The sequence below is a fragment of the Lissotriton helveticus genome, chromosome 5_1, assembly GCF_964261635.1.
Source record: "Lissotriton helveticus chromosome 5_1, aLisHel1.1, whole genome shotgun sequence".
In the NCBI taxonomy this organism is placed as follows: Eukaryota; Metazoa; Chordata; class Amphibia; order Caudata; family Salamandridae; genus Lissotriton; species Lissotriton helveticus.
The window spans coordinates 1,499,212,688-1,499,284,776 of NC_136065.1; positions in this window are offsets into that span (position 1 = coordinate 1,499,212,688).

A 72,089-nucleotide genomic window follows, 5' to 3' on the forward strand; every position below is an offset into this window, starting at 1 on the left:
CTATTCCCCTTACACGGATGGATCATTCTTTGATAACTTTCTCTATATATCAGACTCCTGTAAAGAAACAAACCAGCCCAGCGCAGGTCATGGCGTAATCTCACCACGGAAGCACTTGACGAGGTCTTCACCAGTGAACCAGTTAATAATCATATGGAAGCCTCTAATAAGTTAGAGACGTTTAAGATTGCATTAGAGTCTGCCTTTAATAAAATTATCCCAAAAAAACAATGTCTTGTTCATCGGCGTCCCTTAAACCCTTGGTAAACAGAGGACTTAAAGACAGAAAAAGCAAACTGTCGACGACTAGAAAGATCTTGGCGGGCCAATATGGCCCCCCAAAACAAACTGACATATAGACAGTCTCTGGCCAGGTACCATCTGAATCTAAAAGTAGCAAAACAAAGCTTTATTATTAAACAAATTAGACAGTCAAGCAACTCCTTGAAGACTTTGTTCAGTATAGTCAAAGACTTTACTTCACCTAAGGCCTGTAGTCAGTCCCTTAATGAATCCCAGGTTTTATGTAATTCCATTGCTACGTTCTTTCAGGAAAAGATATCTAGCATCTACGATAATTTCCCTCAGATAGCTCCCTCAGTCGTGTAAACTTTGGTAGAACTGGAGGAGAAATGGAAGATACATCATTGCTCTTTGGAGAGCTTCAATTTAGTCACCAGTGAGGAGGTCCAAAAAGGCCTAGCCTTGGCAAAATCAGGGTCTCCCTATGACTCATGCCCCCCTAAAATCATGGCTCTCCTAGCCAAGAGCTGTGCACCAGCAATCTGCGATATTCGCTCTGCTCCATTTCCACATGTATAATACCATCTTGGAAAGAAGCTGTGGTTCGTCCTATTCTTAAAAAACCCACAGCAGACCCTGCAATTCTCAGTAACTATCGGCCTATCTCCCTTTTACCGCTCTTGGGGAAACTGCTGGAAAATATCATTAATCTACAACTCAGTTCCTATTTGGAATATAATGAAATCCTGGATCCTTCACAGTCGGGCTTTCGCCCCGGCTTTAGTACAGAAACAGCTGTCCTAGCAGTAACTGACTCATTAAGACAGACTATGGACTCGGGCGGTTCTGTGATACTGATTCTTTTAGATCTCTCCGCAGCTTTTGATAGACTATCTGACCGTGGTGTCAAAGGAACAGCCTTAAAATGGCTACAACATTTTCTGTCAGAGAGAACACAAATGGTCACAGTAAGTCCCTATTCCTCGGCCAATATGCCCTTAGAGAAGGGGGTCCCTCAGGGCTCCTGTCTGAGTCGCACCCTTTTTAATATATATATGGCTCGTCTGGCCCAGATTGTGGAACAGCTGGGTTTTGAAATCGTCTCATACGCTGATGACACTCAGCTGATGTTCACGATCCGGATATGTCCTGAGCTACAAAAAATACGGTTTGCTAATGGCATGAAGCTGAGCTCAGACTGGATGACTGTGAATTATCTTCAATTGAACCCAGGGAAGATGAATATTATGTTAATGGGGAAAGCTCCAAATATCTGGTCAGAAGATTGGTGACCTGACCAACTGGGTACTGCTCCCCCACTAAACTCTCCGTAAATAACCTAGGAATAAAAATGGACTACTCCCTGTCTATGAAAGACCATATTGCAACTACGACTAGCACATGCTTTTACGGTCTCCAACTTCTTCGGAAAATACTTCCATTCATACCCACCTCCCATCGTAGGACTTTAGTTCACGCAATGGTAACTAGTCGTCTAGATTACGTCAACGCCCTGCTGGCAGAAGTGGGGGAGACTCTCCTGGCCAAGTTGCAAATTTTCCAGAATATGGCCGCAAGAATGATCTTAAATCGCCCGGCTGGTTCTTCATCAATCCCGCTGCTTAGAGAATTGCATTGGCTCAATGTAAAAAAAGATCCTTTTTCAAAATCTGCTGCCTAACCCATAACGTTAAAGGTCCTCGTTACCTACATCGTAAACTAACTAAATATTGTCCCAGTAGGAGGCTGAGATCCACCTCACAGGATCTGCTACAAGTTCCTCGAATTTGTCTTACCCGGACAGGTTTGAGAGCTTTTTCTTATTTGGGTCCCAGGTATTGGAATCAGCTCCCACAGGCCCTGCGAACCATTCATAATTATGGCACTTTTAGGAAACATCTGAAGACCTTCCTTTTTTAACTCTTCCTTCCAGTCTGGTTCCCCTTCAGCAGTAGTCCAATCTCTAGTCAGCGCCGAGATGCCCCAGGGTGAGTTGAGCTCTTAATAAATGTCTAATCTAATCATCTAATCTAATCTGAAGCACTTTGGAATCAGAAAAATAATGGGATAGGATCCAATGCTCTCTTCTCGTAAAGATCCTTAAGTATCAGAAAGAATGCAGCCTTTTTCTCTAAAAATTCATATCCAAGGAGTCAGCCTGCTCCTTGAATCTGGTGGAAAGCAGTAAAGTTTGACCTGACATCCTTCCTAGACTACCTGAAAACAAAGAAAAGCGTGAAATGGGTTTCTAATATGCTGCTAGGAATTGGTGACTGTGGGGCATATTATCAAGGACAGGCGATACATTATCGCCGCTTTTATCGGCAGGAAACTGCCGATAAAGCGGCGATAATGGCCTTGATAATATGCTCTATGAACACATCTAACATGGGCTTCGATTGGAATTCATAGAGCATATTATCAAGGTCATTATCGCTGCTTTATCGGCAAATTTCCTGCCGATAAAAGCGGCGATAATGTATCGCTTGTCCTTGATAATATGCCCCTGTGTTCTTCATAGGCAACTTTGGACAAACCTCAGCATTCTTAGTCTCTCCGCTAGCTGTTGTTTTTCTAGTGAACTTGAAATCTGATTCCCAGGATAACTTTCCTCTTCTTTGCGAGGAAGATGCCTATTGATGTCTTTGTGATTTGCTGAAAGATAAGTGCTTCTAGCCTTTGAACAGATGATGCTTCCTCACATCAATGCAAGGGTATGGGAATCATGCAAAAGAAGGTGGCGGTGGCCAGCCTCTGAGAGTCCCTTATTTTATCTGGAAATTTTCATTCTCAGTGAATGGCATCTAGTACTTGATGATGAAATAGTGACCTCACCTGACAGGAATGTTAACATTGCCACAATAGAGGGTCTGCATGTGTAACAGGACCGTAAGGAGCTGAGAAAACCATGTTTTCATAGATATGAGCCAGACCTCGCAGGGAAAAGACATCAGCAGTGATCCCTCTACACAGGAATCAATGTCCATCTCATCTGTCGACTACAGACTATACCAAACTCCGTGGTCAGACTCATCCTTGACCTTCTAAGATGAACCCACATCACCCCCTACCTCAGAGAAGTCCATTGGCTCGCCATACAGAAAAGATGCCAATTCAAACTCCCAACTCACTCATTCAAGCCCTTGCAGAGCTGCCCACCTAAATGAACCACCACCTGAATTTTCACCAGACACCTCAGCTCTGCCTTCCTCTCACTAGCCTACACCCCCCAAATCTGACGCAGAGGGAGTGGAGGACTCGCATTCTCCTACCTAGCAGCAAAGACATGGAACAAACTATGTCTGCATCTTCGGACCTCCCCATCTGTTCCATAGTTCCGATAGTCGTTTAAAGATCTGGCTCATCGGCTGATCACCTAGACCCTGCTGGATACCCATACAGGTGAAAAGATGTGCTCTACAGATCGACTTATTGATTGATTGATTGGCCTCCAGGCAGAAGATTGATTTCTGCTACACTTCAGGGAAGATTTTTTTTTCACTTTACAAGTTAGCTCAGTCATAGACGGATTGTCTCTCACTATTTCCCACATCATGATGAGACCCCTCATGGAGGGCCATTCCTTTTAAAGAGGCATTTGTTTTAGCTACAATCTGCATTGGTGGTCTTTTCAATTGCAGCTGAAGCCTGATGGATGCTTTTTTATTTGGCTAAGGAAATCTGTAAAGGATTAGGGAAAAAAAGATTCAAAACTTTATTGCTTCATGGAGTGCTTCCCCTTCGTGCACACATGGCGAGCTGAATCACATGGCAAGAGCACTCAAGTATTCAAAATAAAGATAGAATAGACAGTATGCTCAATAATTACCTGCAATTATTTACCTTTTGGATGCTGGGTGAAATAAATGTTTCTACATCCCTGTCGACTCCCCATAAAAGCCAGAAACACATCCAAATATTTCTACTTTGGGGTGCTGATCAAGCATGCATATCATGCTGCCACTTCTCACTTCTCATAGATGCCCATATACATATTGGCATATGATGGAGAACATTTGGCCCCCAGACCTATTATTTTTCAGGTATGATGTTGCTTGCAATAGTTGTTACTGGTGGCACTTGGACCATGTTCTGGTTTACAATTGATCCATACATATGGATTACATGCCTATAATCTTATAACAAAATATATGGCCTGGTGCCTAGGGAAGTCCAGGGCTCTAACGCGCACTACTAAATCAGTTAAATATAATCCAATAATCAGTTTCAAATTATGATTTTATCATGAAGTTCATCAACAATACATTTTGTTTCTCTGTATTACGTGTACATTTTTACATCAACTGACGTATGAAACAATAAACAATTACATCCTTTTTGCCATGAATGCATATTCACAAAACTAATGAAGTAAAAACCCAATGCATTTCGGGGCTACGGCCCCTTCGTCAGGGGTCTGTTAGGGGAAGGAAAAAAGAAAATGCATTACTCTTGATGCCGTTGGGGCTGTGCATTTATAGTATACCTCTATGTATAAGGATTCTTACCACTTGTTCCAAGAAACTCGATTTATAGTATATCAAGAAGTTCACTGATGGTCTAAAAGAGAAATGTGAAGACCTTAAGTTGAAGCTAGGAGTAATATAACAAAAACCTCAGTATGAGCGTGTTTTTAACGAGAAAAAGCTTATAAGCTCACCTGCATATGTGGAAAGTATCACTAGAGACCAGTATCCTATTAGGATAAAAAATATTAATAACAGGACGTCACTCGTTACGTTCTAAATAAGAGTTTCACGAGTTTAATTAATAAAATGGGCGTCATGTTACCTGCGAGCCTTGGCGGTCGTGTTAACAGTCTCGCAGAAAAGAATCGAGGCGGTGCAACTGTGAATAAAACGTAGCCGCTTTAAGTATACATTACACGCGATGGAATGACTGACAAGGCACGAATAAAATGTGAGTGCGGTGGATCTTACCGATTGTTGAAGTGAATTTATTCGGTGCAGCGTTTCTCGACCGAAGCGTGTTACTGGCTTACAGCTACCTCGTCTGAAGTCTGTTGTTTATTTTAAGTGGTGTGAAAATCATCACCATAAACAGGGGACTTAAGATGCTATGCTAAACGGTCGCCATTACTAAGAGTGAAAACCTCGTGTATATACAAATGTAGGTTAGGTTAAAGCACATGAATGTAGGAATTTGCGGAAGAAAAGGTGTTTCATTGGGAATTCGTCACCTTCACCTATCGTGTTATGTGGTGTAATGTATAATTAATCCCATGGGATGAAAACAATTGCAAAATAAGGAAGTATAGTAAAGGAACAAAAATAATCCAATAATATAGAACAGTGCTATACAGCTCAATCAATTGCTGCCTATTTACACTCTATTTAGCATTATATTTCACTACCTATTTACAATCTATTGAACATTACATTTCGCTGAAGCGCTTATTAATGTAGGGGTCACGCGTTGTGTGTATACCTATCACCGTGTGTTGGGAACCCAAGAGTGACCAGAGGGCATGCCGTTGTAATTTATAGACAGCAAATCATTTCCAATTTGACGTTGAGCCCATAGGGGGCCAATGTCTGAAGTCTGCGTATCCAGAAGGTTTCTCTTTGGAGTAAGGTTTTAGCATTATCGATTCCTAGTCGCTGGGGAACTGATTCAATAATCTAAAAACGTAATTGGGCTATTGTATGCCCCATTTCCAACCAGTGTTTTGCGAGTGGAGAAGTGTAGTGTTTATTGCGAATGCGGCTTTTGTGTTCTGAAAGTCGTAGTTTAACTTTTCGATCGGTTTTTACCGATATATAACAGTCCGCAGGGGCATTTGATAGAGTATACTACATGTTCGGAATTGCAATTGGAGGTGTGCCTGAGTTGAATTCTTTCACCTGTACGAGGGTGTAGTAGGGTGTCTCCAGGAATAACATTATTACAATTCTTGCAATTGTAACATCGCATAGTTTCTTTGTGAATTTCGGGTTGTAGATTACTCTCTTCTTGTCCTGTTGCTTTGTTTAGTAGTTCCAAAAGATTTCGTGTTCTTTTATAGGCAAATAACGGTTTCTCATTAAACAGTGTGCCAAAGTCATTCTCTACTTGCAGAATTTCCCATCTTTTCAGTATAGTTCTGCGTATGTCTTTTGAAACTGTTGAGTATTTCGACACAAAAACCATCCTTTTGTTTGTAATTTTCTCTTTCTTTTTCAATAGTTCACCTCTTGGTATGGCTTTAATTCTCTGAATTTGTGCTTCCAGCAGTTTTTTGGGGTAGCCTCTGTCCAAATATCGCTGCTTCTGAATCTCTAAAGTTTTACTGCATGTTTCATCATCTGATGTAATTCTCTTTATTCTCATGAATTGACTGACCGGAAGATTTTTACGTAAGTTGGTCGGGTGAAAGCTACCATGCAAAAGTGCTGTATTTTTGTCTGTTGGCTTCTGGTACACTTTCGTCTGGATTGTGTTGTTAACCAGTTCCACTTGGACATCCAAGAATGGTATTGATGTTGTACTGATTTGGCTTGTAAATTGTATGCGTGGGTTTGCTAGATTCAGGCTTGCTATATTGTGTTTAAGTTCCAACTCCGATCGTTTCCAAATGATGAAAATGTCATCAATGTATCTTTTATAATACACGATGCCTTCTTGCCAAGTTATATCTTCTAGGATGTAGTCTAGTTCGAACTTTGCCATGAATATATTTGCATAGATGCACGCTCCATGAAAACCCATGGCGGTTCCACTAAGTTGGGTGTAGTATCCATGTTGCCAAGAAAAGTAACTGTTATTTAAACAGAATTCCAGTAACTGCATTATCAAGTACTTCAATTCATTAGGTTTGTCCGTTCGCAATAGGGCCCATTCCATGGACTCCATTCCTTGTTTATGAGGGATAGACGTGTATAGGGATACCACGTCGATGGTACATAATATCCAGTCCATGCTTCCTTCCAGTTTAATCATAGACAGACTTCTTAAGAAGTCTGATGTGTCTTCTAGATATGTTGGCCATTGGTGAAAGAATGGTTGCATATGTGCATCAATGAAAATTCCCAGATTTTCAAAAATCGATGAGCATCCGGACACTATCGGTCTCATTGGAGGATTGTGTAGGTGTTTATGAATCTTTGGTAAGAAGTACAGTTTAGGCCTCCTCGGGTAGATTTGTCTCAAGTACCGTTTTGTGGTATTGTTAATCCAATTCAATTCTTCCGCCTTTTCTAAAATTCTGTCTAAGATTTGTGAAATCTCAATTGTTGGATCTTTTTCTAGTTGTGCATATGTATTCTCATCTTGAACATGTTTGTTTCCCTTATTCAAGTAAAATTCTGAATCCATAATGACTATTCCTCCCCCCTTTGTCCGCCTTCTGGATCACTATTGTTCTGTTGTTAGCTAAGGCTTGAATTGCACTGCGTTCAGATCGTGTCAGGTTGTTTAACTTGCTCTTGTACTGCAATTTATGCAGATCAGCTTTGACAAGTATTTCGAAAGTGTCGAGGCTTTTATGGGACACCGGGGCAATGAAATTACTCTTTCGTTTGAATTGATCTGTTGTGTTGTCCTTAGTTGTGATTGGATTTAATATTGTGAAAAAATGCTTCAGTCTCAAAAGTCTCATGAACTTGTAAAATGCTACTTCTGTCTCAAGTTCATTTGTTCGATACGTACCGACAAAAGATATACCTTTGTTCAGTAGACATTCCTCAAATTTGGATAATGGGTATTTAGAGATGTTAATTACTAAGTTCTGGTCTGACTCCGCAGGCCCGTCTTTTTGGCATGTTCCTTTTCCTTTTCCTTTTCCTCGTCGCGTTTTTTGTCGCTCTGTTGTGTTGAAAGTTGATCTGGAGGTTTTGTTGGTGCTTGTCCCTTCTCTAAAAAAGTATTCGCTAGAGATGTAGATGCTAAATCTATAGTTGTTGTAGTTTGCTGATCAGGTTTATGGAGTTGCTGTTGGTTCAAAGGTTGTCTTGAAGTATTAACATCATCGTCAGACACCACACTTTCCTGTGAAGAAGATGCTTGTTGTTTTTTACTAGTATATCTTCTAGTGGCGTATACTTCGGCCCAAGTGTAGGTCTCATTCAACTTGTAGTCGATCGTGTCTCGTTTGAACTTACGTAGTTTTGTTTCCTGAAGTTCCTTTCCATATTTGTCAAGTTTGATTTCTATTTCTTCTAGATATTTGTTCCAAGGGTCTGCTTCCATTTTGGCTGACAATTCTTTTTTAACATTAAATATCTCCTCCTCCAGATCTCTTATGGTCTTGGCTAGCTCTTCAATCAGTAGTAATATTAAGTCCAAGGAGCACTTGTTTAATATTTCAAACCATTTTTCCATAAAGTGAGGGTTGCTATTCAATCTATACAACATGGGTCTAATCGCCAACCTCAGGCCCCTTGGGATGCGCTTCACACAGTGATACTGGATCAGTGTAGATGCGTGCAAACGCTGATTGAGTTCTCATTTTGATAGGTATTCTAGTTGCTTAAGTTGTTGTACTACAGAACCTCCTTGGGCATCAAAAGTTTTTGTTTCTTTGATCAATTTATAAATTTGATTGGCTTCATCGGTTGTATATACTTTAATATTCGCTCTGTTGTCCGTTATAGCTGCTATTGAGTCAAAAGACATTTTGGGTGTGGTGCTAGTACCGCTTTGTGCAGTAAGTATATAAATTGAATGAATATGGGTACAGCACTCAGTTTATCCTAAATAAACTGAGTGCTGTACCCATATTCATTCAATGTATACTCTTATAACAGCATATTACTATGTTAGTATTTCATTTTTTTGTTCACACCCTCTTTATCTACTTTTTCAATAGTTTATTTTTTCAGCTACAACTATGTATTGTTGCTTTTTAGTTACTGGTTTTAGGCTTATGCAACCGGGTGTGTGTTTTCTATTTTGACTTGGCCTTGTTATGTTACATGGACTATACGTATTAGGTCCTCCTTTCCTCTGGTAGCATAACATTTATCTTTAGGTTCAGGTACTTTTCCACATTATGTGGCATCATCCAAACTTCTGTTTTACATAGTATTTCCTTCAGAGACGCATTTGCCAATTTGGTCAGCTTAAGCATCCTATTATTGTTTTGGGCTGCTGAATTGAAACTGCCAACTAACACAGTTTTACATTGCTCTGACAAGACTATCTAGGTATTGTGGACAATTCTTTCAGTCTTTAGGCTAATCCCCTATAAATGTATTGTTTTTTCTGCAAGGGATATCGCTCTCGGATTGTAGTGTACACACGCCTAGCTCTTTATGTTCCTCGTGCATCAGGGGTGTGATTCTTTTCACTTATGTTGCTTAAACCCCAGGCATGCAATCTACTCTTTCACGTGTGATGCCTCATCTCTGTTTTACATGTGCATGCTGCTTGCCTATCAACACTTTTCTATTGCAATCCTTCACTCCTTTTTAGGCGGGGTGCCTCAACTTCGTATATATATTTTGCTTCTGTTAATTTTAAAATGTATTGCTCATTTATTTGTACATATTGTTTGCAGCCTTGAAAAAGTCCAAAGGACGAAACACATGTCGGCTTCTTCTGTTGTCTTTATGGATCAAGATGTGTAAATATTTAAAGGATAAAACTACATATAAAAGAGAAAAAAAAGATTGGATATGGACCATACATACTTGTACAAATTGTTCTCTACTTACAGACTACTATTTTGTGCTTTCATACTCATTTGTGTATAGTTTTGGCCTAGAGGTTTGCTTTAAACGATTGTGCACCCGAGGTAGCTGGGTAGCTAGTACCATAATAGCACCATCAGCTCAGACTAATATATGGTAAACTCTCACTAAATCCCAGATTGTAGTATATAGACGTGCAAATTGCTTGCTTGGCAGAGCCACCAAATGCGTTTGTTATGACAATCTCTAAAACTCTCTCTGATTGCAGGAACAAAACAACTCCAGAGGAGATACAGGATGGCAATGCATAAAGTGTGATAAAGTACCAGTGAACTTCCTTAGCCAAGAATCAGCATTGATGATATTCCAAACAACTGTTTACCAGATGCGGAATATGTTGTAGCTTTTCATTTTGCCTCCTAAAAGAGACCATAAATCCAGTGATGACCCCTTATTTCTCAACAAGAGCAGTAGGTGGCAAGCATTAACCCCTTCCATGCTGGTGACGGAACTGCTCCGTCACCAGCCTCAGTCGCGCTGTGCTGGTGACGGAGCGGTTCCGTCACGGCCCGGCCGCCGCACCTGCGCGGCACGTTCTATTGAGCGGGCGGGGCCATGACGGAACCGCTCCGTCACAAGCACAGCGCGCCCGAGGCTCGTGACGGAGCGGTTCCGTCACGAGCATGGGAGCGTCGCGCGGCCCCCCCTTCCCCCTAGCACTGCGGCAGAATTGCCGCCGCAGCAAAGGGGTTAAGAGACCAAATGACAGAGGTTCAAGCCTAAGTTAGAGACAGGAAATACCAGAAGAATGATTGGAATATGGGCCCGTTTATGGTGACTGTTAGGCATGTCAGGGTGCTCTTTTCCCAAGCATTTTGTCTATTTATCTCCAATTTTTGCTGGATCTTTGATTTTGTTAGACTTAGAACTCAGTGATAAAGTGCTTGTGCTCCCTCCCCTAAAGATGGTTTGATTGGCAGATACCTAATTGACATGTTTAACTTACTTTTAAGCCCCTTGTGGAATGGTATACATTATACCCAGGACCTCTAAATTAAATGCTAACAGTGAACCTGCAGCACTTATTGTGCCACCCAACTACATAGCACTCTAAAACTTGTCCCAGGCCTGCCATTATAGCCTAAATGCAGCGTTACACTGCCATGTCGACTGGGTATCAAACCTCCTTCCCAAACCCTAACCATCTCCTTTTATTACATATAAGTCACCCCTAAGGTAGGCCAAATGCAGTTCATAGGGCAGGTTGCTATGTAATAAAAGGTTGGACATGTACTTTTGAGTTCTACATGTTCTGGTAGGGAAAAACTCACAAATTGATTTTTTTCACTACCGTGAGGTCTATCCCTCGCAAAGGATAACACTGAGGACTCCTTATTATAGCAATACACTGAAATTCCATATTGAGAGGGGAGGAGACAGATATGTCATGCTTCGTACGTATGAAATTGTAATGATAAACCCTCTTTAATGGCAAAGTCGGATTTTTCATCACAGTTTTGAAGATGCCACTTTTATAAATTTGTACAAAAGGGGGTGGTGATGGACGGAGCATCTGAACCAATCAAACACTCACACCCAGTCAAAAGATCTGGGTTTAATCCATCACCGTTCTTTAGCCCACTCTGCCACCCCAGTTCAGACATGGCTATATGCAAATCAGTCTGACCCTGACACCAGATCTAACCAAATCTCAGCCATGGCATCTAGATTTCGAGAGAGAGATTATCCAGAAACTATCCTGAAGGAAGCGATTGATCGAACCGCTATCATCCCTCGTAAGGAAGCTTTACAGAACAAACCGAGAACCAACAATGAGAGAATGGTACTAGTCTCTAGGTATTCTACCTCCAGTAATAAATACAAGAGGATCATTTTGAAACACTGGCGCATATTATCTTCTGAACCAGACTTCGGTGAACTATTCAAGGATCCCCCAATTTTTGCCTACACTAGATCTATGAATCTCAAGGAACTTCTCTCTAAAAACGACAGCGAACCAATCCCTAAACAGCACACGGGTACAAGACCTTGCCATCATTGCAGTAATTGCAATAACGTGATCACGGGAAGCTCTATCAGCCACCCTATGAGAGGTTTCAAAATTAAGCTCAATGTTGACGCCACTTGTGATTCCGCCAATTTGATCTATCTACTAAAGTGCCCCTGTGGTAAAACCTACGTGGGAAAAACCAGTCGGAAAATAAAAACCAGACTCAATGAACATAAGTCCAATATCCGAACAAAAAACATCAAATCCAACATCGCCATCCACTTCAATGAAGCCAATCATAATGTGGCACAACTTAAATACCTAGTGTTGGAAATTGTCCCCAAGATTGAAGGGAGAGACAACAACAAAACCCTCCTACAACGCGAAACATCATGGATGTACAGATTGCAATCTCAGAAACCGTTCGGTCTTAATGACCGCACTGAACTAAGTTGCTATTTATGAATGCCCCCTTGGGCATCTTTTGATGCACTCAATCCTGCTTTTGCTGTATGCTTTTTATAAACTGCACGTTTATTCATTTATTTTTTTCAAGTACACAGGACCCGTTTTGAATTAAACACCACTCTAAGATGGCCACGCTTTGCACTTCCTTCACCTTAACCCCTTTTCTCTTTCTACCACTTTGGTATTAGTTTGGTAAAACTCCGCGCACACTTCGCGAAGGTCGTCACAACCTGAACCGGAGCTCTATGCGCTTTAACCCGCGCTTTGCTAAGTAAGTCGCGCCTACGTTAATTTCACCGTTTAAACTTAGTTCCCATTGTGCACGCTCTTGGTAGCCGCCCTTGACTTTACTTGACTCACCGATCTTGAACGGTATCTGTCCCACGTTAAGAACTACGCTTGTTAGCTGGCATGCTCACCTTTTACCGGTAAACGCCTAAATAACTGCTATCACTCACATGTCAATCACCATTCAGGTCTCCTGTCTCACTTTCGAATCACTTCGCCTTCACGGCATTACTTTCACCCTTGCATGAGGTTGTTTTCACCAATTCATAATAATTTTTTGTGCAGTTACTTTATTGATTGATTATGATCACAAGACGCAACATTTATTGTGTTTTTTTGTATATTCTTTGTTGCAGTGCTCCTTGAGAAAGGACATCCGTCCGAAATGCATTGGAGCTTGTTGGAGCTTCTTTAACGTTTAATGATGATATCAACCACTGCCAACATGTTCAGATGAAGACAATATGAAACATTCTTATGAAAACTTAAATTAAAACTTTGAAAATTCCTTGAAGTTTGGAACTTTACATTCTTTCTGGAACCATTGTGTTGTTGTTACACACAGGTCCACACAAGTGTGCCCACCACAGGGATGCGCTTACACCTTTGTAGCGCACTCAACCCCATATGCATAAATACTTGACACACGTTGCCTCTAAGTTAAGCCTGACTGTTTTTTTGTGCTAAGCTACCCAGGGTTAAGCGCAGGTTAAGTTAGTGAGTAATTTTTGTTCACTCTGCAAGGGACTGTGGTTGTTGCTTGACTAGGGCTCACACCCCAGTCAACCAACAACCCAATTTCTCCCAGTGCCCAGTGGAGGGTGGATGGTCATGCATTCACAGCTTTTTCCTAGAGTTTTCCTGCCTTGAGGTGACATATACTTCGCAAATATTGAGTTGGACGAGGATGGTGGAAGTAGAAGAAATTGATCTACCAAGTATTTATTTTTTGTTGTCAATATAAAAGTTTGAAAACGTGCTCTAGAGGAGATTGTAGCAAAGTGCCTTTTAAGAAATGTGCTGCGCTTTACTCAGTCCATTCTTGTATCTCCTTCCATCACCAGAAACGTAAGATTACCTTTTAACCAGCTGATAGTGTTTCCTCCTGACACGCTTGTTTCTTTTTACCTTCCGTCTCAGTTCATCTATTTTCTGAAGTTTATTAAAATAATTGGACAGCAGAGAGTGTGTCTTTAATATGTAATTGCTCCTCAATGTAATTTTTATATAAGCAGTTTTTTCTTGGAATACTGAATGTTGGTGCCACATTAATTTACTACTCGATTATATACATTTTTATAACGTATCTGTAAATTAGCCCACCGCAACATTTGTTTTACATAAATAGCATGTATTGTTCTTAGCATCCCATATTGTGCCATTCTGTATATTAAGCTATAAAATGATGCTAATTTGTTAGGTCTTGTAGGAGATAATTGTCGAAACTGTGTGAGAACGGCTATGAATTAAGAGCCCTAAACAAAATGCAGATATCTATATGATGTTATTGTAGATGAAGACTGTATGCGGCAACTCAATTAAACATCCATTTTAACTAAGGGCCATATTTAGAATTTGGCAGATGCAAGGCATCTTTCATAAAGTGATGAATGTCACTTTCTCGCTATTTAGAGTGCAGCTGACATCAACTCTTATGGACAAGATATTTGCCACTTTTTGACTGATGCCCCACATTTTAAGCTCCAGGTAAGGCTCTAAGCAACATCTTTAAATACAACCAGAACCCATGACAATTAACTATACATTGATGTTTTGATAGGAATCCACTCTGATTAAATGTTTTACGGACTCTATGTGAACTCATTATATAATAAATTCCTGCTAAACTTAATCTGACACTGTACTATAATTCAGGTCTAGTAAATGGTATTTGTGGCATTTTCCATAATAGAGCATTTTACATAAATGCCCTCTCAAATTAACTAATATTTTTTGTGCTGCATTACATTATTATGTACAGGTCTCCTTCAGAGATGGTAAAATGGATACCAGATTGTAAATCGGGTTACTCAGTTTTAGGGTGTCACAGCAGTGGATAAGCAATAACTCTTTCGGACAAGCAATAACTCTTTCCCAGGTGTTCCTCAGCTAGAATTTAGAGCTTTCGGAAATCAGGACCTGTTTGCAGTGTCCCCCACCTTTTGCCCAAATTGAGACCCCTGGATGCTGGTTTTCCAGTGAAAACATCCACTTTTATGTTCAGAACGCACACATGCATTAGGGTACACTATGTGTAGGGTACATCTATAATTGGCATTACCTACCCTATAAATCCCTAGTTGATAATAGGGCAGGGGGATTAAAACTACCTTAAAGTTCCTGGTATATAATAGGAGATCGCAGTTTAGAGGCCAGCAACCTTTGTTGCACTTGTGCATATGTGCAATGCTGAGAGCTCGAGGTCATTTTAAAAGCAGCCCTGTTTGCAGCACAGCTTCTAAATGTAAATTGTGCTCAAACAGGACTTTGGTTTTAGGGGCACTTAAAAAGTGATGAACTACCATATTTTGACATTTTAGGTACTCCTAGGGTCTCCCCAGTTGTCACATGGGTGGGAGGAGGTCATTTAATTAAAATGAGGGCCCTTATAAAAGATGTTTTATTTGCCCTAGGGATAGAGACATTACACATTTAACTTCCCCTTTTGTAGTAAAGTGCTTCCCAAAATTGACTTTGGTGCAAGTATCACTGCGGAGTGAGGATCTATACTATTTTTGCATAGTTAGATCCCTAAAGTCTCCCCTAGGTGTCCCGTTTTTCCCAGCCACATAGATTAATATGGCAATAGTTTATTAATGAGTAACGTTCGCTATTAATCCACAAAAATATCATTCAGGAGAATGGTATTGATAAATCCAACAATATGCTACTGTTGAATTTATCCCAAAGTATATAGAAAAGAAGTTAGAAGCCTTTCTTCTCTGTAAGCCACAATTCATCCTTCTCCCCTAATTGGTCAGAGTTAAGAGGATTAGCCAGGCTGCTTTGATGAAGTGATAAGTGGCTCACCCAGGGAGAAGCTATCTCTTGAAGAAAGCTCTGTACATAGGAATGCCAGAGCAGGGTGGAGGAGTCACAAACCATGGAGCTTAAAAGGGAGATAGAACAGGCAAGGAACACCAAGCCCATCTACCCACCAGGTGTTAGGGGGAGGAGAGCTATGGAAACAAGCCATTCAGGAGGTTGGTTTAACTAGTTCTTGCTCCTCTGCTGCAAGTTCAGCTACATTGAAGTTTGAGAAATCGTTCTTTCTGGGAGAAGAATATGCAAAGCTTTCAGGAAGTGGTCATGCTCTGGGGGGTTGCCCGGCACCTCAATGGACAGTAGTGCTCTATTGCTTGACCCCAGAGAACACTGAATACATATGCGCAAAGAGCAGATCACCTCAGATCTGTAGCTTGAAACTAGGAGAAAAAGAAAGCTTACTAAGCTGGAAACTTGAATTGCACCACCAGGACCTGCATTCTGACTGCACCTGCTGCATTATCTGGAACTACAGCCCTTTGGATGTACCTTGCTACAAGAAGAATAAAGAGTGCACCCCCTGCATGCCACAGGTGAATAGAGCGCACCTGGACCATCCCCATCTTGAATCCCCAGTCAGGAGTGTGTCCAGTGTATTTGTTAGGGTTTTGTTCAAGTGGATATTGAAACTGAAGTCCCAAACTTTTAAGGACCATCTTGGAGATTCCAGACCCTTGGATTGTGTTTTAGACACTGTGGATCCCCAAGAGGAGCTTCAGGAAAAGTTCCATAAGTTTGGAGAAGTTTGGAGTAACTTTGGAAAAAAAAGCTCCATAAGGCGACCAACTCAACCGTGAGAGCCAAGCCAGCAACCTTCAACTGCCAGCCAGCCTACTTTGCCGGTTCCTTCTGCAGAGGAACTCCAGGGGTCCGACTTTCAGCATTTGACCGGGAGCTACCTGGAAAGCAAGCTCGTGGACCCTCACAGAACCTGAACTGGTGAAGAGCATCTAGGGACCCCGGCAGACACAAATCTAGAAAATTTCCAAGGTAGAAGGTAAAATCTTTACGATGGCCTACTGCAAGGAGCATCCAAGCAGGGCTCTATCACGGTTAGCCTGAAACTTTGACTCTGTCCCGTCCAAGCACCACCAGATGTCCCAATGTAGCACTATAGGTTTCCAAGTGATATATAGTGCCAAATCTTTAAAGACTAATATCTGCAGTTCCCTACATTGGATATTTGTTCTGTTGGTGTCACTTTAAAGATAGAAATGTGTCCTAATTTTATAAATTGGTGTGGGATTTTTATCGTGTGTTGTGTCTCAATTATTTACTGCATTGGTGGTTTTTAATGATTTACATACCTGTCTCTCGAGTTACACCTGTTAAGCAGGCAAATAATTTATTGAGACCTAATATGAGCTCTAGACTGGGTTAGTGGCCTTATTGCCAATGGTAGATGCATATTTACCTCTACTAATAGTGCACTTTCTAACAATATTGTTTACATTATCACAACCACAAGTTAGTCCTAGCAGCAGTATTAGTGAATTGGTAGTCAGACCCGCCTATACTAAGTTTCAGAAATAAAATGTCAAAAAGCATTCAATACCATACATTAAAAAGGCATGCTAAAAAATGGACAGTTGAACCTATGAGGTTTCAGACAAGAGAAGCATGCTTTTGTCAGAGATAAAAACTAAAATTCGGTGAAATGCCGTCATATAGCAATACTCTTAGTTTTCTCTCTAAACCAATAGTCTCAGGGGAAACACTTCTGAATGTGCCGCAAGCGGTGTCCCACTGGTTCACCTTATTATTCACAAAGAAACTCTTGGATGCTGTGGGATTGACCTAACAGTTAAGCATCACTATTTCCCTGGTGTCCATCATTTTCGAGAGAAACATATGCATACATGCATATGGCCATTCCCATTCCATGGAGGTTATGTGTTAGTGGTGCCCATAAATGTTGAACAGCCGTAGGGAGATTTCAGACTGATGTAGCACTCCCTCAGAAAGTGCCTTGGCAGAAGGACTAGAAGCTCCCAGCTGAATTGACTTCATATTTCCGGATAGAAAAAGGCCACCTATTTAAAGTCTTCCATTTAATTTGCATCTCTGATAGCCATCTCTGAAGAATATGGCTGTCATTTGTTTTCTATGCCTCTGACAAGTCAAGCACAACAAGAGTACCAATACCACAACCATTAACAATTAAATGCTGCTCGTTTAGATCCCAAGCCATATTTCTTTTCTGTCTCACACAATAAAATGTAATATATCCAGTTGTCTTGCACATCTGTGTGATAAGTAAAATCAGTAAATATATATACTCCAGTGGCATAGCAGGTGTGCCATGGGCCCTAATGCAAGAAAGGAAATGGGCCCAGGCCGCTATTTGAACTGTGAAATACAGCAATATTGATAGTCTGTGAGCCTTTAAGGCTACTGGGTCCTGGTGCCACTGCACTGCTGCACCAATGGGAGCTAAGCCATTGATGTATTATTTACTGCCACCTATTTACTTGTTGCATCTGGATTATAACAAGATGGAAAATGTACTTTGTATGCTGTCTCTACTTATCTAAAATAAAAGTGTGGCAGCAGAGCAGAGAGGGAGACATATTTCATTCACTTAACTATTCTACAATCAGAGAGCAGTGGCAGTAGATAGTGCAGCCATTTTATTTGTTGCTTCACAGCCCTTCAATTAGAGAGGGCAGAAGAAATTGGAGACGTGGAACATTTAATCTGGCATCTATGCCACTTACGTTAGTTTATACTTCTCTACAAATATCTCCATCAGCAGAGGTACCGGCACCAAGCTATTCACCGTAAACACATTCATCTGAGGGGCATATTATCAAGACAGGCGATAAAATTATCGCCGCTTTGGCGGCACAAAATTGCTGCTAAAACGGCGATAATGGGCTTGATAATATGCTCTATGGAATTCCAATTGAAGCCCATGTTAGATTTGAAGGATATCTAACCTGAGCTTCAATTAGAATACCATTGAGCATATTATCAAGCCCATTATCGCCGTTTTAGCTGCAGTTTTCTGCCGCTAAAGCGGTGATAATTTTATCGCCTGTCTTGATAATGTGCCCCTAAGTTTTCTCCTCACTTCTTCCACAGAGCGAGCTCAACGCCATCAACGTTCACCTCTTTCAAAAATGGTAGCTCCCTAACCGTCAGGCTGTGATCTTAACTTTGTTAATTTAAAAAACGTAAAAAACAACCTATTTTCAGAGACGACCTAAAAACTATATACAAATGCCCTGCCTCTGTTGAAAATGCACTGAGTACTCCTGTAGCGTCCTTTCTCCTATTCCGTGCACTCATACACTTAGTAATCGTCACAAAATATTTTATCGCCTGTCTTGATAATATGCCCCTAAGTTTTCTCCTCACTTCTTCCACAGAGCGAGCTCAATGCCATTAACGTTCACCTCTTTTAAAAATGGTAGCTCCCAAACCGTCAGGCTGTGATCTTAACTTTGTTAATTTAAAAAACGTAAAAAACAACCTATTTTCAGAGACGACCTAAAAACTATATACAAATGCCCTGCCTCTGTTGAAAATGCACTGAGAACTCCTCTAGCGTCCTTTCTCCTATTCCGTGCACTCATACACTTAGTAATCGTCACAAAAAAATAAATCTCAGTTGTTTCATGACACTTCGCTCTACCGAGGCAGGCTATATTTTACGTCGTTTTGCTCTCCATCATCATTTCTCACCAGTTCTCATATTCGACTCTCCCTGCAGTGTTCCACAGCACAGACCTCACTAAACTGCTGTCAAACCTTGCTGCACTGGAAATATCAGGATCACTCGTTTAGAGTGCATCCTCCGACTATACTCTTTGTTCAGACTAGAACACGTTTTATAAACGTTTTCATTGCAACCTTCTTCAGTCCCCTAGTGTCCCCAGGAAAACAAGCTCCTCACCTTCATCTCCAGCTTGGCTCACTGACTGCCATAAATAAAACTCTCTTCAAACTTCTGTCTTGTGTACTTACAGTGGTTCAGGACATCTCTTTCATATATTTTTTTGTATATGATTACCCACTACATGCCGGCAGTTTTTACTTGACCAATGCAATTTCCACCTGACTAATCAATTCTCTGGGGCCTGAGTCACCGTGTCCATATTGTGTTCCTTCATTTTCCTAGGCCCCGTGCACTGCAGTCTCTCCAAGCCAACTGAAGAACTACTTCCTTTCTCAACTTAAATGGGACCACTCTCAAAGTCCATGTCTTCCTACATAAGCTTGAAATCAGCTGACACCCCCTTACATACTCTGTTGCTTCCCAGTTCACATGCACTTACCTTAGCCTGCCACTTTGACTTCCCAAAATGTGTGTAATACATAATACATTATACGGATCATGTGTCACAAATGTAATATTTAACATAACATAAAATGTGTATTTGTGTAAAGCACACTTTCACCGCAAAGGGTATCTTGGAGCTGAATAACAATAGTTTATTGTAACCCATCTCCTTATGTCCTGACTTATCTTTATCCAAGCTCATCATCCACCACGCCTTCAACCTCACCACTAAGGGCATTTCAGATAGACTTGTGGGAAATTTGCATGATTTCCGTTGCAGAAATTATGAAACATTCCCCACAAAAAACACCAAATTTTACAAAATGCTGATTTGTGATTTTGGGTGAAAAAAAATGCAAAAAATCGACTCTGACACAAACAGCAGCAAGTTGCTTTTTGTTCGCATTGTTCCTGTGCTCTGATGAAAAGAGTTTTACCCAAATGACAATTCAGTTACGCAATGTGGCATAATGGTATATTCGAGGACATTCCCACAGGAAGTGAAATACGAAATGCCAGTCTGTCAGACATTATGGGCCTCATTACGATGTCGGTTGGAAAGCCGCTGACTGACAGTTGGATTCCCCTAGATCGAGGGCCAATGACAATCTTATAAGAAAGGAAGGCCTCCAGACAAGTTCCGGAACAAGCAAATCCGATTCGGAGCCTATGTTTCCAACCGAAACTTCCTCTGTTCGAAACAACCAAGTACGATGCGAAGATCTCGTCAGCATCGACCAAATCATTTACGACCCCGATCCAGTCAGTCTGACTTGTTTGCAGCCGAATCGTACAACAGGATGGAGCTGGCTTCAGAACGAGTAAGTACGATGCACCATTCGGGCAGCCGTATCAACTCTGTGTCAGCAAGACAGAACGACTGTGGGAATCGGACTTTGGGGGGCTGTAGCAGGTCCGACCTTCACCCGGGGCACTCCGAATCATTCCTGTGGGGGTACCCATGGATCCTCCTTTCCATGCATGCACACTGTAGCGGGCACCATGGGCTAGCCCGCTGTTGTGATGCGGCTACAGGAAATACAAGCACGCACCTATTTGTTACGTAATCCAAAAGACCCTGATTTACACCCCTGGGTCTTCTTTATATCAGCTTTCCCACCCCTTCCTCGTCACAACGTACTGTCTTGAAAAGAGTCTACACAGAAAACACCCCTCAAACAGTGTCACCGGTGGAACAATCCACCAACATAACATTCCTCCTTTACCACAAATGAAAACAAATACAGCAACAACTCAGCAAGATAAAGTTTCAAAATTGTAAGATGTCACTGAATAAGTGAACTTATCTGAAAATGCAGACTTGAGCCTTTCTTAGTCTTCTGAAAGCGGAGTGTAACATTTGGCTCCTGTTACACAATGTTTTAAAGAACACCCTGTTGACCTCCAGGATATTCTATAACTCATCCGAGCCTCTCAACAGTTCAACTAGGCAAAAAATAGTGACTTATGTAGCACAACCCAAAAGATGATTTTGTGTTGCACTCTTTCCTGTGAGTGAAACAATAAAAGGCAAAACCAGTGAATCAGCTTGTTTCCTCACGAGCGCTTCATTACGGGACCATAGAGCAGAAAAGCTCAATTTCTATATTTGAAAAACAAGCTCGTAACTCGTTTCGCGCTCCTGCGTGAACACGAGCTGTGAGCCTCCAAATGCTGCCAGACGCTGCTGGCAGGTAAAAGGTTGTGGTCGCGCTCCAGCGCGAACGCGGTAAAATGACAAATAAAATCAATACCGGAAACACCCTCGGTGTCAAGCTCTTCAGGAAGTGTAAAGGACGCCTTCGGGTTTCTGATAAAGATGAATATTTACTCCATGCGGCATCCACTGGTACTTGGTAATAAACACAGGTAGGCATACAGCAGCGTTTCCTGCTCTGATGCAGACTTCACCTTAGAGCACAGGTGACAAGCACCGGCCAACAGGAAAGAGGAGCATATATAGGAAGTAGTAGGAAGGATACTAGACAGTGAAGACAGATCCCTCCTACAGGATTTATGGGATTTGTAGTTCTCTGTCCTATCTGTACATTCATACCTCCTGGCTGCCAATCTTACACCTTCATCCTGACTTGAACTTGACAGAACCCCCTCTCAACGTCCGAAGTCTCGGCGGTCCACCTGGCTTAGTGGGATGTGGAAAAGTAAATTTTGCCATGTTCTGTGTCCCTACGTGTTCCCCATGTTATGCCATATGTGCATGATCGATATGCATGTATTCCCCTTATGATCAATTAAAGACGCAATTACAGTTGTGTCCATCTCTAGTATGTCAGTTTCCAGTCCTCGTGAATACAACGAATATTAGGCCTATGTAAAGCTACGTTGCCACATTTTACAGTGTGCACGTTAATTCATTGAGTTATCCCCGTTTCTAGGCCTCAAAAGGGCCCGGACTCAGATTCAGCTCCTGTCTCCTGAACCCTCGCTGAGGAGCGATACAGCCCCCACCTGTATCCCTGACCCTTCACTTACTTCCTGCCTCACAGTGCTCGGTCAGGCCTGGCTCTGCCAAAAGTATGTTATGATTCTAGTTATCAGTCCAGCCCTCCTTCTCTGCATTCCTAAGCTACTGCATCGCATCAATAGTTTCCGTCATGGTCTAGCCTTTACGTCTCCATGTAAGAGAAATACTGTATTAATGGTCATTTAATATTCCTCGCACCGCACTACATGTAGAATAATGCATGCCCCAGTCTTAGAGTCTGTTAGCCTTTGCCCTGATAACTTTTGGATTCTATCAACATGTTCTCTAAACATCAGATACTAGATAGTGTTTAGGTACATGTCGCTCTGACTCTCCAGACTTTCGTCTCCTCTTCTAGCGCAGAAGCCATAGCCCCCAGTTTCTCCCTAGTAACACGTCATTGCCAGTTTGCGCGCACCACTAGGTTAAAGGTCCCAGCTCCTTAGGTAGCCCCCTCCATGTTTCCGCCCCTTTTATGACATATTCTGTTACGTTTACATCACATGTCTATGTACACGCCTCTTGTTACACCTACTTTATGCCTTATCTTTCGCGACTGCTACGCCCCCTGCATTGACTGTAATGTATTTTGTTTAACTATAAATATTGTGCACTGTTATTAAAGTTTGCTAGCCATTCCCAGATCCTGCCCCGGCAGCTGCCGGGCCCTGCCATCCTATTCCCATGCAGGCTGTCCTGTTGCTGTCCTTTATGCTGTATTAAAGCCTGTCAAACTTCAGCTACCTCGAATCTTGACTCTTATTTATTGAGCTAACCGTTTATTAATTATAGTCAAAAATAGATCAGGTAATTAATTATTTATTTACCACATAATGGCGCCCGAATAGGGACTTGCCCTTTCCCCACGCGCCGGAGAAGCCACGCAAGCCCCCTGACCCTCTGCAGCCGTGACGGAACCATCCTGCGCAGTGGCAGATATTTCTGCTTCAAGTATCCCTCAGGTCCACGGAGGAGACGGAGGTTGCGGTCCAGCATCCAGACGAGGCGGTGGAGGAACGCGGCGAGTCCCGACCAGAGCCCAAGCCGAGAGTCCAAGGTCCGAGGTATCCAGAGGCCCACCTGTAACTGAAGTCCGAAGTTCGTCAGTCCGTCGTCGTAGCAGTCCAGTCCAGTCCGAGGCCTTCCGTTCTTGCTGCCCGGTGAGTACCGTTGCTGGGGTAGTATCTAGACAGGGTCAATTGAATTGTCTCTGGTCCGTGGGTTTGGGTACGCAGATCCAACAACGAAGTGTCCACCTAGGTGGATGCGGGTCCTGACGTGTCTCTTTATGGGACCGGTAAGTTTCGTACTGTTTCAGCAGTGCATCTAGTCTGTTCTAGTAAGTTCTGTTCTCGAGAAATTCATGTGTTCTGTTCTCAGTATTTCAGGTAGTATCTTGTCCGAACTGTTATTTTAAATGTTATTTCATGTGTTTTCAATGTCGTGGTATGAATGAGTTGTTTCCTCAGTCATTATTGTGTTTCATCGTGTATTGTATTGTGTCCAGATCCCAGTTTGCGTTATGCCTCTGCTTTCCAAGTTACGTCAGTTAAGAACTAGAAAAGGTCTGCTTGAAGAAGCAGTTCCTGTCCCGCCTAGGGACAGTCCAGGTCATTTTATGTATCATAAGCATGGCATAAGTGCCATATTATATCTAGATTTATGGGTAGAGTACACCAAGGAATTAGAAGAGAAATATAGATGGCCTGTATCAGGCACATGGGATGCCGAGTGCATCATGCGAGTAGAAGAAGCATTATGGAAAAAGAAATCCAGACAGTCCCAGAAAGATGCCATCGAGTTATGGCGCAAAGAATCTCATAAAAGAACAGAAAAAGAAATCAGAAAGTCAGAATTAAGTAGAGAATCCTCAGAAAGAGCCCAAGAAATGGAATTAATCGAAATAGGTGAACGAGTTAAAGCCGAACAGTCAGACAGACAGAGAAATGCCCTCATCAAGGGTATGTATCCTCTTCTTGCCGAGGGCTTGCCAAAAGCAACCCCGGAAGCACTATGTAATTTTCCGCCGCCATTAGTTCCGATTAAGCTACGTCACAAACCGACCGCAGCCGATATTTTTCTCTCGTCCTATTTGGACGACACAGTCCCAGAATATGCAAATCCTGTTCCGCCAGCTCCTGTAAATAATATAATTCCGGTTCCTCCAGTCACCGGGGCACCTGTTACAACACCTGTTACGGTACCCCCGGTTCAGCCCATAGTACAAGTACCCGCTACATCAGTCACTCTGCCAGCACGAAGAATATCCGTCGACGATTCCAGTTTAGGGGCCGCGGGGGGAGGTCCTCCTGGTACCCCGCCGCCACACAAACGTGTAACATCAGTCGAGTTACATGAACGTGCGTTACAGCGTACGCCCAAATATCAGTCCGTTGCAGATATCAAGCGAGCTCTTACAGAATGCCGTTATGATCCAGTCCCAGGCGATGATAATATGGTTATATATTCATTGCGTGTAAGGCGGGTGACCGAGTATTTGGACACCCTACCGAATATGAAAGAAGATCTAGACAGAATATATCGTTTCATCCGTACAGGAGACGATCCAGAAAGTATTGGCGAGATCATGTCTTTAAGGAAAGCTGAGACCCAGCTCATGCTATTAAAATTCCTAATCAATTGTTTAATAAGGGAACAAGATTGTCCGACTAAAGATCCGACCGAAATGAAAGTTCTGACAAGGTGGAGTGATAATATAGCCGAGGGTAAACACAGGACACTCAGTAGTATAGAGAGTATGTACAAGAAAATTCGTAAGGAAATAATAAGGTTTCACGAGAAACGCAAAGCAGCACAAGTAAGTGAGAAAGAAGACAACTCTTCTACTGAAGAGGTAGACGACGAGAATCCCACCAGAATAGCGTATGTAGGTAGAACTAGACTTCCCGACCGACATTCACGCCTAGAACACAAGAAAGTTTTTCCTCCTCCAGCACTAGAACAAGGTTCTCTCGAGCAAGTATTTCAAGCTACCGATCACATTCTGAAATCACGTATCGGTTATAGTGAACTTAGTACCATGCATGAACAAGAACTAGCCCGATCAGCAGTCCGATGGATTACTGATTCTACCACTTTTCCAGACGAAATAGTGGCACAAATGTTTCTGAAACTGCCCCCAGCCGAACAGCGACTGGTGGGTATGTATATGATCCAGCACCTCATTACACTGTATGAGGGACAACATTCTGATCCAGGTCCGTTACATGATGTTCTGAACGAGTTACTCCAGTATAAATGGAAAGGTTTAGGTACTGATTTAATTAGTATCATTCTAGAACAGCGCCACAAATATAGAACGTTTCTGAACCCACATTTTGTTCACGTCTCACCCCCAGAAAGTAAACCGTTTTACATAGACAGACAGCATCCATTACGAGAAGTACACCCAGTTAGGACACAGGGTGGTGAAATGCAACGAGTATTTGTTTACACCCCGATTACGAAGATGGAACTCTTAGAGATGAAAAAGTTAATTCCCTGTCATGACAAAGATCCAGCAGGGTTCCACCGTGAATTAAAAGACATGCTCCGTATGGGAGAATACACGTATCCAGATATCATTAAAATGTTAAAAGTCCTGTTGCCTGCGGGCATATATGAAAAACTCAAGGAAAAAGAATGGGAGGTGGGAGAGAAAAAGATAGATTGGGCAGTTCTAGAAGCTGAAGAAAATACACGTGTACCAGGTACCGGTCTAGGAGACAAATGTAAAGAATTACCTGAACTGTTAATACAAGTTTTGCCAAGATTACTAGCCACGAAAAAGGAAGACTGGGATGCAATCTCAGCCTGTAAACAGAAACCAGACGAAGATACTAGTGATTTTTATTCTAGATTCGAGAAATGCTTTATAATCAACAGTGGTTTAAAGACGAGTAGTGAGTCATACCCTCATCTTTTTGTTACTAAACTAGTCGAGAATTCAAGTCCACAAGTTAAAAATCGAGTTTTGAAAGTCGAAAGTACCTGGCAAGCTAATACTCCGTCACAAATGCTCCAGATGCTCCAGTATCACCAGAATAGAATCAGGGAAGAGCAAGAACACGAAAAGAGACGTATGAAAGACACGAAAATGAAAGTATTAGTTGCACAATCTGTTCCACAAGACAGTCAGAAGAGGGGTCCGAGTCATGCCAGTCATCCTGCAGTTCCTGTTAAAGGGACATGCAATTATTGTAAACAGCCAGGTCATTTTATAAACGAGTGTGCAGTTCTGAAACACAACATAGCAACTGGTAAAACTAAAGAAAGACCACGTCCGTCTAGACAAGAACAAGTTTCACAGACTTCTCAGTCACCACAGAATGCACAACAGACAGTTCCAGCACCGCAGCCTATAGCTGCAACACAGCATGTTACACAGCAGATGTACCAATATGCCCAGACAGAGTATCCAGAGTATCAACAGTATTCATGAAACAGCCTAGAGAGGGAGGTAGGCTTGCCTCTCATCGAGATACCTGTAGATCAAGAGGGTCCCTATGTACACAGTCAAGTATTAGGGAAAGACAGAAAGTTTTTGATTGATACAGGGGCAAGTAGGACTACTATTAGTCATGTCGAGGTTCCAGGGGCTCCGCTCTCAGGCTCTAGAAATGTTTCCCTTGGATTTTCAGGAAAGCCTATTGTAAACGAGATTTCAAAGCCAGTTACTCTAGAAGTTGGTCCATTGTCCCGAACTACTGATCTATTACTTACGAAGTCATGTCCAGAAAATTTGTTAGGTATTAAAACATTGAAAGAATTAGGTGCAGTAATTTGCTGCTCCCCAGAAGGAATACGTTTGTTATTGCGTGACTTTAAGGGTCACTATGTATTACGTGATTTTGATCCAAGATTACTGAATGTTCCGCAGCATCTATGGGCGCAAGGTCCAACTGATGTTGGTTGTATGCAAATCACACCCCATCGTGTGACTCTCAAGCAAGGTGTAGTGTTACCACGAATCAGACAGTACAGATTGCCACCTGAGGCTGTAGCAGCCTTATCCAAAATTATTGACGAGCTCATTGCTCAAGGAGTGGTTGTAGAAACTGACTCCAATGTATGTAATTCTCCTATTATTCCAGTCATGAAACGTACTGATCCAAATGCACCTCCAGTATATCGATTAGTGATTGACCTTCGAGAACTTAATAAATGTATCATACCCCAGTATCCAGTAGTCCCAGATATTTCATCCCTATTGACAGCTATTGATTCTGAAGCTGTATTTTTTACAGTAATAGACCTCAAGAATGCATTTTTCAGTGTCCCCATTCATCCAGACAGCCAGTTCCTTTTCGGATTCTGTTTAAATGGAAGGAGCTATAAATTCACACGAGCTCCTCAAGGTTTCACAGAGAGTCCTAGTATTTACAGTCAAGCACTTAAAAGACAACTAGACAATATTCACATGCCAGCTGACACTGCTCTGCTCCAGTATGTCGATGATCTACTAATCACAGCCCGTTCTGAACGTGACTGCGAGCGAGCGTCACTTACAGTCCTGTATTTCCTAGCCGAGATGGGGCACAAGGTGTCCCCTTTGAAGCTCCAGTTCTGTGTCCAGCAAGTGATCTATTTAGGCCACTTACTGTCCAAGAGGGGTAGGCAGTTGACACCTGACCGTATCCAGTTAATAGCGAGTCTTCCTCAGCCCAAGACACAGAAAGAGGTACGAGCTTTTATCGGCCTCACTTCCTATTGCAGACAATGGATTCCTCAGTATGCATTCCTAGCCAAGCCACTGATACAGTTAACGACACAGGAGGCAGCCGTATCGACTGTCCTCCCTTGGACATCTGAACATACACTTAGTTTTAATGAATTAAAGAAAGCCTTATGCCAAGCTCCTGTTCTAGCAACACCGAACTACAGTAAGCCTTTTACACTTTTTGTCACAGAACGTGAAGGTACTGCATTATCTGTTCTCACACAAGATCAAGCAGGACAGTACAAGCCTTGTGCTTATTTTTCGAGCACATTAGATCCTGTAGCCCAGGCTCTGCCTGCGTGCCTCAAGTCAGTTGCAGCCACAGCTCTAGCTATCAGACAAAGTGATTCCATAGTGTTAGGACACTCCCTGACAGTACAAGTTCCACACTCCGTGGAGGTTCTTTTAAACCGAACACAGACTCAGCACTTGACTATTGCACGTTTAACAGGTTATGAACTGACACTGTTCCAGCCACACATAGAAATCAGACGCTGCAACGTTCTAAATCCTGCTACACTGTTACCGTCAGTTTCTTCAAATCCTGCCACACATGACTGTGTGGAAGTAGTTAACACTATGACAAAGCCAAGACAAGACCTGACAGATATTCCACTACCAGATCCCGACCTGACACTTTATGTGGAAGGTTCATGTATGAGAACAAGTACCGGAGAGCTAGTAGCCGCGTATGCAGTGACTACTGACACTGAAGTTATAGAGACACACCGTATTGACACTCTGTCCGCTCAAGCAGCAGAGCTAGTCGCTCTGACCCAAGCCTGCATACGTGCTAAGAACCTGAAAGTTAATATTTACACAGATTCACGTTATGCATTCGGAGTTGTACACGACTTTGGAGTGCTCTGGCAGGAGAGAGGTTTCATGACTTCTCATGGAACCAAGATTCAGCATGGTCTCCTCATTCAAGCTCTGTTAGATGCAATACATTTACCGACAGCGATCGCTATCATGAAGTGCAAGGCACATACGAAAGTTACTGACGTCATTTCCCAAGGTAATAATCTAGCAGATCAAATAGCCAAGCTCACAGCTCAGACTCCAGACATTCCAGTTAACATGACACAGACACACACTCCAGAACAGACTACATGTATGACAGTTAAGGACCCTACACAAGATGTCATAGACATACAGTTACATGCTACTCCTGAAGAAATCAAGAAATGGTCCGAACAAGGAGGGGTCCAGACAGATCAAGGATGGGTGACGAAGGGAAAAGCCACATGGTTTCTCCCCGACTCTATGGTTCAAGTCATTATTAATACCACACATAGTCCAGCACATCTAGGAGAAAAAGCCATGTTAGACAGTATCCAGAACATTTGGTTCAACAAGCACTTACGAGCTGCAGCCAAGCAAAAAGTCCGTACCTGTATGATATGTTGTCAGTTCAACCCAGGTAAAAGTGTCCCGGTGGAACAAGGTGGATTCCAACCTCCTGACCACCCTTTTGAAGTCCTCCAGATGGATTATATTCAGATGGAGCGATGTCGAGGTTTCAAGTATGTCCTCGTAGTTGTATGCGCTTTGTCCAGGTGGACAGAAGCATATCCAGTCCCAGATTACACAGCAGCGACCACTGCCAAGCAGTTGGTTCGTGAATTCTTCCCCCGTTATGGACTCCCTAGGGTCGTGTATTCAGACAACGGCCAGCCATTCTCATCTGAGTTAATGAAGCATGTTTCCCTTCTGTTAGGATACCAGTGGAAGTTCCATTGTGTACGCCATCCAGAAGCAGCAGGTCTCGTAGAGAGACATAACCAGACCCTAAAAATCCGCATCGCCAAAGTTTGTAAAGAGAAAGGTGTAGACTGGCTAGTAGCCCTGCCAGTTGCTCTATTTTATATGCGCATGGTCGCACATTCCAGATCAGGTCTGTCCCCTTACGAGGTCGTATTCGGCCGCCCCCCAAACATGTGGGGTACACCTAGACCCCGAAGTATTACAGATGTTTCCAGTAATATGCTGACAGATTACCTAGCTTCCTTGATGTCTGCCCTCCACTCTTGTCGTTCACAGGTTGCCGCTGCATTTCCAGACAATACCGAAGTGAAACCGCATGAGGTCATTCCAGGCGACCTAGTATTAGTGAGGAATTTTGATCGTTCAAGTCCGCTGGAGCCCCGCTGGAAGCAGCCACGACTTGTCCTTCTTACCACCCGTACGGCCGTGAAGCTGGAAAGCCGTAAGGGTTGGGTGCATCTGTCGCACGTCAAGAAATTTCACGGACTCCGACAAACTGTTTCCAAGAACTTTTCCAAGGATTGTCAAGATTTTAAAGACTGCCAAGATACTATTTTTAAGGACTGTCCCGCAAATGACATTGATTCAAAGCCTCCCCTGTTAGAGGAAACTCCGCAGCAGGAGTATAAAAAGAAGTTACGGTCTAGTAAAATAAGTCAGCCAGTTTAATTGTCTAAGTCCTCCCCTAGGTGAAACGGTTAGACAGGTATCTGACATGTATGAAATAGACCCCCATAGTGAGAGAGTTAGTCAAAACTCAATCCGATGTATCGTTTTTCTAAGTTTTATATTGTTTCTCAGCTTAATGGTTACCTGCATAAGTTATGCATTGCATTTATGTTTTCCAATCTCACATGTAAATAAGTTTTCTAATACTACAGTAGAGCACACATTTAGTGATCTGCCTCCTCACGAGTTGTCCTATCGTCTTGCTATGCGCAACAACACATTCATCAGAATGTTACATTATTCACACCAGACCAGCAATGCCACTAATTGTTGGGTGTGTGGTCGACTCCCCCCTTTCCAGACACCGAAGGGAGTTCTGCCACTCTTTCCTTATCCGTTTTCACATAATGGTTCGTGTGGAGCATGGTCCATGTTAACGTTATCCTCCAATGATATGTCCCTTCTGAATAGTACATGTTTTCCAGACAAGCAAGGTCTCCCCCATAGAACAGGGTTAGATCTAGAAAATGAAGTTTATAATTTATGTAATTATTCTTCGAATTTTATGGTCCTGAATGTTCAGTCTGATACTACTCCAGACTTACCTGCTATTTCAGTACTACCAGTCAAAGGCGAATTATGTGTCAGAAAGAATGGTTCCGCACATGTAGGACATAGTGATTGTACTACTATTATCAAGTATAGTAACAGTGGGAAATCTATTTTCAAAGCATCACGTCATTCTTATTTTGTTTGTGGTCAGACCGCATATGTTCGTCTGCCCCTCGATTGGGATGGAACATGTTACATTGCCTTCCTACTGCCACCAGTTTTTCTAGCCCCATCTGATTATCATAGAAACACACATCTAGTACACGTCAGACATAGAAGGGAGATCGAGTCCCCAATTGTCGATCAAACTGAAACTACTCTAGAACAATATCAAGATTTCAATAAAGGTTTCTTCTTCTTTATAGGACCCGTCCAGAATAGTAAGCTAATCCGTAGGTTAACCAGAACCCTTGAAGCAGTAGTGAATGAGACTACTTCTGCTCTAGGTAATTTAACCGAGGAGCAATCTGCTATGAGATTTGTCGTGCTCCAAAATCGTCTCGTTCTTGACGTCATACTGGCCGATAGAGGAGGAGCATGTAGAGTCATCGGATCTAGTTGCTGCATTTTCATTCCTAATAACGCGCCGTCTGTTTATTCAGCTATAACCAGACTTCATAAAATTGCCCATCAGTTACACCAGAATCCAGGCAACTGGACATGGTCCAGTTGGCTCTGGAGTATAATTTCTGCCTGGGGATGGAAAGTATTGTCATTTCTAGGTATAGCAGTAATGATCATTTTCAGTTGCTGCCTCTGTATACAATGTGGCCCTGCGATTTGCGGCATTTGTGCTACATCCTGTATTCCAAGTCCTAGTTCTAAGTCCCGTTCCAAGACAATTCGAGACGAGCAAATGATGCTATATGAAATGATAGATGGTATCATGAATATTGATGTTTCCTGATGGAAACGTAGGGCACAAGGAGGGAATGTGGAAAAGTAAATTTTGCCATGTTCTGTGTCCCTACGTGTTCCCCATGTTATGCCATATGTGCATGATCGATATGCATGTATTCCCCTTATGATCAATTAAAGACGCAATTACAGTTGTGTCCATCTCTAGTATGTCAGTTTCCAGTCCTCGTGAATACAACGAATATTAGGCCTATGTAAAGCTACGTTGCCACATTTTACAGTGTGCACGTTAATTCATTGAATTATCCCCGTTTCTAGGCCTCAAAAGGGCCCGGACTCAGATTCAGCTCCTGTCTCCTGAACCCTCGCTGAGGAGCGATACAGCCCCCACCTGTATCCCTGACCCTTCACTTACTTCCTGCCTCACAGTGCTCGGTCAGGCCTGGCTCTGCCTGCCAGTCTGCCAAAAGTATGTTATGATTCTAGTTATCAGTCCAGCCCTCCTTCTCTGCATTCCTAAGCTACTGCATCGCATCAATAGTTTCCGTCATGGTCTAGCCTTTACGTCTCCATGTAAGAGAAATACTGTATTAATGGTCATTTAATATTCCTCGCACCGCACTACATGTAGAATAATGCATGCCCCAGTCTTAGAGTCTGTTAGCCTTTGCCCTGATAACTTTTGGATTCTATCAACATGTTCTCTAAACATCAGATACTAGATAGTGTTTAGGTACATGTCGCTCTGACTCTCCAGACTTTCGTCTCCTCTTCTAGCGCAGAAGCCATAGCCCCCAGTTTCTCCCTAGTAACACGTCATTGCCAGTTTGCGCGCACCACTAGGTTAAAGGTCCCAGCTCCTTAGGTAGCCCCCTCCATGTTTCCGCCCCTTTTATGACATATTCTGTTACGTTTACATCACATGTCTATGTACACGCCTCTTGTTACACCTACTTTATGCCTTATCTTTCGCGACTGCTACGCCCCCTGCATTGACTGTAATGTATTTTGTTTAACTATAAATATTGTGCACTGTTATTAAAGTTTGCTAGCCATTCCCAGATCCTGCCCCGGCAGCTGCCGGGCCCTGCCATCCTATTCCCATGCAGGCTGTCCTGTTGCTGTCCTTTATGCTGTATTAAAGCCTGTCAAACTTCAGCTACCTCGAATCTTGACTCTTATTTATTGAGCTAACCGTTTATTAATTATAGTCAAAAATAGATCAGGTAATTAATTATTTATTTACCACAGGGAAACAAAGTATGGAATTGCCGCAGGAGACCAGGGCAGTGGAGGTGTGTACTAGGTTCCCAAGAACGCTCCTCTGGGCCAAACCCCTTCCAATCTATAAGGTAATGCACCCGTCCCCTTATGCGTTTGGAATCAAGAATGGTTTGGACCTCATACTCCTCCTCTCCCTCCACTTCCACCGGTTTCGGTTTCACAGACACCCTAGTTACCGGAAGATAGGGTTTCAACAGAGACACATGGAACACCGGGTGAATGTGCCATGTAGAAGGGAGCTTCAATTTCATAGCCACAGGGTTAATCACGGTAATGATAGGATAAGGACCCACACATTTTGGTTGTAACCGTGTATTGCCCTTGAACCTCAAAAGTTTTGTGTTAAGCCACACCTTATCTCCTATTTTGTAGTAAGGCTCAGGGGTCCTCTTCCTGTCTGCATGTAGTTTGTCTCGGGCTCTGGCTATTTCTAAGTGTGTTTTGGCATTCAGTAACACAGTTTTGAGGTGTGCATGATGTTACTGAATCGTGGGATGGTTGGACACCCCTGGTTGTTCAAATAGTAATACTTTGGGATGATAACCATTAAGACAAAAGAGGGGTGAACAACCTAAAGAGGAATGGTATGCGTTGTTGTATGCGAACTCGGCAGTCAACAAAAGTGTTCTCCATTCCTCATCCTGTTGTAATGTGAAACACCTCAAATATTGCTCTAATGTTTGATTGAGTCTTTCTGTTTTGCCATCTGTCTGGGGATGATAACTTGTCGACAGACGGGCATCTATTTTCATTATGTCACATAGAGCCTTCCAAAACCGTGATGTAAATTGGGTTCCTCTGTCCGTAATGAGAACAGAAAGAATACCGTGTAATCGTACTACTTGTTGCAGGAATACAGTAGCCAACTCCCCTGATTTGGGAAGCTTGGTTAGGGCTACAAAATGACCCATCTTGGTCAAATGGTCAATAACTACGAGTATAGTGTTGTTACCGAAACTGAGAGGCATTTCCACTATAAAGTCCATAGACACGGTGTGCCAAGGGGCCGGGGGTATTGGTATGGGTCTCAGTAGTCCGCTGGATCTTTGATGCTGAGCTTTAGCCTACTTGCAGATTGAACATTTGGAGACATATTCTTCTGTATCTTTACGCAGTGTTTCCCACCAAATATATCTGGACACAGATTGTGAGGTTTTCTGTATTCCTAAATGACCGCTCAAGGTAGAATCATGAGTCCATTGCAAAACTTGTCTCTGCAGTGGTTCATCAGGTACAAAGCCATTTGTCATAAAACAGTAAATGGTTCTTTATTGATCGGTGCAATGGTTCTTTAGCCACCCAGGCCTTTTCATCCAAGGATTCTGTTTTCTTCTTTACCTGTTCCAGAACATCTGCAGAGGTTGTCAAAGCCATTATTTCTGTTGGAAAAGAAGCCTTTTGGAGAATTATTGGAGGTTCCTCAGCTATTGTAGGGTCGGGTTCCGGAATAGGCAAGGGTCTTGAAAGCGCGTCAGCTTTGCCATTCTGGGGTCCTGGTCTATATTTGATCACGAAATCAAAGTCTGAGAAAAATAACGACGTAGTCAGGGCTCTAGCACTCTTTAGGAGGAGCAGATTCCGGTGATCAGTGTATATTTCCACCGTGTGACTCGCCCCCAGTAGATGATGTCTCCATTCCTCACAGGCCCTCTTTATCGCCAACAATTCTTTGTCCGAGATGCTATAATTAACCTCACAAGCAGACAATTTCCGAGAGAAGAAGGCAACGGGATGTAACTGTCCTGTTTCAGGATGTCTCTGCGAGAGAATGCCTCCTATGGCATAGTGTGAGGCATCTGTTTCCACCACAAACGGCAGACTGGCCTCAGGATGTCGTAGGATGGGTGCTGTTGTGAAGCAAGTGTTCAATGTCTGGAATGCTTGTTCCGCAGCTTCAGTCCAAAGAAAGACAGCACCTTTTCGAAGAAGGTATGTCAAAGGTTATATAATCTTGGAGAACTCCTTAATAAACCTCCTGTAGAAGTTCGCAAAACCTAAGAAACTCTGCAAGGGCTTCACACAAGGAGGGGATTCCCACTGGATGATAGCTTGTATTTTCTTTTGTTCCATACGTAGACCATTTGGACCACTGACATACCCCAGAAACTCTACTTCCGTAGCGTGGAACAGGCATTTCTCCAGTTTGGCATACAGAGCATACTTCTGCAGGCGCTCTAACACAGCCAATACGTGGTGGACGTGTTCTTTCTGTGAAGCAAAGTATATCAGGATGTCGTCAATGTACACGATGCATGAAACATCCTACAATCCTCTGAGTACTTCGTCCATAAAAAACTGAAATTCAGCGGGGGCATTGCATAGGCCGAAGGGCATGACTTGATATTCATAGAGCCCAAATTTAGTGCGGAAGGCCGTTTTCCACTCGTCCCCCACCACACTCGCACAAGGTGATACGCTTCCCTAAGATCCAGTTTGGTGAAGATTTTTGCTTCTTTTAACTGGTCCAGCAGTACCGGTATTAAAGGAAGGGGGTACCTGTTCTTTTTTGTCACCCTGTTGATTGCTCTGTAGTCGATAAACACCCTCAAGCCCCCCTCCCGTTTCCGGATGAAAAATAGGGGTGAGGACGCAGGGGAGGTTGATTTACGAATGAATCCGGAACCTAAGAGCTTCTCCAAATATTGTTGCAAGTAGGTGGTTTCTGTCTCAGTGAGGGTTTATATCCAGCTACAGGGAATGCTCGCACCCGGCTCCAACTCAATCACGCAATCATAATCCCTATGTGGGGTAGTTTGTTGGCCTCCTGTTCGCTGAATACATCTTTGTATTGTATATAGGCCTCTGGAAGCGTGGAAACCAGGCATATGCTCAACTCCCGACCTCCACTTGCTAGCAGTGTAGCAGGATTCTCCATCTGGTATCGCGTGTGTACTCGGTCCTGAGTACAGTGTTCGAGACAAAACGCGGAATTTAAAGTAACAGTGCGAGCTGCCCATTGGACTACAGGATCATGTTGCATAAGCCAAGGCATTCCCAAAATGAGTTTAAATTGTGGAGCATCTATAAGGTCGAATTGTATCTGCTCTTAGTGATTCTGTCCAACTTGCATGACGAGTTTACGTGTATGAAAGCACACCGGACCTGATGTCAATTCCGTCCCATCCACTGCTTTTAAAGGTTCAGGAATCTTTTTTCGTATGCACTGTACTCCCAACGTTTGTGCATATTGTTGGTCGATAAAATTACCCAAAGCCCCGGAATGCAATAATGCACACACCATCACTGGCTCCACTCCAGGCCACTCCACAGTAACACAGACATTCATATGGGGCACGGAAGTTTGCACGGTGTTCGCCAAAGTGTGAAAGACCTCTTCATGGTCCGGACTCAAACAAGGGGTCTCTAGCATGTCTGAGCATAACCGTTTCCCGACACCGCAGACGGGTACTCCACCACTGGTACAGTTCTAGTACCTTCATCATCTTTGTATACGGCTTTGGTAATTGATTTACAATCCTTGATGAAATTACCTGGCTGCGTCTTCAGTTTCTTTCATCCGTGCTCAGTGGTCCATGTACGTTACCTATCTGCATGGGTTCTGTTCCCTCACTTGACGAAGAGGTTCCTTCAGAAGCGCCCTTGGTCGGGATATTTGATACCTGATGTCGGGACACTGTTTATCCCCCTTTCTCTCCTGTAGACGGGCATCTAATTGTACCGTAAGATCGATGAGCTCATCACAAGTGGTGGGCATATGAACCACTTGGGCCAATACATCCTTCAGTTCCCCTCTCAGCCCTTGATAATACAAGGATACCCTTTTTTCTACAGGCCAATTGGTTTCGATAACAAGGCAATTAAAGGTGGTAATGTAAGTCAAAAGGTCTTGTGAGCCCTGTTTAAGTGTCATAAGTTCTTTATCTAAAGAGAGCATATGCGCTTTTCTGTCAAATCCTTTGCACATTTCTTCACAGAAGTTAGTGAAATTAAGCAACACAGGATTGTTTCGCTCTATCAAAGGGAAGGACCAGCTGGCAGCGTTCCCACCCAAATAGGACATCATAAAAGCTGTCTTGGCCTGGTCATCGGGAACACAGCGGGTTTGCACATGAAATGCAGTTTGCACTGCTACAGGAATGTGCCAAACTTCTTAGGATCCCCAAAGAATCTCTCGGGAGGAGCTAAGGGTAACTGCAAAGGCTGAATGACCTGAATGGTAGATGAGCCTTGTCCTCCCTGGTGTGTGGAGGCATTGGAATGTGTAGGTGGAGGTAAAGTCCAATCCCTAATGTAATGAGCCCCTCGGGTACTAGTAGGACTTGCTCGAGATAGACCCGCGACCTCTTGTCTTATGGTACCCATCTCATTTCTCATTTCTAGGTTTTCTCCTCTGAAAGAGTCCACCTCCATTCTTAAGGCAGTTAGTGTTTCCAACACTGAAGTCAGTACAGTGTTGGTATCCATCGCTCGGGCCGTAGGTAACCGTGGGCTTGTCACTCTGTCACAACAGAGGCTGGTCGACTAACCTTGAAAAGCCAGGTACAGCCAGAGCGATGAAGATGCTAGCTAACCCCTTCCTTGATTGCAGCACTACCTGCGAGTAGTAAGTAATCACTCCACAGATATCACCTCAGCAGGGGAAAGGGAAAAAAGGGATAAATGAAACAAAAAAGCTGTGGCAGCTAGAACAATCAACGGCGTGGGTTGAAGGAGTGGTAGGCATCACTCCTATGACCTCCTCTTAATCCCTGTATAAAAGACATAATACAACAGGCATGAGTTTCCCCCCTAACCCACTTAATGCAATATATCTATATATTGAAGACGTGACCAAACTCACATAACATCTGCCACAATCATCCTGAGAATACAAAACGGCACAAAATGTAAAAATAAAGTAATGGAAAGAAAAAAGTTAAAAGTTCCTTATTGTTCAGGGTAGACAAACTCAGCGAGATAAAGTTTCAAAATTGTAAGATGTCACTGAATAAGTGAACTTATCTGAAAATGCAGACTTGAGCCTTTCTTAGTCTTCTGAAAGCGGTGTGTAACATTTGGCTCCTGTTACACAAGGTTTCAAAGAACACCCTGTTGATCTCCAGGATATTCTATAACTCATCCGAGCCTCTCAACGGCTCAACTAGGCAAAAAAAAAGTACTTATGTAGCACACCCCAAAAGATGATTTTTTTGTGTTGCACTCTTTCCTGCGAGTGACACAATAAAAGGCAAAACCAGTGAATCAGCTTGTTTCCTCACGAGCGCTTTATTGCGGGACCATAGAGCAGGAAAGCTCAATTTCTATATTTGAAAACCAGGCTCGTAACTCGTTTCAACGCTCCTGCGCGAACACGAGCTGTGAGCCTCCAAATGCTGCCAGACACTGCTGGCAGGTCAAAGGTTGCGTTCGCGCTCCAGCGCGAACGCGGTAAAATGAAAAATAAAATCAATACTGGAAACACCCTCGGCGTCAGGAAGTGTAAAGGACGCCTTCGGGTTTCTGATAAAGACGGATATTTACTCCATGTGGCATCCCCTGGTACTTGGTAATAAACCGAGGTAGGCATACAGCAGCGTTTCCTGCTCTGATGCAGACTTCACCTTAGAGCACAGGTGACAAGCACCGGCCAACAGGAAAGAGGAGCATATATAGGAAGTAGTAGGAAGGATAGTAGACAGTGAAGACCGAGCCCTCCTACAGATTTTATGGGATTTGTAGTTCTCTGTCCTATCTGTACATTCATGCCTCCTGGCTGCCAATTTTACACCTTCATCCTGACTTGAACATGACAAGGAGAAAGACATCCACCCCTGTGAGCTTCCAGACAGACATTCCTAACATCTAGTCCAGCATCATCATCCATGGTTCCCAGGGATACACCCACACTGGCGTTTACAAGAGCCAGGTACCATTTGAAACAGGACACATTCCTAGTGACAGTCTACCAGCCTTCTGGGCCATGATCATGGTACCTTTCACAGCTTTGATTCACCAATGGTCAACCTCGAACGGGAGCATGATTTTGCTTCTGTATTTCTGAGTCTTTACGCAAACAAAATCACCAACTGCAAATGCCTCCGGATTGGCCCTGCGAGTCTGGGACACATGATCATTTTTAGATTTATGCTGCTGTAGTTTGCTTGCTCCTTGCACCTGTAGGTCTGACAACTGTTCTAGATGCTGAATAACATCACCCACAATCTGATTTATGCAGAGGGTTCCCTGGCTGACTTGGGTTGTGGAGTAGGGTGGGAGTCGATATTTCCTCAAACAAGAGTGCAGTGCTCACTCCATGTTTTGCCCATTAGCCAGTGCGATCTGTAGTACCTTATTTAAAGCGTGCATAAAATGCTCAGCCTCTCCATTAGCCTGTGGCCAGCACGGGGTGACCATGTGGTGCTGAACATTCCTGGACCGCAAATATTCTGAAAAACCCATGATTGGAAAAAGGAGGGCCATTGTCAGTGAGCACTTCCTTTAAAAGCCCATGGGTGGCCATTATCTTCTCAAAAAGCTTGATTGTCTTATTCGCTGCTGTTGAGTCTAAGATCTCAAACTCCGGGTACTTTGAGAAATCGTCAATGACCACCAACATGTGCCTGCCATCTGGAAGACTTCCAAAATCATCACTTGCTCTTTGCCATGGGCCAGATGGTATGTCCTCACTAATAATTGGAGCAGGTAGTTCAGCCGGACCAGCCGCTTGACATAATGGGCAGCGACGACCAGTCTTTTCCATGATGCCATCAAGGTTTGGAAACCAGACTTTGCATCGCAGCTGAGACTTTTTTTTGACAATTCCTTGATGGACAAGGTGAGCTAGATCCACTACTCATTGTTGCAGTGCCCCGGAATCACTAAACAGGACCCTCTCATGATACAGCCCTTTGGAGACACGGCAAGCTCTAAGCGCACATGGTGCAAAGACACCAATGCAGCCTGTGCTTCCTCAATCAATCAATCAGGGAATTGTAAGCGCGCTACTCACCCGTGAGGGTCTCAAGGTGCTGCGGGGGGGATGCAGATCAGTTCAGCCAAAGAGCCAGCTCTCGAGAGCCTTTCTGAAGGTGTCCAAGAAGGGAGAGTGTCTGATGTCTGTCAGTAGTTCGTTCCAGGTCTTGGCTACAATGCGAGAGAACGATCTTCCGCTTGCTCTGGCTCTGTTGATGCACGAGGTTTCAGCTAGTGCTAGATTGGCGGATCAGAGGTTTCAATTGGGTACGTGGAAGTTAATTTTGTCGTTGAGGTATTTGGGTCCATTGTTATGTAGGCATTTGAAAGCGTGAGTGAGGATCTTGAAAGTGACTTTCTTTTTCACAGGGAGCCAGTGGAGTCTCCACAGGTGTTGGCTGATGTGTTCGTTTGCGGGGAATGCAGAGGACGAGTCTGTCCTTGGTGTTCTGTATTGTCTGGAGTTTGCGGAGTAGGGACTTGTTGATGCCGGCGTAGAGAGCATTTCCATGGTCCAGTCTGAGTGCTTGGATGACTGTCTTCCTTGACTCCGGGGGATCCATTTGAATGTCTTTCGAAGGACGTGGAGATTGTTGAAGCAGCTATAGGTGACGGCGCTGACCTGTCAGTTCCTGGTGAGTAACGAATTGAGTACGCTGCTGAGGTTTTTGGTCGGGTATGAGGGGGTGGGCAGGCTTCCGAGGGTGGTGGGCCACCAGGTGCTGTCCCACGCTGAAGGGGTGGTTCCAAGGACAAGGACTTCTGTCTTTTCGGCGTTGAGTTTTAGGCAGATGTTGGTCATCCAGACTGTGATGTCCTGCATCCCTCTCTGTATGTTAAGTTTTGTGGTGGTGGGGTCTCGGGCGAGGCAGACGATGAGCTGAGTGTCATCGGCGTAGGATACGATGTTGAGGCCATGTTGTCGGACAATGGCTGGGAGGGGGGTCATGTAGATGTTGAAGAGGGTTGGGCTCAGTGATGATCCCTGCGGGTCTCCACAGGGGATTTCTGTGGGGGCAGAGAGGAAGGGCGGTAGTCTGTTCCGGTGAGGAACGATCGGATCCAGTTCAGGGAAGTTCCTTGCATGCCGGCATTGTGTAGTCTGTCAACTACTGTGCGGTGAGAGAAGGTGTCGAAGGCTGCAGACAGGTCGAGGAGGATGAGGGCACCCTCCTTGACCAAGTGCCCTTGGTCAAGGAGGGTGCGGATGTTGTCTGTGGCGGCGAGTAGGGCGATCTCATCGCTATGGTTGCTCCGGAATCCGGATTGGGACGAGTCGAGGATGGCGTTCTCTTTAATGAATTGTGTCAGTTCCCTGTTGACTGCTTTCTCTGCCACTTTGGCTGTGAAGGGGAGGAGCGAGATGGGCCGGGAGTTCTTGAGGTCGGTGGGGACGGTTGTGGGCTTCTTGAGCAGGAGCCTCACTTCTGCGTGCTTCCAGTCATCTGAGAAAGTGCATGTTGAGAAGGTGGTGTTGATGACCCGTTGCAGTTCAGGTGCAATGGTGTCTGCGGCCCTGTGGTAGACTTGTGGGGGGCAGGGGTTGGTGGGGGCCCCCGCGTAGATGCCTTTCATGATCAAGGCGGTGTCCTTGGTCATGATAGGTGTCCAGTTGGAGATGGTGGGCTGGCTCGTGTCTCTGGGGGGCGGGGGTGGCTGTTGCGTCTTGTGGGCAATCGACAAAGTTGTCGTAGAGTGTTCTGATCTGGAGGTGGAAGTAGGTTCCCAGCTTGTTGCAGAGGTCTTGGGACGGGGTGATGTCTGTGGCTTTGCTGTGTGGGTTTGTGAATTCCTGAATGACACTGAAGAATTCCTTGGAGTTGGTGAGGATTTTGTTGTGGATGAAATTCCTTTTTGTTGTTCTGATTTGGTTGTGGTAGTCGGTCATGACGTCCTTGTAGGTGGAGTGGCTGTCGGTTGTTTTGGTGTTTCTCCATTTCTTCTCCAGGTGTCTGCATATGCACCTGGCTTCTTGGAGATCGGTGGTGAACCAAGCAGCTTTTCTGGGGTGCTCTTTGCCCGGGTTGCCTAGCGGGCGAGCTCATCTGCGCAGTTGGAGATCCAGGTGTGCAGTGCTCTGGCTGCGATGTTATCGTAGGATGTCCAGGTGGGGTTGTTTCGGATGAGGGTGGAGTTCAGTTGCTCATCAGTGACCTTGCTCCAGTTCTTTCGTTGTGCGTGGGGGTGGTTTTGGTGCCTTTGGTTTGTCAATGGTGAAGTGGACGCAGTGATGGTCGGTCCATGGTGGTTACGTTGTATGGCTGAAGTGAACGCTGTTGCCTGAGGCGAAGATGGGGTCGAGGGTGGGTCCCGCTCTGTGTGTCGGTGTGGTGACGAGTTGGTTGGGTCGGATGTTGGCGAGGTTGTCCCAGAGTATGGTGGAATTGGGGTTGCTGGAGTTGCTGGAGTTGTCGAGGTGGAAGTTCAGGTCTCCAATGAGTATGTAGTTCATTGAGGTGATGGTGTGGGGTGCGATGAAGTTGGTGATGGTGGTGGCGAAGGGTGTCTGGGGGCCGGGGTACTGTAGATGAGGGTTCCTCGAAGTGTGGCGTTGGTGCTGGTTTGGATCTGGAAGTGCAGGTGTTCAGCAGAAGGGAAGATTTCGCTGGAAGTGGTGATGCAGAGGTTGCTCTTGTGGGCTATGGTGAGGCCCCCACCCAGATGGTTGGGGCGGTCCTTCCTCTGGATCTTGTATCCATCTGGGATGGCGGTGTTGATTTCGAGTGTGGAGGCGGTGTTGGTCCGGGTCTCTGTGAAGAAGGCAATGTCGGGAGACAGGGAGTAGAGTAGGTTCCAGATCTCTATGTCGTATTTGTGAACGGAGCACACGTTGAGGAGGATGCATCTCAGGGTGTCGTTGGCAGAGCTGTCGGCGATGCCGGAGTTTGGGGTGGTGGTGAAGGTTTGGTGGCAGTGGAGGCAGGAGAAATTGCTGTGGGTCGAGTTCGGAGAGGTGTTTTGCTGATCAGAACATGCCACTTCCTCAATATCACTGCAGCAATCGCCAACTGAAGACACTCGTCATCCATCGTGGCTCTCACGATCTCTTCCATTGATAAGGGCAAAGGTTGTGACAGCTCAACTACCAGCTTGACATATTCCTCCACTCCTTCCGCATCGGACTCTTCTTCCTCTGTGGCTGGCTGTGCATGCCGGGACAGAAAATCTGCAGGGTTTTGCACCCCTGGGCAATAGACCACAGTGAACCAATACTGCAGTAACTGCAAAATCCATTTCTCGATCCTTGGTGGAGGCTTCAAGGAGAATCCCATAAGCAGCGGAATCAAAGGCTTATGTTCCATATGGACCACAAAAGGTTGACCGTAAAGGTAAAGATGAACATGGTGACAGCCCCAGTGAACCGCAAACGCTTCTTTTTCAATATGCGAGTAATGCTATTCAGTCTCTGAAAGGGCACGACTCACATAGGCTATGAGAGCCCTGTCTCCATTGCTTTGTCTCTGCAATAAAACAGCCCCAAGGCCAATGGGGCTCGCATCCACCGATAGTTCCGAATCCCGAACTAGATCAAAGTACACCAATGTGATGTCAGCAGATAAAGCTTGCTTGGTATCTTGAAAAGCTTTCTGTCGACCAGAGCCCCACTTCCAATAGGTTTTCATTTTTGTCAGCTCTCTCAAAGGGGCAGTGAAGTCTGTCAAGTTCTGACTGACCCCTCCATAGTAAGTGACCATGCCCAAAAAGCTCCTCACACCTGTAATGGTAGGGGGAGTGGTGGCCAACTGATGTCACTCAGCTTGGCTGTTTCAGACGACACACCATGCTGAGAAAATCTGTACTTAGAGAAGGCTATCTCTTACTGGAGGAAGGCACACTTCTCTCTATGGAGTGTGAGGTGGTTGTCTCGTAGATAATTAAAAGTGTCTCACAGGCATTCCACATGTTCTTCCAAGGTGGGGGCGTGCACCAGACTATCATCGCTGACGTTGAGAACACCTTTTAGGCCAGCGAGAACCCCTCTTATGGTGTCTTGGAACACTGGCAGCACTTGACCACCCCCAAGCTGAGAAACTTGTATCTTCGGAGGCCCACATTCGTCGAGAAAGTTGTAACGGCTCTTGACTCCCAATTCAGCAGTAGTTGATGATATTCGACTCATAAATCCATTTTGGGAAACCACTGAGAGCCCCTCACTTCAGCCATGATGTCATTGACTGTAGGAGTCAGATGACACTCCCTCTTAATGGCCTGATTGGGAAGCTTCATATCCACGCATTTCCTTACTTAACCCAGCTGTTTGAGCTGCCACGCCACCACGGTGAGGGATACCCAGCGAGTCGGCCCCTCGAATCATTCAATAATATCAGCCAGCTCTAACTTCCTCAATTCTTCCTCGACCTTTGGTCGCAGATGAAAAGCTAACCTCCGGTGTTTTAAAGCAACAGATCGAATGAAGCGGTCAACGTGAAGATGGATCATGTGGCTTTTAAGGCATCCAATCCCTTAAAAAAGAGGTCCAAACTCATCTACTAGATCCTCCACGTTGTCCTGGTAGACAGTGAAACCGAATGCAACCAACTGTAGGCACTCAGCGGTCCGGCAACTTAGTACCATTCCTGACCCACCCTGGGTAAATTATACTTTGGCCCTGGTGGAGCTTGAACCGTGAGTGATATGGGTGGTGAACACTCCAGGCAATGGAAGAGGAACAATGGACCAATACGCAAAAACTTGTGTCAAGGTGGAACACAGGGTCGGTGGCGTGGGGAGTGCCTGCATCACTGATTGGGCCATGATTTATATACATACCCTGCTGTCGATCAACTCCTGGACCTGATGTCCTGCAACCAAAACACTAAATTTCGGGATCCATCTTCGGGGGCATCCATCCAGCTGCATGGCATGAATGAGGTGAACAGCTCCCTCTATGTCATCACCATCCATGTCCTCCTCATCTTCCATGGTTTGGGCATCGCTCAGGGCATTGACGTGTCTGTTGCGCTGTCCTTTCCCTGCGGTGGAACGACACACCTTGCGAAGTGGCTCGGCTTATTGAATAAAGAGCACCTCTTCCCCTGTGCGGGACACGGTCCTTGATGTGGGAAGGGCCCACCACATCTGTAGCATGTCTTAGTCTCCGATTGCAATTTGTTGCGCATTTTCTTCTTCTCAGAGCAGTGACTGGCTTGGTCTTCACCTGGCATCGCAAAACTGCTTCCATGTGCACAGCTCGCACTTTTGAAAGTTCCTGCGACCGACCCATGGTGAGCATGTTAGTCATAGACATCTTGGGTACTTGTAGTATGTTTTCTCTCAGTTTGGCAGATAAACACCCCTGAATAAATTGCACCCATATTTCATCATTTTCATCCAGGAACATACACGTGCTTGCTAGATCCTGGAGTAGAGCATAGAAGCTATCCACTGACTCCTCGGGAAGTTACCTTGCCTGATGCAAGAGAATACATTCATAATCAGGGTTGGCCAGGGACTCGAAGTGTGCAGTGTGGGTGACTTTTAATGTGGTGTACGTGTGTGAAGGCCCAGCTTCCACAACTGATTTACCCAACAGGTGTAAGGATGCACCCCCAAAAGGCAGGAGCATGGGGCACCGACGGCCATCTTCCAACGCCACTGCCCGATGTATGTCTTGAGGTGGTCAAACCAGTCCATCCATTTGGCAGCCTGGGCAGACGGCGGACCATCAATCAGAAAAGGTTCAATAGGTGGCACTATGGACATGACGTAGAGCAATCAAACGGTATTCCCCTTGCTGGGGGGCCTGGTAATTGCTGATCCTGGGCAAATACTGATGGTTATAGGCGGAACTCTGGAGCCATAGACACTCCAGAGGGGGTATTCCCTCTGCATATTCCACATCGTCAGTGGGTCCAAATAAAACCCACACCAAAACTAGGCACAAAAAAACTGTCCACTGGGGCTTTATGAAAACCAGAACATTTGGTGCCACTAGCTACACTCCTGAACGCCAGCCAGACTCCTGGAAAACACACCACAGGGCGGGAGAACTACGGGAAAAAAAACAGGAGTAGGCTCCTGCTACTAGCCACTAGAGGGCTGCGTGCCACCAAGTAAACAGCGGACACGCCCCTGGCTGCCTTGCCAACCGACCAGGACAGGCACCGCACACAGCCTCGCAGGTGGAAGAGAAAAAATAACAGCCTGCATGTTGGTGCGAAAACAGCGCAGGGACAGAGGCAGCCACACCCCCTCAGAGTCAGGACACAGTGGACACATCCTCACCAGCAGACTGAACAGGCAGCCCAGCAGGAGGCCACTCACAGGAAACAAATGACAGCCACCAGCAAACAGGTGGGAGCGCATGTGGGCACCAGAGCTCAACTACCTTCATCTCCAGTGTAGTGATGCACGTACAGGAAACACAAGCATGCACGTATCTGTCGCGTAATTCAAAAGACCCTGAGTTACACCCCACTGGTCCACTTTATTTCCAGTACCTGGGCCTTCCTCACCACAACCAGCATCCTGTCTTGAAAAGGGTCCACACAGAAACACCCCTCAAACAATGTCACAGGTGGAACAATCCACCAACATAACACCCGCCACAGGGTGTACACTTTTCCCCACCCACCCCATTTTGCTATGGGAGCCTGTGTTGTAGTGTAGTTCCTATATTCCCAATAGGCTCTGCGCATTGGAATAATATCTTCAGTAGTGTAGACGTAGAACTGAGGTTAACTAGGTCTCTACTGACGATATTAGACTTAAGTTTTGTGTGTGCCAGCTAGCTCAGAGTTCACTAGAAACTTTCTCGAAAAGGCGAGGAGGATTTTAACCTCCCTGGATAGACAAGAAGGGATTTAGTTTCTGACAACCATAGAACATGACAACTTTGCTCTCCCTGATCAAGAGTATATCTCTAGAGTCGTGTGAAAACAAAAGACAGCTATTTTACTCAGTCAATACGTGCATACTTAGTTTCACCAGATTGCAGAGAAAAGGAGAGACGGGCGTTTTCAATAAAAGGTGTTATTTATTGATCAGTCTCTTTTCTCATACAAGAGAAATGAATCGCTACAATTGCAATACTTATAGTTAAGTAAAGTGCATACAGTAAAAGCAGGATCATGAAATAATACTGTAAAAGCATTGATATGGTTTCTTAGCCATATGATACTTTAAAATGTATAAAAGATATACATACATATATACATTGACTAATCCTACTCAACTGGTGCTTCTAACTACGCCTACCCCGGTGTACCTGACCTAAGCCTAATACATGGGAGGGAGTAAGTAAGTAGCAGTTTAAGTTAAGTTTGTTTTGCCAAGAATCTGACTCAAGAATTCTCTATAAGGGTTTAGTCAGTTCAGTACCTGGGATTTAGAAGTCTGGAGGTCTGGTATCTCTTTCTCAGGACTCGGTATCCCAGTCACCCGCGAAGGTGGGCTGGAAATGCTGGAGGCTGGATTTCTCGGCAAGAGAAAAGACAGCGTCTTCCACAGCACGTCAAAAGGGGAGGGGCAGCGTCCGTGGGCTCTCGCATCAGCTGGGCTCTCCGGCAAGTAGTCACTGCTCCAGGTTCATCACCACCGTGTCTCTGCTTAGGACAGTGTTGGTATATTTATACCTGAGAGGTGCTGGGTTTGACGTAAGGATGGACATAAGACGTCAATAAGGATGTCACTAAGAACTGAGCGTTCTTGCAGTGCTTTACAGGAGTTCTTGGACTAAATCAAAACATAGCAGGCGGGGATTTCCCAGGTTGCTCGAGGCTTGGATTTGTTTAAGAACTCGGTGTGCTTTCTAGGGGGCTGGAGGAATAGTGCTCGCTTAATGTGACAGCATGCGCTATGATAATTTATGAAACGGGTTTCTGTGCCATTGTATGGATATTAGTGATTTATAACTGGGCAAGGGTCAGAAATAGGAGTATCGATACAGGTCCCTAGATAAACACACTACACCCACTCCACGAATTCATGTCCATATTTACTAACCTAAGTAATAGTAAACATAACGTAATAGTGCATGTGTATACCGAACCACCCCAAAATACATTTTTTGCATTTGAAAAATGGCATATTCGAAATACACGAAAATGAGTATAGGTACTGTATGCATTCAAGCAGTGTAATCATTCAAAAAAGGATGCACATTTTATATCAGCATGAATGATTTGCGAAAATAACACATGAAATGGCTCTTAATACAGAAGAAAAAGTGCGAGACCACTTCATCACATATAAACACAATTACTTGTAAATATGCTAGAGGCTGAGGCAAAGTATTGTCTCTAGAATTCCTAAAAATAGAATCTCTGTTCTCTAAGAATAGTTCTACTTTAAGCAGAGAATGAGTGCCAAAAAAAAAGGTAAATATTTTGGAATTCCGAAAAAAGTTTTCGTTTTCAGGGGAAGAAGAAAAATAGTACCAAATTGTCTAAGTAGCTCTGTTTATTAAAGCTGAAGGCCAAATTCAGAGTTAAGGGAACACTGTGTGCTCGATTGCTTAAAGTTATTCTTTCTGTTCGGGGGAAAACATCATGTCAGACAGATTTTCAAAAAAGCAGTTTACCGCTTCAGGTGAAAGTTCGAACAAGTTGGAAAATGTCGCTACCATGCAGTCGTGCGCATGTTCGCTTTCAGTGATGTTTCGATCAGCATTGCTTACTGAAGGTCGTACCTGGTTGATGCTGCTCTCATCTTGTACTTCACTACCCTTCAATCGTAGTGGTGAAGTCTCCACGAATGCCGTCATCAGGATAGGTAGCCGCCAGGGACAGCACGATGCATGAGCCTTTACTGGACCCAACAAAGTATCTGTATCCAATGGTACTTCTGATTGTAGTGTAAGACAGGTGTCCAACACGCATTCTTCGCCGCATAGCATGCACCTCAATACAGGTAAGACACAATTCTGCCATATGGGTCTGAACGAAAGAAACCAGGTCATATTCAGATCTCTTAGCCGGGCTAATCCAAGGACTTTAGTTATGCGGTCCCGATAGCGTATAGCTAGGATCGTTTCTTCCATTGTTGCTGGAGTCTTGTCTGTGACATGGCTTGCCATACCGAAGCAGGAGTAGCAAAAATAAGATGCCTGCTACGAGTCCCAACAGGAGTGGAAGTCCGCCAAAGACAGAATGGACAAAATTGGGAAATATACCCAGGACTGCTTTGAATGGGGTTAACAGTCCCGAAAAAACGGTCTTAAATACACTCGCGATACCATTCGTATCCGAAATGTTTAATATTTCGTTTAGCATTTCTGCGAAGTGTAGGGGGCAATTTGTCGATAACAATGCATGTATCTCTTCCGTTGTCCTTGTAACTTGGAGATCATACGTTTCTTTTGATGACGTCAAATGAACTGGTGTCTGTAGGAGCACAGTCTTCATTCTGCTTAAAGTATCAATTCGAATAGAAGAGATTTTCAAACTGGGCCAAATTTTTCCCTCCCTGTCTGGAGTGTCGTTTGGAAACAATACTCGCTCACAGCAAGTGACCATGGAACTCACGCTTACTAGATAAGGTTTTCCTGGCAGCAAGCCACAACATCTGTGTTTCACAATTAGAATGTAGCTCCCGTTAGAAAGCCGTCTAAAGAATGGCTCTATTTGCGTTGCAGGTGTGCCGAGCTAGTGACATGAAAGGTTATTTGAAGTCCCCTCACAGGCCCCATGTAAACTTATACCCTGACACAGAAGTATACCACTTAGTGATTTTTCACAATTGTTACCACTAAGAAATACACTCTGTCCTTTTTCACTATAACATGTGTGTGTATAAGGTAGGTTCCATGTAGACTTAATGTATCCTTTACCCAACCTTTCATACTGGCCTGCCTGTATATATTTTTGGCAGTATCGAAATTGGAAAGTCGTTATCGGAATAGTTATTATCCCATGTATTATCCATTCAATGACAGGTCGTTCTGACATTGTCAATGGTAATCTCTCAAGTTTTTCAATGCTCAGAATTGTATATTCTGCACCCTTCTGTGCCAAGCTGATTTGTGTATCAGTAAGGTTAAATATATTGAATAATGACGTTGTGCTGATTAAACGCCAAGGCACGTAGCCTGAACGCAGATTTTGTAACGTCCAGCCAAGCTGCACAATAGAACGTAATTGGGACTGACCGTGTTGCAACATCAGTAAGTCTTGCTCTATTATATCGATTGCAGATGATACAATGCTGTCCAGTGAATATATTCTGGAAGACAGAGTCATTAACCCATTGTCCACAACAGAAAGTGATTTTTCCAAATTAATACGGTCAATTTCCCGTATTTTCTCTGCTGTCTCAATTTGAGTTACTTTCCAAGCTTCGTTGTAAGCTGCATATATAGAGGCCGCTATGAAACATTTTTGACGCTGTTTGCGTGGTCCGATAATGAAATCACGCAAGTCAGCACCTTCCTTAAGTAAAGTCAAGCGTTGCTTAATTTCTGCCAGTGTGGATGTTTGTAGCCATTCGAGGCAGAGTTTCCCTACACTGTATGTAGTTACAATCCCTGGATGTTGTCTCTGGGAGTATCTAGGGTCTGGCCTGTTCAATTTGAACCCCTGTATTTTGTTCAGGAATCTATCTTGACAGTTATTTGTGTCTGTGGGCCAGATCAACCATTTTTTCCAATCAGGATGTGTTCTGTTTTGGTTAAAAATATGGGATACGTCTATCTCAACATCTGTAGTGCTATAACTGTCAGGTGTTGGCTTTGGAATAGACGGTTTGTTTAAATCTTTAATTTTGGCTAGGCCAAGACAGGTAGTCTGTTGAATTGTGTCATTAAAGAATATAATTTGTTCTGGGATCATGCAGGCTCTAAATAAGGAATCTGTACCTTGCACTTGCCAATCTTTTGTACCCCAGATTTTTTTTGTTTCAATATTATTGTTCCAGAAATCAAAACCGAATGTATTCATTTTGTCAAAAAATGATTCTGAATAGATTAATTTTGTATTTGTAAGCATGGTTTTCATTCCTGTCTTATTTAACAGTTTGAAATAAAACGTTTCTGCATCACTCGTGTTAAACCCTGAAAAATATGAAAAATTTTCATAAAATGTTTTCGAACTGCCTTTTGGTGGAGTTGCACAATGTTCCCATTGGTTGTACTTAGAAACATTTCTAGGTTGAGCAGATTTATGCAGATAATGGTTACCATAGTGGTTGTAACAGTACATCTGGTCATAATTAGATGAACCCTGTAAATAATCATGTTCTGTAAATTTAGCTGACATCACTAGATCTGACATCATATCATTAATACTTTCAAAGTCCCAATCATCAGCGAATGTGCTCGGTTTTACAAAGTCACTTAATGAAACCTTAAATTGATGAGGATACTTCAAGAGCTCGACCGGGCCATAGATTTCGTAATCAGTTTTGTCCCATGCTACCCCACCGGGTATAGGATTGGCTGTGAAGTTTACTGAAGAAAGTTCTCTTTTCTCGATGTGTGAAGACTTGTGTGGTTTCAGGACCAAGTTGATATTCTGACTTGCTGTGTCCATTGTAACATATTTTCCCTCAATGAAATGTCCCAAGTATAGTACCATGATGAGCCAAAGTATGAGGACAAATACACCTTGTGTCACCCAAAATTCAATCCATGGAGAAATCAGATAAGTTTCTTCTAGTTGATGAAAGAGTTTTTTAGCCTTGTCTTTAAAAGTTGTTGTTGTCGGCTGTTCCTCAGGTTCACTCGAATCCTCAGAAAAATCATCAAAGTTGATGAAGTAGCCTGATGCTGTTCTGTCAATTGTTTCAATTGCGTCTGGATTCCTTTTTGTTTTTGGAATTCTCTTTGTTTCATTAGCATAGTCTGTGGTTACATCATTGTAGACTGGTGTTTCTTGATGTAAGATTTGGATTTGGGTTTCAAGAGGTTTAAGTTCCATGACTTTGTTGCATAGTCCTTGTTGATTTACTGTAGGTTTTTCAAATGTGATTAGTCTCTCAGTTTAAACCTCTATGTTTGTAGCAAACTTTGGTGTTCTGCTATTTCTTGGGAGTCCACTCGGCCTACTACTTATTATCGGCCACATGATTGCGGTTTAACCAGGTCGATGGATACAACTCGGTTTTCCTTTTTACCAGCAAGGGGCGGTAAATCAACTGATCTTGTCCCGTTGATAGCCAAGACAGGTACTGCTTTTCTGTAAGAAGGCCCAAATTCCTTCTTTACCGCGATCTTCTCTCTGACCAGATCCCCGATTTTTGGAATCCAGACAGGCATTGCTGGGACAGGTGGTTTTTCTTCAGTGGTTGTTGGCTGTTGTTTCAATTTTATGTTGCTCAGGTCTTTTCTTTTTTCGTTTAAGTCCTGTAAAATAGCCAAACGATCTTTGATATCAAAGCATTTTTCTTTAACCACTGAAGTTTGACTATTGAGGTCCTGGATCAACATTCTAGTCCCAAACAATAGTTCGTACGGACTGAGACCTCTCAGAGAATTTCTTGGCAGATTATTAAGACTACGTTGGATACTTATTAAATGTTTGACCCACCCAGCCCCCGAACCTAATACCTTTGCCATTATAGATTGCTCTATGCCTTGGTTTTTTCTTTACACCATCCCGTTTCCCTCAGAAAGGAAGTGATAAGAGTCCTGCAATGCAATGCCCATGCAGGCCATGTCCCCCCCATAATCTCGAGAGCTAAAGGCAGGACAATGGTCAGAATGTAGCATGCCCCTTGCGTATATGCCATTATAGACTCGCAAATCTTTTTGTAACAGTTCAGACGTCAGCCGAGAGCTGGGGTCTACATTTTAAGTGATGATAGTCTCTATATGTTAATTTGACGCATTAATCATACTGGGTTTTATATATTTATTGTTTAATCCCATCTTGAGCGAAACGCCATGGCAAAACACCGTCTCGGTCGCCACTGCGATCTCTGTTGCAGTTTGGACAGTTTTTTGCAAATATGTGATAATGCAGGCTCATTCCTGGCCACCAGTATGTGGATTGCAATTCTTCCAGATAATCCTTTAGCTTAGGGTGTCTAAGACCCTCACCCGTATGTGCGTCTGCTATTAAAAATATTCTCCTATTCGTGTTTGGAATTACTCTATCCCCCACTCCAGGGATTTGAGCAAAAGGAACGGAGTTTGCATCGATTATGTATGTATAACTGAGTGGATAGGTGATGGGTAGCGCTGGGCAGACGCTTTTTGATGACGTTTTCACCGCCAGCATTGTTTCCCCGTCAACTTATTTTTCCGAACGCTTTTTTGTAGCTACGGAAGCCGATTTAGTTGCTTCCGCTCTGGCTGTTTCAGTCACTGAATTCCCTGCAACGTGAACGCCATCACGTTGATGACTCAGTGAATGTATCACGTGAGTCTTTGGTAGTTCTTTCTGTGAAAGAACTACTTGTTCCCAAAGCGATTTTTGCTTAATTGTGGCACCTGTGTCATCTTTGTAACCGTTTAGAATCCATTTCTGTAAATTGTTATTGTATGATTTGACGCAGTAATATGAATCGCACACTATTAGTGTCGGGAATTCGCGATCGGCATTATCTAGCGCCTTTTTTAACGCTATTATTTCAGTTTGTTGTTCTGAATTGTTTTCCACTGAGTGTGTTTTCGTTAACAGGTCTTAATTTTTCTCCGCGCCACACGTTTTTTACAATCTCGCATGTGGCGTTATAGGCTTGTTTTCCCCAAACCGAGGGTTGTGCATGTCCGTCTGTATATATTACACAGATGTACTGTCGTATGGGCAGAATGTCGATTGGCAGAGGGTATTCTCTTTCATATTCTATATTCTTTAATTTTTTTATTCCCGGGTCAAAATAGTATTTCACTTTGTCTGTTGCAAGAGAATTTTCCCATTGTATCCATTTTGGATTTAATGCCATAGTGGGTAAATTACATGGGCTTGTTAATGCCTCAAAGGCTGATTCTGCTGTTCTGACTGTAATCCGTCTGCCGTCAGCTTGGTCTCTTTCTCTTGCTACAGCTGTTTGAACCGCATGAACAATGTTTTCCTTAATGCTGAATGTTTTTTCAGCTTCTGTGTACAAATGTGATTTGTATGCTATTGGTACCGTTTCTCCCTCATTAGAGGTCAGGTATGTGAATCCGCATCTTCCTGGGATGACTCGGATTACAAGGTTGCGTGTTTTATCGCGTGTTTGCAATTTTGTTTTAGTTAACATGTCTGTTTGTAATGATCTAAAAATTTCTGTGTGTTTTTGAGTCCAATTGATTGTTTTAAAATCTGGTCTTATCAGGTCATAGAGAGGTTTAACCCTCTCTGCATAATTTATAATGTACTCTACCGAAATTCAGGAAACCTAGAATTGATTGTAAGTTTTTCAGCGTTCTTGAAGCTTGGATTATGGCACATTTCTCTAGGAAATTGTCTGCCAGGCTTTTGCCTTCACTTGATAGTTCATATCCTAAAAACAGGACAGTTAGATGGGCAAATCTTGACTTTTTGAAGTTGAATTTATAACCCTCTGCTGCGAACCCAAGTTTTATGGTGTTCACTCTTTTCAAGTGAGTATCCAAGTCATCATCTGTTAGATAGATGTCATCGACATAAGATAATGCCTCATCATCATATATTTGTAGTAACTCTGTTACTCTCGCTGAGAATAATCCTGGGCTGTTCTTGAACCCCTGTGGTAAACGACAGAAATTTTACTGCGAGCCATTTATTGAGAAAGCGGTCAAATATCTGCTTTCAGGTGCTATATTTTGACAAAAGAATCCATTAGAGATGTCTAATGTTGTTTTGTATTTTTTGCGCACTATGCTATTCATTAGTGCTGCACTGTGTGAGTTTTGTACTGCAAATGTTTTGCAGCATGAGTTAAGGTGTCTGTAGTTCAAAACTAGACAATATGAATCATCTGGCTTGGAGACAGGAAACAAAGGATTGTTCATTTGTGAGGTGCATGTTTCAATCACCCCCTGGTATTCAAGTTGATCTAAGATCTCCCTGACCTGTTTTGTTGCTTCTTGCTTAATTGGGTTCTGCCTTTGTGCAGTTGGTTGAGATTTTAACTGGATTTTGTGAGGAGGTGAGTCCTCATCCCATCCTACATGGTTTTTATATAATGCAGGAGCTTGGGCTACTGCCCACTTTCTTGCAAGTGTATATTTTTTATGTTTTGGAATGTGATTTGAGAAGGCAGGCATAATCATTTCTTCGCCATGAGGGCACTCCCTGACAAACTCTGGTGGCCAGTCTTTTTCAGCTAAAAGGATGTCATAGCCTTTGGAGAGGTTATCCCAAAATAGACCCCTTATTTTCCTAGTCTTATCTCCCTCTATACGTAATGTTATTTCGTATATTTTATGAGGTTTGCTAACTCTGGTGTCTGCAGTTTCCACTTGAATGTATTCATTCGTGTCCACTGTCTCCAGATGATTCATCAGGATCTTGCGAGCTATGCTCACTTCTGCTGCGCTGTCTAGCATTGTCTGAGCCCACTCTCCGTTTTTCAGCTGTGTCCTCAGGATCCTCTGCATGTTTGATTACTTTAATACTGGCTACCTTCTTCTTTGGAAATTGTAACTTTTTACTTTGATGAGCAGGTTCCTTGTCTTTGGACTTGAAGTGCTCTTCCCTTTGTTCTGACCGTCCTTTTCTTTCCGATTTCTGCGAGGAAGTCTGAAAAGATCGAGATGGACGTGTATCAATATCTTGATATCTATCAGGTTTCTTCAAATTATCCCTATTTCTAAGGTTGTATTTTTTCTCCGAGGGCTCCCTCTGGGGAGACTTGTGTCCTTGGTCTGGAGATCTTTCTCTCCGCCGAGGAGACCTTCCTCTGGACTGGAATCTTTTTTCTTTGGGAGTGGATTGTTTATTTCCATCCCAGCTCTTTTTTGGAGTGGATAGATTATTTTTAAAAAATACCTTTTCAGGATTTTCAGTTAGTTGGGGTTTCACTGGTTTCCCACCCAAATTATCTCTTCCTAGTTCTTCATAGGATTTTTCTATGATTCTGGCAAGCTCGAATGGTTGTTCTGCTATATCTGTTTCTTTCAACTTCTGGCGGATTGCTACAGATGCTGCTTCCCCTTTTATGTTGGCTAGTAATATAGCCGAGACCTGCTTGAAGTCTTTCAGTAATTTCATACCCAGAGTTTAAGCAGGTTCTGGACCGTATTCATTTTGAATCTGTCTTAGTACGTCTGGTATTACCGCCATGGACGGAACACCATGTGTTTTTGTGTAAATGGAAGCAAAGACTGTGCCCCAAGTGTCACAGTCCTCCACATGTGGTGCGATCCCCATTGGAAGACAGATAGTCAAAATTCTGTGTTTCTCAGTAGGGGTAGTATCCGGAAATACCGCCTCTATTTGAGTGATTTTCTGTGCTAACCAGAATGGAATTTGTTCCCGTTTTGCGGGTACTTTACCTAGACATGACTATATGTTCTGTGGTGTGATTTTATTTGTGTTCCCCTGATGCGGGGTCAGCTGTGGAATTTTAATAGCTGGTTGGACTGTTGAAGTCCGCATTACATATTGGACTAATTGTCTGTGTATTTTAATTAGTACTTTTAGTTGGACTAGAAGTTCTGGTATAGACATTTTCTCAATGTCTGGATGTGGTGTGTAACCGGCTAGAACCGGCCACGTTGCTCCTGGTCTACCTAGTGGACCGAGCCTGGTGATGTGATTATTATGTTTTAAGGCGCCTTTAAACCAGAGCAGGTGCTCTTGGTATTTTAATGGGATTTCCACCTCCTCGAAAGGAGTGTACTCATCCGGTGGTTCCTCTATTTTGTAATAGTGGAACTCATGTGTGACAGCGTTTGCTGCTGGAAAGTTTATCCATGAATAGAATACCTCTGTCTGCCGATATTCATGTGCCTCAATTACGAATATGACTGTACCACCTCTTGATGTTAGTCCATTTTCTATTAGTTTAAGAGTTATAGTTTTTCTTATGCTGACCGGGATGAGTATTGTACCCGGGTCTTGCTGTAGGAGACTTGTGTCATCCGCTAGGAGTTGAGCTGCTATTCTAGCTGCCTCCCTTTCTTCTTCATTGTCTGACATTTTGCTGACAAGAAGGTTTTTTGTTGCAGATCAGGTTTTCAAGGAAACAAAGATTAGGTGCACAATATTTTGGAACACTGTATCCTTCAACGTTGAATAAACCAAAAACTATACATAGAAATCTCTTTCTACTAAGTTCTGGTGGATTTTAACCTTTGACCCACTCCCTACGTCTTTGGAATATTTACGGGAGAAAGGGTCTGTGTGAAAAAGCACGACTGAGTTACTCTAATGTCTTGCGTTAGATTTATCGCCTTACCAAACCGTTGGGCACCATGTAGTGTAGTTCCTATATTCCCAATAGGCTCTGCGCATTGGAATAATATCTTCAGTAGTGTAGACGTAGGACTGAGGTTAACTAGGTCTCTACTGACGATATTAGACTTAAGTTTTGTGTGTGCCAGCTAGCTTAGAGTTCACTAGAAACTTTCTCGAATAGGCGAGGAGGATTTTAACCTCCCTGGATAGACAAGAAGGGATTTAGCTTCTGACAACCCTAGAACATGACAACTTTGCTCTCCCTGATCAAGAGTATATTTCTAGAGTCGTGTGAAAACAAAAGATTTTACTCAGTCAATACGTGCATACTTAGTTTCACCAGATTGCAGAGAAAAGGAGAGACGGGCGTTTTCAATAAAAAGTGTTATTTATTGATCAGTCTCTTTTCTCATACAAGAGAAATGAATCGCTACAATTGCAATACTTATAGTTAAGTAAAGTGCATACAGTAAAAGCAGGATCATGAAATAATACTGTAAAAGCATTGATATGGTTTCTTAGCCATATGATACTTTAAAATGGATAAAAGAAATACATACATATATACATTGACTAATCGTACTCAACTGGTGCTTCTAACTACGCCTACCCCGGTGTACCTGACCTAAGCCTAATACATGGGAGGGAGTAAGTAAGTAGCAGTTTAAGTTAAGTTTGTTTTGCCAAGAATCTGACTCAAGAATTCTCTATAAGGGTTTAGTCAGTTCAGTACCTGGGATTTAGAAGTCTGGAGGTCTGGTATCTCTTTCTCAGGACTCGGTATCCCAGTCACCCGCGAAGGTGGGCTAAAAACGCTGGAGGCTGGATTTCTCGGCAAGAGAAAAGACAGCGTCTTCCTCAGCGCGTCAAAAGGGGAGGGGCAGCGTCCGTGGGCTCTCGCATCAGCTGGGCTCTCCGGCAAGTAGTCACTGCTCCAGGTTCATCACCACCGTGTCTCTGCTTAGGACAGCGTTGGCATATTTATACCTGAGAGGTGCTGGGTTTGACGTAAGGATGGACATAAGACGTCAATAAGGATGTCACTAAGAACTGAGCGTTCTTGCAGTGCTTTACAGGAGTTCTTGGACTAAATCAAAACATAGCAGGTGGGGATTTCCCAGGTTGCTCGAGGCTTGGATTTGTTTAAGAACTCGGTGTGCTTTCTAGGGGGCTGGAGGAATAGTGCTCGCTTAATGTGACAGCATGCGCTATGACTAATTTATGAAACGGGTTTCTGTGCCGTTGTATGGATATTAGTGATTTATAACTGGGCAAGGGTCAGAAATAGGAGTATCGATACAGGTCCCTAGATAAACACACTACAGTGTATGCAGTGCACTCTGTATACAGGCTCCCATAGAGTTCAATAGGAGTTCGAGCAAACAGAGTCCGTCACCATATGGGTGCATCGGAATCAGTCGCTAGAACTCGCGAAGTGCAACTCGCTATGAAAGCCCTCCTGATCTGAGTCGTATGGAGGGCTTTCCTAGCGAGATCGTTATTGGCCCCTGAGTCGGAACCCTTTCTCCTGAGTCGGTAAGAATCCAATCCGTACGACAGATTACGATGCTTGCAGTTGGAAGGGGAACCATTCGTCATTCCAAATCTGTCCCGACCAGCAATCCGAGTTGGTCACATGCAATCTGTACAGCTCTACGGGCAGTGTTTCGGACTGACCGATTACGATGTTGGATTCTGACAGCTTTTCTGACTCGGTCTATCTGGCAAAAAAAGGCTGCTGCAAACTTACTTTGAGGGCCCCTAGCAGGGCCCCCTTCATCCTGAGTCCTCTGGTTTGAGGTCAAGCCGATACCCAAGGGACCCCTCTGTAAAACCATGCACAGTGTGGTAGGCACCATGGGGTGCCAGCGACAGGGTGCAAGGTTTTCCGTAAACTTCAATTTTCCCCATAGTAGCCTACGCTGTCGGTCTGAACACAGGCTCTCATAGAAGTCAATGGGAGTCCTTTCGAACGGTGTTCAGAAGCATCGTAATCGGTCGGGAGGAACCGTCGACCGCGACTTGGTCGGATCCTGAATCGGGGAGGGTGTCGGGGGGAACGTTTCCACCTGACATCGCAATGAGGCTCTAAATGGGATTACGAGGTATAACTGAGATTTAACTGGGCCTTCTTCCAGAGTGGAATGGTAAATTTGGATCCTGCAGTTAGCCTCTGTTTCCCAGGATTTGTGGCAAAACACAGAACCGCCTCAAATCTTCCCTGAAAAATGTTGCCCAGTCAAACCTACCAAACTGTACAAGGGTAAACATGTGGCAAATTAGGAAATGGTGAATTTGGTGCAGGTAGTACAAATTCCACATACAATTAATCATTTTCCAGAGGAAAACTTGGAACATGACTTATTTACACACATGGTAAATACCTCTCCTTAGTGGTGTCAATATCTACTGGGTACAGTAAATACCATACTCTTTGTGAGCCCACAAATAATCAGAGGCACAGGGTCAGAGCTGATTTGCATATAGCCAGTGTCTAACCCAGGGTGGTGTGGAGTGCAAAAAACCAATGGATTTAGGCCCAGATCCTTGTACTGGGGTGAATGTATGACATTGTTCTACATTCTGTCCATCAACTGTGTTTTTTGCAATTTTCACCCCGAGTGGGCTGGGTATGCTCAGACGTGAGTCCCAGGCTCTCCACACCACTGGAGTCAAGCTATCCAGGCTGAATGAAGGCTGATAGCCAGAAACCGGTCCTTGGATGCTTGATTCCGGTCTGGGAAAGACATGGCTTGGTAGTTCGTACTGGACTGTTCCCATGAGGCACAGGGTCAGAGCTGATTTGCATATAGCCAGTGTCTAACCCAGGGTGGTGTGGAGTGCAAAAAAACGATGGATTTAGGCCCAGATCCTTGTACTGGGGTGAATGTATGACATTGTTCTACATTCTGTCCATCAACTGTGTTTTTTGCAATTTTCACCCCGAGTGGGCTGGGTATGCTCAGACGTGAGTCCCAGGCTCTCCACACCACTGGAGTCAAGCTATCCAGGCTGAATGAAGGCTGATAGCCAGAAACCGGTCCTTGGATGCTTGATTCCGGTCTGGGAAAGACATGGCTTGGTAGTTCGGACTGGACTGTTCCCATGAGGCACAGGGTCAGAGCTGATTTGCATATAGCCAGTGTCTAACCCAGGGTGGTGTGGAGTGCAAAACAACGATGGATTTAGACCCAGATCCTTGTACTGGGGTGAATGTATGACATTGTTCTACATTCTGTCCATCAACTGTGTTTTTTGAAATTTTCACCCCGAGTGGGCTGGGTATGCTCAGACGTGAGTCCCAGGCTCTCCACACCACTGGAGTCAAGCTATCCAGGCTGAATGAAGGCTGATAGCCAGAAACTGGTCCTTGGATGCTTGATTCCGGTCTGGGAAAGACATGGCTTGGTAGTTCGTACTGGACTGTTCCCATGAGGCACAGGGTCAGAGCTGATTTGCATATAGCCAGTGTCTAACCCAGGGTGGTGTGGAGTGCAAAAAAACGATGGATTTAGGCCCAGATCCTTGTACTGGGGTGAATGTATGACATTGTTCTACATTCTGTCCATCAACTGTGTTTTTTGCAATTTTCACCCCGAGTGGGCTGGGTATGCTCAGACGTGAGTCCCAGGCTCTCCACACCACTGGAGTCAAGCTATCCAGGCTGAATGAAGGCTGATAGCCAGAAACCGCTCCTTGGATGCTTGATTTGGGTCTGGGAAAGACATGGCTTGGTAGTTCGAACTGGACTGTTCCCATGAGGCACAGGGTCAGAGCTGATTTGCATATAGCCAGTGTCTAACCCAGGGTGGTGTGGAGTGCAAAAAACGATGGATTTAGGCCCAGATCCTTGTACTGGGGTGAATGTATGACATTGTTCTACATTCTGTCCATCAACTGTGTTTTTTGCAATTTTCACCCCGAGTGGGCTGGGTATGCTCAGACGTGAGTCCCAGGCTCTCCACACCACTGGAGTCAAGCTATCCAGGCTGAATGAAGGCTGATAGACAGAAACCGGTCCTTGGATGCTTGATTCCGGTCTGGGAAAGACATGGCTTGGTAGTTCGTACTGGACTGTTCCCATGAGGCACAGGGTCAGAGCTGATTTACATATAGCCAGTGTCTAACCCAGGGTGGTGTGGAGTGCAACAAAACGATGGATTTAGGCCCAGATCCTTGTACTGGGGTGAATGTATGACATTGTTCTACATTCTGTCCATCAACTGTGTTTTTTGCAATTTTCACCCCGAGTGGGCTGGGTATGCTCAGACGTGAGTCCCAGGCTCTCCACACCACTGGAGTCAAGCTATCCAGGCTGAATGAAGGCTGATAGCCAGAAACCGGTCCTTGGATGCTTGATTCGGGTCTGGGAAAGACATGGCTTGGTAGTTCGGACTGGACTGTTCCCATGAGGCACAGGGTCAGAGCTGATTTGCATATAGCCAGTGTCTAACCCAGGGTGGTGTGGAGTGCAAATAAACGATGGATTTAGGCCCAGATCCTTGTACTGGGGTGAATGTATGACATTGTTCTACATTCTGTCCATCAACTGTGTTTTTTGCAATTTTCACCCCGAGTGGGCTGGGTATGCTCAGACGTGAGTCCCAGGCTCTCCACACCACTGGAGTCAAGCTATCCAGGCTGAATGAAGGCTGGTAGCCAGAAACCGGTCCTTGGATGCTTGATTCCGGTCTGGGAAAGACATGGCTTGGTAGTTCGGACTGGACTGTTCCCATGAGGCACAGGGTCAGAGCTGATTTGCATATAGCCAGTGTCTAACCCAGGGTGGTGTGGAGTGCAAAAAAACGATGGATTTAGGCCCAGATCCTTGTACTGGGGTGAAAGTATGACATTGTTCTACATTCTGTCCATCAACTGTGTTTTTTACAAATAATCAGAGACACAATGTATTGTATCACAATAACCTGTGTACAATCAATAAGCTGGGAATTTTGTTTCTTAAAGAAATCCATTGGTTCTTCAATAAAGATCAGTATAAGCAATTTGTTCGTCAGCCTTCCTACCAGAGACCAGGAAGAGGAGGAGCAAAGAAATACAAGAGTCGGGATAACTCAATTATGTAAATACAATACAAAATAGCCTCCAATATGAGACCAGACGCTACAAGTAGGCTCAAAATTATAAGAAGCCACAAATGTGCCAGGAGCATAGCAGATGGGCCTGCTTAATTCTACTGGCAATGTTCCCAGAATGATAGAGATATGTACAGCTTGCACTCTGTCCTAAACAAATATTAGAACATATTATTTCACCACAAAGAAAGCAGACAAGGAAGAGGGATCACCTGTTTATTTCCTGCGTTCCTAAATCATACCTACAAGACCTCGGTTTTCACTGAAACCCATTCACTGCTCCACCAGCCTCATCCTGCAAGTCATTAATAGGCGCCTGGAGCTGAGAGGGTGCTTGCAATGATTAAAAGGCACATAACTTACCCAGAAAACCACTTTCTTTTAGACAGAAATTCCTGCCACTCACTGCTGGTAACATGTCCTAGTGGCTGTATTCATTTTTGTTGAGCATCGCTAAGAAGTTTCGATGTTGCTGTCTGGAAACCATGGAAAAGCTCATTAAGACAGGCCAAGACGCCGAAATCCTTCATCTGTTAATTCCCTAATGGAAAGCTTGAAAAAAATCTAATGTCCACACATTAACATAAAACGTCCATTACGAGGATAAATCAAAATGTTTAGGGGCATTTTCCGTTCTCCGTCTCTGGTAAACTGGAATCATCAGTCTTGCTTTAGGTCAGAGCTTCACAGGGATGAGATATGGTGTTAGAAGGAGGCTGCTGCCTCCCCCACCCACTCCTTTTCCCTCAGCACCCTGCAGCACACAATAGGAAGCTCGGTCCAGGGACACTGCTGGAGTCCTAGGGAAAATCCGAAAAGGACGACCGCATACGCAACTCAGGATCGCGGATTTCTTAGCCGCCCATCGATGTGAAGTGGAAAAATCACAGAAATGCACAAATTGCTAAACTAATAAGGAAATTCATGTTATACCGCCCGCCAGCTGGCATCGACTTCCCCCACCCCCCGAATTGCTCAGGAGAGCGAGATGAGCAGCGGCAGAGGTCACAGAATGCGATCAGTGTTATTGCCATATCCATCTCGCGCTTCCACTCTGTAGATGGAGTGATATTTCAAGTTCAATTGAATTGCTAAGACTCTTCGCTTCTGGTGCTTAATGTTTGCAGAGCCCGCGCAGCCGAGGTTGTTGTGACCTCCAGATGCGATGGTCCTTCCTGCTGGCTCTGGGGTCCGAGGGCTCGGAGAGATGGCTCCTTGGCCAAGGCTCCAAAGAGACCACGACTTCCAGGTCAATTGTTTGTGAAATGCTATGCTGCTTCTATTTGTGCAGTGTCTTTCTGCACTTTTTTCCAGTTTTTGAGGTCAAATATTACTTTGATACTAGATATTGATTACAGTGCTGATGGCATCTACAGAAAAAAACGTTTACTTTGGTGAAATGTCGCAAACTGGGTTTTTCATATGAGCGTCTTAATGTCAGCTTTATTTGGAATTGTGATTTTTTTTTTACAGCCAACAATCAATGCTTTATATAGCTGCAAAACGCTATACGTCTTAAATAAATATAACAACTAATTACTAATGACGATATAACAATGATCACAATATAACATAATGATAATATATCCAAAGTATTACCGTATAATATGCTACTGTGAGTTTCTTCTCTCATCCTTTCTGAGAAGTGCGTATGACATTTTAGTTGTACAAACCTGTTTATTCGAAATACGTAATTATGTACTTCTTAAAATTGTAAAATTGTATTTTCCAAAAACGCCATTGAAATTCTGCCATAAAACGTGTTTCAGCTGGAAATTTGTTCACAAAAAGTCTATTTGGCCGTTTTATTTTCAATGAAAATGTATAAAAACTACCACTATCTGGATGGTTAATTAATTTGGCTAAAGACAATCTGCAGAAGGTAAATTTTACCTATTTTTCCTGTCTGCCTTTTTTGCAGCATTTTGCCCTGTTATTGTTAAGGTCTGCAAATTATAATTTTGCATATTTTCGTTAGCACACAAAGAGGCATTTTCGCATGCACTTCCCAAAAGCTTGTTCACATGTGCATGTCATTTAAAGTACAGCTGCATGACATGTAACGAACAAGTGTAAAATAAATCATGATTCAATAATGGTGCTTTCTCTTTTTGCTTGTTATAGGTCTCAGTGATTGAAAAGGGAGCTTCAAGAAGAGGAATACAATGTTACAATGTTTGTGTGAGAGGCTCAGACAAGGGGGGCACAGAGCAGCAAGGATGAAAATCAGCGATTGCAATTCACTTCTCTGAATACAGCTTGAAAGAAGGTGTGTGTAAAATTATAATTCTGATAACCAGGTTCTCCGCATTGGCAGATTTGTCTGAGGAAACTTTCAACTGGCAGGGAAAATTTCCTATAAAACTGGATTTGTGTGAGATTTCTCGCACAAAATATTAGGTTGTGTGAGGTTTTACTCCTTTTAATATTTTAGGGGTCTGTGCATGATATTCTGATATCAAAATCAGACGTGCAGGGGCGAGAGACTCGTCTTTGAGTGTTTAGCTTCTTCAGTGCATTGGAAGCTCGTCCGATGAGAAACTCTTGTGATGGTTACCTTCTAATTCATAAAGTGAATACCTCACCGCACTTGTCTTGTTTGAGTCATTTTGAGCTCAGAGCTGTAGTATACATGAAAGATTTCTAGATACGAGAAAAGGCTTTGGATCAGTGTGGTATGCGATGGCGCCTGCTCGTGGGTACGTCAGTGTGAAAAGGTTCTTAGTAAAATACGGTGCTGCAGGCGGGGGGATAACCCTGAACCCTTCAACAGACACAAGGTCAACAAATTTCTATACAGGATGCCTGTGCACACGTTGTTGTGATATGCAGAGCAAATTCTGCATCTCTGAATTTTTTGAAATAATAGGAAAACCACCACAAAAAACAGTCAAACAAATAATACATATGAAGAACACTCCAAGCATCACTTGTTCTCTGTATTTAATGAAGATTGATTGCCCAGCCAACACGTGTTTCGTCAAGATTAAAAACCCACGACTTCTTCAGGGCTATAAAGCGAGATAACTGAAAGTTGATCAATCTCTCTGCCAGTTGTCCGTCTGTCGCGCCTGTCTAGGGAAAGGTGTTTCCAAAAGGTGAGTAGCAGCTCTTCCAGGGTGAAGGGCGCATTCAGGCCCTCTCTCTCTTCCGGACCAAGTGCTTTGAGATGCCCTCCAGGAAACTATCCACCTGGGCTCTCTCCGACAACTTCGGTTAGTAGAGTTTGCCGTAAAAGTCAGTTACGACTCTCATGACTTCCTCTTTCTCACTTTCGAGGATGCCCTCCAAGTCCCAAAGCTCTACCAGCGGTAAGTGGGCTGAGTGAAGTTTCTTGAAGGAGAACAAGTTGTATTTCTAGTCCTTCTCGAGGTTCTCGGTTCTGGTCCGGAATATTATTTTCTTGCAATCTTCCCTGAAGTGCTCTGTGAGAACTTTTTGGGTTTACTCCAAGTCATCATCCACGTCCCATCCCCTGAGCTTGAGTTCGTACAGTCGCTGCAGTTTGCTCTGCAGCTTCCTGAACGACCGCCTCTTTTCCTGTGCAGCAGTTCTGCTTGCGTCCTGGAAGAAGCCCCGGAACCTGTCCTTCACCCATTCCCACCACTCACTCGTGGAGTGAAAGAGATCCTTCATGTCCCTCCACTCTACAAACACAGTTCTGTAGTTTGCCACTAATTCCTCATTTTCCAACAACGAGCAGTTAAGCTTCCAGGCCCTGGGCCAGCGGGGAACTTACCGGTAAGTTCCCCCTCAAAACTGACTGCTCTGTGGTCAGAGAAGTCGACGGCGACCATAGAGCTTCGCCCAGGCTTTACTGTTCGGGAGGTAAATAGGAAGTCGATCTATGAACGCACAGATCCATCTGGCCTATTCCAGGGAAAATTCCTGGCATTCGGCCTCATACTCTCAATGGCATACTGGAGGGACGCCTCACCTATCATCTCCAGCAACAGCCTGAACGTCACAAGCATCCCTGCAGAGCCTGACCCAGTGCGTCCATCCAACTCTACTATGCAGTTGAAATCACCACCCATCAGAATGGCTCTGGAAGTCACGAGTTGCATCCTGAGCACCCTGAATATCTTGAGTCGCTCATTCTTCTCTGGGGGGCATAGACATTGATGAGCCCAACGGGCTCACCGGCCCACGAGCCGTCCACAACCAGCACTCTTCCGTTGACCTGCTTGGTGACCTTGTCCATGGTGAACTGCCTCCCCTTAATTAGAATGGCCACTCCAGACGATTTGCAATCGTTACCTCCTGACAAAAAAGTTTTCCGTGCGTCCACTGCCATTTGAGCTGGCTGTACAACTGGGCATACGGAATTCCGCATTCCTGCAGAAAGCAGATATCTCGGTTCTGAGCGGCCAGGAAGCGCAATGTACCCACCGCCTAATCTGATCCTTCACACTCCGGATGTTTAGGGTGAACAATGATATCGCCATCATCTCAGCTCTAGCTGTCAGTGCCTGGTTTCTGAACCTTTCTGTGGGAAGGGCTGTTTAGACCACTTGGTACTGAATCGTCTGCAGGCCCTCTGTCACTGGTGCTGTCTCCTCTGGGTTCTTGGTGGAGATCTCCACTGTGGCTTCTGCATCCTGTATCCACACAATGTCGTCCTCCTTCTCTGTTCTGGTCTCTGGGGCTACGTTGACCATCTGGTGCAGCCTGTGAAGGTCCACTCGGACAGTCCTCCTGGGTGTTTCCTTCTTCCTCCATGCCGCTGTCCTTCGTCCTGGAGTCTCCTGTGTGGTATTCGTCTTCTGCTTTCCTTTGCTCCTGATCCTTGAGGATCTTCTTCCGGTTGTAGATGTTATCCTTCCTAGGCCTCTCTCTCTTCCTGCAGGTTTTGGGGGGGAGGGGGGCTTGGACTTCCTTTCCTCCCTTGTTGTTGTCGGGGTCAGCTCTGGTGGCTGTTGGTGGTTGTGTGGTTCCTGTCTTCCCACTGGACCTGCTCTGTCCCTTTTCTTCCGCCTTCTCTTTCTTCTCCTTCTTCCCTTTGTCCCACAGCTGTTGCAATGGGATTTTATTACATCCTTCTTCTTTTTACCCTTTGCCTTAGCTGGCGCATTCGCCTCTCCTTCTCCTTTGACCTCAGCTTCTGCATCTGGCTCTGGGTCCTGGTCCCTCTGGTTTTCTGTCGGTTGGGCTTCTGACGCTCCTTCCTTGGGTCTCCATTGGGACGCTGGGCTTCAGTTGCTTGTTCCTCCTCCATTGGGGGTTGTGGTTCCTCTGCTGTAGTGGGTTCTGCAGCGGGCTCCTCTTGGGCTTGGGCTGGGCCTGGTCCTTGGTTTAGCGTCACCTTCAGGGCTGGGTCCTTCTGCTCAACCTTCCTGGTTGTTTTTGGTTTCTTGTCTGCTTCGTTCTTGGTGGTCTTCAGGAGGTCTTTAATCTTGGGGGCCGATATAAAGTTTTCCTCAATTTGCTCGGAGGGACAGAAATCCCAATAGCCACCCGGGATTTGGAGATGAAAAGAAACATGGTCAGCCACCCAGGCATTGACCATGACCCTCCCCAGAAGATGCATTCTAGTCTTTCTACCATCCAGGAGCAGATAGCAAATTTGCCTCAATTGAGGGTTCACCCGCAATCTTGGTTAAAAAGGCCAATGGAGTGCCGTAAAAGCGAGTGGGCATCCCAACCAAAAATGGGCATTGTCTTTCTGCCCCTTAGGGTGCAGATAGGGAGTTTGTCCCAATTTGGCCCCACCACAAGGGAGGGAGAAACCTCACTACACTCTAGGGATTTCAAAATGGCACCACAGAATAAAAAAGATTAGGGTGGACAACTTTGGCATTGGGCGTTCCACCACCCCCGAAGGAGCAATACAGTCTTTCTTCCCTTAGTGGCTATATAGGAGGTTTGCCCCCACTGACTGGCAGCAGCGCCTGAGCTCATATACTGAAGCTACCACTTTTGCTGATGTCTCCACACTGCATTTTGGGGCCTTTCCTGTCACAGGGGCAGATGCTAGGCCCACCCACTCAAGCGGGGTACTGTTTGTATTGGGGCCATTGTGGGAACGCTGAGTGGTAGGAAACGTTCTCTCACAGAAACTAAGAAAATGTTATGGGACCCCCCTGGACTCACATGGATGTCTAATTTTGTCATGAACCTGTGCTCCTGTGCCACGGCATACCTAGATTCACAATAAAGTTGCCCCCTCCCCCCGGGGATATCATGAAGTGATCACTGATATACACCTTGTTCTGTGACTTTTCTGATATGTAATCTTGTTCTGTGCATGACCATGATGTTACACATTAATACAAAAAAGACACATTTTTGTTGACAAAGTGGTAGACACAACATTTTTCTGTATTATAGACATTGTACTTATTGCTGTATCACACACCTTTGCTGCATTACACAACCCTTCAGATGCAGCTAGTTTGCCCCTGTCTCTTCAACACCAGGCTCTTAGTAGTTTATCATAATCTCTGTACCTGATGCACATAAACATGCCCACAGGCACTGCATAATTATTCTGTATAAGGGTCACCACTTTTTTCATCCTTGGCGAACAGCCAGCTGTGCATGATCGCATTTGTTTAGAAAAACATTTATGATTGTTTTCAAAACATTTATAATTGTTTTCAAATCATATCGATTCTAGAAGAAACCTGGGGTGACCACTCGAGTATATTAGACCCTTATTTCCCCCTGCAAATCAGAGGAGAATTTATTCCACAATGACACAGGGTCCTGAATTCTGATCTTCGACACACAGCGGTCTGACATCCCTTGCGTGGTGTCATCCTCGTAGCAGAGATGGGATCCTTCATTCTCTACCATCGGGTGGGGGGGTTGGTTCTTCTCTGGGGTTTCTTGGCTACACACATATATATAGCTATACACGTATACATGTTACACCTACAGATCTAGGTCAGGTACATTTAGGGAAATTACATAGGGAGCAAATTCTAGGAGTATGCAAGTGCTACTGTCTCATCTGAACTGAATGTGTTCATCTTCTTAGCACTATGGTAGAAATGTATCTACTGCTTACTATATTAGTACTTGCAATTTCTTTCGTATGCTTTTGTCTCCTGATTGTCACAGTAAATATGTTTTACACAAGACTCACCCTGGAGGGATAAATACTTATTGAAACGTCCTAACAGCCATCCTGTGTATTTTCTGAGAAAGAGTAAGCATGAGTGAATGAGCGAAAGGTGCTGTACTGTTGTCCATGATCCCTGAGGAATCAGGGTTGTCATGTTCAAATGGTTGCCAGAAGCTATCTACACCCCTTTAAGATACATGGGGTGGTAGTGGCACTGTAGAGCTAGGTGGTCTAACGGACACCAAGCCATCAGTTTAGGTCATCCAAAATGCGCAGATCCTGGTGATTCAAAAGAACTACACAACACCATATGATGTGCATGTGTAATAAACTGTCATCCTGCAAGTAAACTGCTTCCCAAGGGGGGCTTAGGGGGCAGCTGACCAGAGGGAAGTCTGCCCCCAGGGCAGATTGGGAGGGTGGTGCAATCCAACAACTGCCATTTTGTGTTGGGTTATATACTAGGCCAAAAATAGCTCAAGTTCTATTTAGGGGTTCAGTTTGGGCTGTCAGCCACCATTTTAGGATCAGGTGACCTGGTGGCTGGTAGTGCTTGTCAGCTGTGTTCTTTGTTCCTTGACAAAGTTCTATTGTGCTTAATAGGTGATTCTGTCTGGCGGTGATTTGTGAGTTTTGCACTTACCACGTCTAACAGTGATATTTTGGTGGCGGAGGCTATGCGGCTTTTGAAGGAGGCTGGAAGGATGGATCTGGTGGTGGAGGAGGCATCACCCTGCCTGCTCTCCAGCCTCGTCAGGCCTCTGCGGGGGTGGCGGTGTTTGCATGTTCCCTGCTGCGATCAGGGCAGGCTTTGCGGCCAGTGTCCCAGGAGGTGAGCTCTTGCGGCCGCTCTTGCTACAGGGGAGCAGCCCCATAGAGGGCAGGAGCCATGCCTCTTGTGGTGCGGCCCGCCACGATGTCTGGGAGGGTGGGTCAGAGGGAGGTGTCCCCATTGCATGTTAGGTGCATCTGTATGGCCACAGGCATTAGCAAAGGAAAAAAGACGACCTTGTCAGAGGAGACGTCGCATTTGATTCACATTATTAAGGTACAGGCCCACGGAGGCGTGCAGCCTCAGTGGACCCCCTGGTTGGAAGTGTTGCTGCCAAGAGAGGGGAGGAGGTCAGAGCCGGGTGGGGGAGGGGCCTAAAGGAGGTGCAAGTAGTAGGAAGTGGGCAGGGTGGAGGGAGGTAGGGACTCCTCATGCTGCAGGAAAGGGAGGGGCGAATGGAACTGGAATGTGAGGATGGAGGGCCAGGGCAGGAGAAGACAGCCCAGATTGGGATGGTTTGGATATTTATGGCCACTGGGGGAAGGCACTGGCCGGGAGGGGTGCATGGTGTCCTGCCTAGACTACTATTTAGGTAATGTTGGGTACCTGCGTGGGGGGCCAAGACAGGTTCAGGGGGAAGAGGTCATACAATAAACAATCTTTTGCCAAATTAGCATTAAGATAGTTAGGATGCAGAATAAAGTCAGCAAAAACAGGCCAAGTGGGCCCATCAATACGTAAGGGGCCCATACAAACAAAAGAGATAGGATGGGGTAGGGCGTCATTAAACCAAATTTGGTGCTCTTAGGCTGTAAGAGAAACTTCAACAACCACATAACGGTATAAGCATGTAAAGAATTATCATTCTCTTCCACAGCGGGAAACGTAACCGAGGAGTAAAATACTTCGAAATGACACACAGAATCTGCTTTAACCACAAAAACAACTGGAGACCCCACATTGGGGACTCCATGGTGCAACAAAAGTTGAGTAAGTGCAGCGCTGCAATGAGCTGGAATCACATTTGGCTGAGCCATCACCGAAAGTCAATGGAAATAAACGGTAACACAAAATGGGTCCAAAACCTTTTAAACTTCAAGCTTAAAAGTACTACAACACTAGGTGATCCCTAAAAACTAAGAAAGCAAAGCCCTTCCACCATGGACGTCTTCAGAAAATGGTGCGAGGGTATTGTGGACAAGTACAAGTGCTACTCAGGGGTCCTGTGGACAAGTACCTGACCAAACGTTGGTGACGCCATGTTGCAAGGATCCTGCGGAGTCACAGAACTATGGTATGGGTTATGGAACCTTAGTAGGCAGGGCCTGAGTCATCCTAACACCTGAGTACCAATGAGCCAGAGATTGACTAGCTATAGTGTCTCACTTGCCCTCCTACTCACTCACGGAGAAACAAGTGGTTAGACACCCTTGAGCACAGCACTACCGATCCTCTCAGGAATCGTGGTTACAGGACACACACTTTCGCTCTCACACTCGTACTAGTCCACAATATGTTCTGACAGAGACACAAGGAACGTTTAAAATGTTTATTTTAGCTATCATGAACTAGTATGCAGTATACGTTACCAACAAGTAGGAAAATGACTTACACAAATACGGTTAGCAAAGCATGTA